The sequence below is a fragment of the Typopeltis vanoorti genome, chromosome 3 (genome assembly GCF_054136105.1).
Source record: "Typopeltis vanoorti isolate ZY-2024b chromosome 3, IOZ_Tvanoo_1.0, whole genome shotgun sequence".
Lineage (NCBI taxonomy): Eukaryota > Metazoa > Arthropoda > Arachnida > Uropygi > Thelyphonidae > Typopeltis > Typopeltis vanoorti.
This window is the reverse complement of record NC_143551.1, coordinates 78,743,403-78,813,199: the sequence shown is the minus strand read 5'-3', so window position 1 is coordinate 78,813,199 and position 69,797 is coordinate 78,743,403. Positions and strand designations below refer to the sequence as shown.

The following is a 69,797-nucleotide window of genomic DNA, read 5'->3' as shown; positions in this document are numbered from 1 at the left end:
GGCTTGGTTCAGTTCGTCAATCAACTCCAAAGGCCGTACCCTATTCAACTACACGTCACTCAAAACATCAATAGTAGCTGGACCCACTGAACCTACCCACTATAGCCCATCAGGAAGTTCTGACGTACTAGACATAGTTATCCTCAGGAACATCAGATACCAATACCAGCTGGAGACATTAGAAGAGCTTAACTCAGATCATAATCCCATCCTGCTCAAGCTAGTACTCCAGGATCAGCTCTCTCCCCACCATTCTTCCTTAGTATGGGACAAGCTCTCTAAGGTTCTCCCAGTCCACATCGGCCCCCCCCCGTCATTCGCAAAAAAAAAGAAGACACAGACCTAGCTGTAAGCAATTGAACTAGGCAAATCAGCACAGCAATAGCATCAGTCACTCAAACCAGTGTCTTCCACCCATCTAACTGGATCCCAGAAGAGATAATGGACCTGATTAGGACCAAAAACAAAGCCAGAAAGCGATATCATAACACTAGAGCTCCGCAGGACAAAACAACCTTAAACAACCTGAACAGACAGGCTCGAGAAACCCTCCAGATACACAGGAATTCCAAATGGGAATCCAAACTTACGGAAATCAACCCAGAAGATAACTCCATGTGGAAATTTGTAAAAGTAGAAGTCGTAATTGACAATCTGGAAAATCAGTGCAGCCCATCTTATGAAAACTTAAATATTAATCTCATTTACAAAGTTCATCGTAAAGTTAGAAAAGTATTAAGACAGCCCAAGGATGATTCAGAAATCATCACCCCCACATCTCCAACAGAAATAATCAATATTATATCCCATCGGAAGAACAAAAAGGCTCCCGGCCGGACGGCATTACCAATATAATTTAAAATAATAATATAATAATACAAATATAATACAATAGAATATAATAATAAAGCTACTCCAAAGGAAAGCCATAATTCATCTAGTTAATATCACCAGTTCCATTTTAAGATTCAGTACTTTCCCACAGATTCGAAAATCGCTGATTATACCTTTGAAAAAGCCTGGTAATAACCCACAACTCTCCCAAAGCTACAGGCCCAACAGCAGTGGACAAACAGAAAATAATTCCAAATGAGCAATTTGGGTTTCGCAAAGCTCACAACACAGTACGACAAATTCAGAACATATCACCCATGGTTTTAACTGGCACCTTCACACTGCTGCTGTATTCTTGGGTGTTGCCAAGGCCTTTGATAAGGTCTGGCATCAAGGCCTTATCTTCAAACTAATTGAAAACAACATCCCAATTAAACTAGTGAAACTCATATACTTATACATTAGAGAAAGATACATGCAAGTAAAACTCAACGGAGTTGTGTCATCAAGGAGCAAAATCCTGGCTGGAGTACCTCAGGGTTCTCTTCTGGTCCCAATACTTTTCACAACTTACGTATCAGACATCCCTCTTAACTCAAGAACAACCATTACGGCCCTCTATGCCGACGACACCGCTATTCTAGCAAGGACCTCACCTAGCAATCACTGGACTCCAAGGAAGTATCAACGTCTTAGAAAACTGGTTCACCAACTGGAGGATTCAGGTAAATCCCTTCAAAAGCTCAGCTATGTTGTTCTCTAGAAAAAAAAAGTCTACATTAAAGAAGACATCTTGCTCTCTGGTCAAAAGATCCCATGGCAATCAGAGACCAAATATCTTGGGGTATTGTTGGACAAGAAACTCCTTTTTAACAAGCACATCAATCTCATTGGCTCCAAGACGTCCAAAGTCATTGCTCAGTTCTACCAATGATCAACCGCAAGAGCAAATTAAACTTACAGAATAAATTATTACTTTACCGTATGGTCATACGTCCAGTTATTACCTACGCCTCACCAGCATGGAGTCACACTTCACGATCAAACATTTCAAAACTGCAAAGAATCCCAAATAAATGCCTGAGGATGATTCTGAATGCCCATGGTTTATCAGAAATCCACAGATTCATCGAGAAACCGGCCTTCCATACATCTGCTCCCTTCTTCGTGATATCGCAGAAAAATTCTTCGTGAAGTCAAGTTCACATTCAAACCCGCTGATCGTACAAGCTGTCAATTACAATGAGACTGATTACTACAAACACAAAAGACCGAAGGCTATTCTACTCCCAACTGATCATAGCTAATACAACTGCCCCCAGAGGGTGAGCTTAATTGCTCACAAATCTCCCTTTCTCAAATAAATAACTCTCATCACAGACAAAGGGGAATATGAAAAGCACTAGTGCTTCACCCATCCAGACAGTAGCGTTAATGGTTTAAACAAAAAAAAAAAAAAAAAAAAAATTGCATGAATTTAGCATTTCGCAGTATTTTTTAGTGAAATATTTTATTTAATGACGATTTTTTGTTTTTCTATTATAATAAATAGTGTTACTCATTCTTTAATTCATTATTCGATAAGACATATTATATTATATTATATTCAATTATTATGCTTTTGTGACAATTATTCTCTTATATTTTATTTGTGCTGTTAAACCAGTACTCGATAAAAGTCATCTGTATAATATAAAAAACATTTATGCTGATTGTAATCTAGAAACAGAAATGTACTTGACACAGTTTTACTATTGATTTCATGAGAAACGTATTTCATTTTTAACCATTTTTTTTTCCTTTTAAAATTATTTATTTTTTATTTTTTCATTTTTGAAACTGCATGCATACCTCAAAATATAAAATGAGTTCATTTGTGTTATTGTCATCCTCCGTGATAAATTTTATTATAAGGAATACGCGTATTTATTGAAATTTAAATTCCCTACCTCTCACTGTTCTAAAAAAAAAAAAAAAAAAAAAAAAAAAAAAAGGGCATAATTTAAATGCGCAGATGAGTCTGAATAGACTCATCTGCGCATTTAAATTATGCCCTTTTTTTTTTTTTTTTTTTTTTCCCATGTCGAGTTGATTTTAAAGAAACTGTAGCGCCATCTGTTTTTACCTTGGGATTTATAGAATGAAAGATGTTTTAATCTTCACACCATAAAAAAGTAAACAATAAATACACAACGATGAGTTTCTTTTCTCTTCTGTCCACAGATAATGCTTCAGTAGCAGCTATTAACTTTTAAATAGATGCTAATAATGAAATATAAGTCTATTTTGCCATTTTAATTTCACTAATACTACGTCAAAAGTCAACAGCTGAAATCACTGAGAAGTTGTTACTGAGATAAATAACGCAATTTCTTAGTTCGATGATTAACAAGGTCAAGAGTTTTGAGAGTATTTTGTACTTAATTGCGTGGTTATTAAATGTAAATACTGAGAAGTCTTGCACGACTTTCAAATCTTAAAAGTGGGTCGCGTAAAATTAAAAAAAAATAATAATAATAAAAAAGATTCTAATTAGCAGCCAACTGGAGTATTACAGGCAGTTACAATACAAACATGGAAACGATTCGAGACGCTTAAAACGAAATTTAGCAATAGCATTCTTGTATTGTGACGTCACAATACAATTTATCATCACAGTGATTTCACGCAGAAGCCTTCCTTGTTTTATGGTATAGTAGATATTTTATTTAATGACATTTGTAACATATAATTTTTTTTTTAATTTTCTGAAGAAGCAAAACACTAAATTTTGTTTAAATTTATTTAGCTGGAGTAAAGATATATAAAGTATCATTATTATGTAATTTTGTCATCAAAATGATAGTTCTCTTTAAACCAAAACTGAGTTCGACTAACACATTTTAGTAAAGATTTCAAACTTTTTTTATGGGTTGAAAAACACCTTGGCAAACAATATAATTATTTCTTGTGACTTCAAATAAGGGCGAATTATAATAGTCCTTTAATTACATTCCTCCCTCATTAAGTTTTATTCAGAATTGTTTTTAAGAGTCATAATAACAAGTAAGCACTCTGCAAGCTCAACCTTCCACGAATTAAAAATAATTTACCCTTATAAACACTTGGAAGTTAGCCAGCATCTGACTTGCTTACGCTTTCTGAAAACTAGTAATAAATACTTATTATTGTACCGTGTCTTAATATCGTACAATTTCGCTGTATTTCCAAGGAAAGGCATCTGTACTTCTTAAAATTTTCAGTTTCATTTAAGTAATACAACTCATTAGTCGAAAGTAAATTATCTTAAAAAAGAAGAAATAAAAAATTTCAACTCTGAGAGCCAAAAGCTCCTTCAATGCGTTTTACGGGGAGGCGGGGAGTCATGTTCAATTAAGGCGTCAATTCTCTTCTCAGTAACAACCTGACTTCTCCAATTCGATCTGCAATCCTTATTAAAGATGAAAGTTGTCTTTAAACATAACCTACACCTGTCTAAACATGTAAGAAAGTGGTGAAGATTTTGGTTTTTGCTGTCCTGGAAGCACCAAAACAGGGCTATTGAAAGATCTAGCAAAATAGGATTAACTATCTTATTAGGTTTACTATAAAGCCCCGGTACTTGGCCATGACAGGTCATTAAGCCCAACACGTAAGGCGAAGACAAGACGCGAAAAATCTTATAGCAACCCCACGCTATACAACATTTTTAGTAATGTGCTTTAGAAGAAGGTGGTCACGTGTTTGGAATGCCATAAAGGAGGGTATTCAGAAACGATGCTCTTCCACAAACCAAACATTAAGAATTTTATTAGAAAAAAAATTCTTTAATTTTTTTCTTGGATTAGAAAGACAGCAATTGAATGTATTGGAAGTATTTAAAAATCAGTCTTACTTAATAATTAAACTAATTAATTTGATTATCATTAATTTGATTTAAGAATTTAAAATTAATTAAAACTTCTAAGTAACACCATATTTTATACATCATAATTCTCTTACATTTGAAAATTCTCCCGTGTGGTGGACTGGATAAGAATAGCCCCAATGTAGCTCATGCATGTCGTACGAGGCGACTAAAATGGGTACCCTGAGAGGGTAATGGATGGCAATGCTGTAGCCAATGAAGTTCTAACTGAGGCTCGGCTATTGCTGTTACCCTCCTGCCATGATCAGAGCTTTATTTATATAGCTCAATAACACCTTATCCTTACACTGTCCTCTACAGATAAGGGGGAAGATGAAAAGCATTCTTGCTTCACCCCTTTAAGCCAGTCCTTATAAGGACTTTGAAAATTATGACAAAGACCGCCGATAATATCAAAGCATGAATTAAATAAGCGCGTTAGGCTTAGCGGACACATTCCAACTGAAGTTATTCCCCGTCGGCCAAAGACGAAAAAAAAAATAATAAATAAATAAAATCCTATATAAAGAGTGTCAATTGTAATTTGCGGAAACATTTAAAGTTCAAAAAATTCAGTTGTGACTGGTACACTATAAAAATTGATCTCAATAGAATTGATGTTGCGAGTTGTGCTTGTATTTTTACATAGAAAAATGTAATGGATCCAGAATCTAAGAAGAGGAAAGCGCCTGCATTGACGAATGTAATCTTATGGGTAGAAATGAACGGGAGAGAGTTAGAACCAGATATCATGTGCGGTGGAAATTGAGATGTGCGCTGATAAAGTCGAATAATTTGAGTTCGCATCGTACTGGTGGCTGTAGTTTGGAATTGCAGCCAAAGCAACTAAAACTACGAAATCCGTATATTATGTCTGTTTACGTTTGTTAATTATGTTGTGCTCTCCGATCGGCTTTCTCTTTTGCAGAAGGAAAAGCCTCGAGTTTTCAGTAGAAAAAATCCTTCCACTCCCATACGAGAACGGGTTACTGGTGTTTAATTCAAACGTCATTATAAAGAAAACATTCAAACTTAGGTGTTTTCTCGATACAGAATCAGCTACGGAAACTTATCGTATTAATATTGGTATTCTGTCTGCAAATTATTCATCGTCTTTTCTCGTTTCAAGGCTTAGATATCGGCTAATATTCATATTATAACTCATTTCACGAGGATTAATTCACAACACTGCGTAAGAACAAAATAAACCAGCATTTTAATAAATCATCGTCGTTTGCTTTGTTCTTGTGTAGTATTGTGTGAATCAACACCGTCAAACAGATCTAATAGGACTTGTTTAAATGAGGTTGCATTTCTCATCCACTGCTTCAATAGAGTTTTAAATAAGTATGCATACGCAAAATATCAGTCATACTTACATTAATTCGAGATGTCAGGAAAGGTTAGCCATCACTCATTCTTTAAATCATATGTTTAAATCCTTACATTATGATTATCTTAAAAGTTCTTCTGATTTTGAATTTGGACATCTTTCTCACGGGATTACACACACACACACACACACACACACACACACACACACACACACACACACACACACACACACACACACACACACACACACACACACACACACACAGGTTTTACTTTAGAATAAGAGAATAGAGAGAAAATTAATTCAAATAAAAGACAGAAATAAAATGAAATAATAAAATAAAAAGAACATAAAATAAAATAAAAAAACAGAGAGGAAAAAATATAAAAAAGGTATACGAAGCATAAAAGTTTAATTATCGGTGTATCATTATTTAATACACCGATAATTAAAGAGAATAACAGATCTATTTCAGTCACAGATATTAGATTTACATTCAATCAACTCCAACAAAGTCATTCCTTTGGGCAATGTGTGACAAAGGAAGCTAAAGTTCAATGAAATCTCTTTTAATGTAATATAAATATTTTTTCTGTAAAAAATAGAGGCAGAAGAAAGGAGGAGAAGCTTTATCTGGTCTCTTTCGACGAAAGGTGAGTTAGCCGGTCTCATACGGTGGTAGGGTTTTTTTCACCCTGAAACTCAGGTTTTTCGTCCCCCAGAACAGGACAACCGGCCCCGTGAACACACATGAATTACAGTGATGAAAACGTCCCAGCCATATGCCGGTCCTGAGCCAGGATAAAATTCGGGGGATTGGGGGGAAAGCAATGGTGAACTACCCTGTAAAAATCTCAATAGGAATACTTTGTGGACAATTCCTACAAAGTCACCTACGGTCGGAAACGACAGAAAAAGGGAAAACCAGAGACGTACAAAATTGATAATAATTGTGGAAAATATTAAAGCGTAGGAGAAAGAGGTTGGGAAAGAAGAGAGTGTTGGGAAATTCAGTACTAATACACTGCTTAGAAAGAAGTCAACGAACCTCATTACATGCCTACAGGAAGAAGTGTCCAAAATCCCCATTAAAACATTGGAACTGCGTCTGGGTGAAATAGCTGCGTGATGGCGTTTGAAAGAGGCAGTATGAAAGAATACCACATTGCAGGCCTATCCGTTAGACAAATTGTTGACAAAGTGGGCCATCCCAAGTCAACAGACAGTGATACCATAGTGAGTTGGAAACGCAGGGAGTGGTCATAATGGACCACTCCCTGCCGTTGCTCTTACCGAACGTGACCGTAAGAGTGCTACGAAAGATGTGTAAAATATTACATACTGGAACACGAATCTGCACAAAAACATTCAGAACCGAAGCTCGCAACATGGGTTTCTGTCGTAGGACCACAATTTGCATGCTTCACCATTCCCCGAACCAACACGCAAAGATCGTGTGCAGGGGGACGTGGAATCTTGGAAAGCTGTGTTATGGATGGTCGAATGTCGCTACATCCTCTGCAGAGGAGGTGGATATTTGTGGGTGTGGTACATTCCCGGTGAACGTAACCTAAACTATGAAATTCGGAGATGGCGGTGTGTTGTTACTGTCCTTATTTTTCCTGGTTTGGCCCTTGGTCGTCTATTTGTGGAACCACGAATATTGAACGCTGAGACAGATCTGAACATTCTGAAAAATGCTTCCTACTGTCTGGCCTTTCTGCGGAACTGACTCCCATTGTCTCTTTCAGCAAGACAATGGGAGTCAGTTCCATTGTCTCTTTCAGCAAGACAATGCACCGTGTCAAAAGGCTCCTGCTGTAACGGCGTGGTTTGTGGATATGAACCTCACCACACTGGACTAGCCTCCACTGAGCCCTGATCTCAACACTATTGAGCATCTGTGCGATGAACTGGAGCATCAAGTGAGGTCAAGAGACGTCCGCTCCACAACAGTCCAGGAAGAATGGTCCAAAATTCCCATTGATCGCTTTCGTACGCTTGTGGAAAGTATGTCCCGTAGGATTTGCTGCAGTTATCGCAGCGAAAGTAGGTCCGACATCTTATTGAGGTGGCGCCGTGGTTGTTTGTTCCTCATACCATGAAGTCCGTTGACTTCTTTCCAAGCAGTGTACAGTGAATATAAAAAGAATAACGCTTCCTTGCTATATACGTATTGTCTGTTATTCACTATAAACATAGGGTGAACAGCTCTGGAGATCATTGCAGTTAATTATCCAAGAACACAAAGCACAGCAAAGGAACTTTCTAAGCAGAATTGCGCTTGTCCAGAGGTAGGTAGGTATGAAGATCACCTGGGAAGTGAATAGGTGATAATCCCAATAATTATCATTGATTAAACTGATCTTCCAATGAAGAAGTTAATGACTGACGATATTTTTCAGTATTTGTATGGTGAAACTTATTTTAGAGTGGATGTTGTCATTAAAAAGTACGTCTGTTACTGTCGGTGACGATGCTCTTTCGTTGAAAAGACCTGGGTTAGGAACTGACCGAGGCTCACAGAATCTTTTAAAAAGGATTTTTCGCTGAAGCCGAGGTAGCCTTTCCGTTCGAAGGCATTGGGGGATTTTATCCCAGAGTTTTTCGATCCAAACCATAAAAATAAAGACATTCAAATAAGCATAATTCATTGGCCTGTTAACCTTAGGTGCCTTGGATGTAATTCAGAGCAACATAACTAAGCTAAGCAGAAAATGATGATGATGTAAAAACGTATTACAATTCACAGCTCTGTTACTGTGAAAGTATGTCTCTCTCTCTCTCTCTCTTTCTCTCTCTCTCTCTCTCTCTCTCTGAGCTGCAATTCCACGTTAGCATTTTCATTCCGTCGTCATTTCCCTAACAAATCATGCTGTTATGCTGGATAAATCGCCCAGACCTTGATCTTATTCTTTGCCCTACAGCTCAACACCCAACAATCTATCCACATTCGAAGTCATTAAACTCTGTTCAGCTGACATTTTAATTTTTTTCTGATATTTCCTTTATATAACCTTTTCTTTAGAGGTTATTTGAATCGTTAAACCTTTTAAACGATGGTGATGTAAACTGAAAGACTGGAAATGCTCCTAAAATGTTGAAAACATTGCTTCTGTTATCTGGTAGAGTGTTCCGAATGACATGAACCCAAGAGCAGCAGATTAAGACATCAGAACACAGAACAGCAGAACTAAGTATGGATCAGCGCTTCCTAGTAGTGGAAAGATCAGCAGTTTACCACTTCTGAATGGCTATTGGTGAGTAAAACTTCCATTTTGTCAGGAGAGCGACGAAAATTGTCTGGTATTCAGTGGCTAAATAAACAGGCTTTGGTAAAAATCATTTCTGGTAGGAAATACTGCGACATCTTTTCTAGCCCAATGTAGAGAACTATAAAATAGATGTGGAATTATGGACAACGATGACCATCGATTATAATCTCACTAGGAACAGTTCTAAAGGAGAAAAGTGAACCTTCAGGAATTCAAAACAAAATCGCAGAATTTAGAGTGAATTTAGATCTTAGAGAACAGTAAAGACAAAAATGGATCTAATAGATTTAGGGGGGGGTAGAATTTTGAATATAAGTTGTTCGAAAAGTAGAGAATTTAGATTAGTCATTCATTAGCATGAAATGTCTGAGAGGACAGATGTGCAAGTGCAAACTTGATCCCGTAACTAATTGCAGATTGAGGAATTTTGATTATTGAAAAGTATTCCAGAGCTAAGTCCGTTTGAATTGGGAATGAAGTCTAGTTTGAGCAATTGAATGACGCAAACTAGATTTCCAAACAGAAACATAGATGCAGAAAGTTTTTTGTTGTCTTATTGTTTTGAGAGATGTACGTTGTAAGCTACGAATGACTTTTTATAGAATCTATTGGTTTTTGTCGAGTCTAACTATAGGTGAAGTTGGGCTGTGTGGCCACGGTAATTATTTCTGTTCTGTGCATTCTTCTGGCCCTTTTTTTTTGTTTTGTAGGATGAAAAACCCGAGTTTCAAGGAAGAAAAGTCCTGCTACTTCTGTCTGTGACAAATAACTCAACTTCACTTGACAAAGTCCTTACAAAGGTTCTTCGAATCTTGAAACGGAATTCGAACCAGTTGGTTCCAGCCAAAGAACATTGTCATTAAGTATTGAGTTACAGAGGCTTTTCACCACGAAGAATAACACATATTAAAATGCTATATATGAAAAAGTTATTTCAGTTTTAAAATTTAAACTCGCCATCTGTATTTGTATCTATAATATATATAGTGGTTGCATTCATTACTGATTCGGTGGATTTCTTCCGATAATTCTAGCCATTTCGCTCTCTTCATATATGACATACAAACTTCATATCAGCTACTCTGTTTGCTTTCGAAATTTATTCTGAGACACGTGTTGGTTCTCTCAATACCAAATTAGTATCAGACTGTCATGCGTATTTTTTTTTTCTTGTAGCACTATTTACGTCATAAGTAGGTGTGTAACTGAAGGTTTAATCAGATACACACAATGGATGAAAGGTTGCACTTGTGAAACCTGACAAATTGTCTGTTTGGTAATATTCTATCACAGAAACTCATTATAATGATATGTTTTGTGTCTGTAAGACCTCATAATTAACGGGTTCGTCCGAAAATAAAAGGCTATACGCACGTTCATGGTTATAAAAACATCTAAAATACACCATCCTACTATGTGGATGGTGAAATGTCTTTGAATGTAAGTATATTTCCTTCAAAAACAAACCATTTTTATTCTTACGTCCCTGACATTAGTTGGACTGTCTACTTACTCATCATTCACAGAAATGACTTCTTTGGCAACAGGAGAACATATTATGTCAAGGGTTGAAGGACATTTTACATTGTTGTTCCACAGTACGGTGATGTCATATTCGTGTGTGTGTGTGTGCAACAGCTTTAGAACTTTAAAAATCAGTTTGTACATCACAAGCTGCATTACTGCCAATCGTGATTTACCACGGTAACAGTTGCTTAATAAAAATTATACAATTATGACACTTGCGCGTGATTACCATATGTTCACATGGAAATGTCCATTTTGTAGTTTATGTTTCTTTATATATAATTTTCAAAACTCATTCGTTGCATGCTTTTGTGGTTACTTTTATTTTGTTTAGTATTTAATATATATAAATGCTGACTTGGCTGGCCAAGTGGTTAGCGTATCTGCTCTCCAGCGGGATTCGACCACAAGACTGTGGGTCGAATCCCGCCGTGAGCATGGATGTTTTTGATTGTCTCTGGAAATACTAGTAGCGGTAAATGGTTGGTGTAATTGCGGTTAGTTGCGCTAATTAAAAAGTAAATTACAAAGAAAACTATTTTATTCAGCAACCAATCTTGAACATGTTTAACACTAAAAATTTCTACATTACATGACGTGTCTGGCCTAACACACGTCGCGCAGAAAGTGTCAAATCTTTACGTTAATAGCGTTTGAAATTATTTCTAGTTGAATTTTTATAAATTATTATAAATCATAAATTATTATTATTATATTCAATGACGATTTTATGTTTGTGAGAGAAAAACCAGCCTACAGTTACAGTTCGAGACCCATTGATTCAATTTTGGGGTTAAAATGAACAACAAGTGAACCATCTATTGACTAATTAGCACTGTGGCCAAACTGATAAGTGCACCACGCATTTCACCACCTTCGATAGGATTGCGTGTGCATTTATTCGGCTTCATTGATACTATAACCCAAAATTGTCCTTAGTATATTTGTTTATTTTTGCGTTAATTTTTTTTTTATTTTGTCCTCAAGTAGAGCCTGGTTCAGCTAACCGCAGAAAAGTCCTTGGTATCTCTGAATAAACTTCAATTAAATATCCTCTCCGTCTCCATTTAGATAAATTCCTCAAATTGTAACTAATCTACTGATTCTCAAGATTATCGTGGTATAAGTCTTCTACACACTTAGTAAATCTCTGAATACCCTCGATTTTCTTGACATCAATGGCAAAGCTGGAAGCCATAATCCATGTATATAACGGAATCAGTACTTCCTTACTCCTTTTAAACTTCTTTTAATTAATCTTATAATCTACTTAGCTCTATTACCGTAGTTGTCTTACCAATATGATTTCTGAACTTAAATATCATTCCAACCAATATCCAAATCTTTGAATTCAGTAACGTTTTCCATTCTACAGTCACTTCAACTTCTATTCATAGAATTGTATCTTCTTACTGAATCAAATAGACTTGCATTGGTTCATATTGAATTCTGAATGCTACTTCCCTGTCCACTCTTACAATGTTTTAAGCTTCATCAGCAAAGAAAGAAATTCTCCTCTTGATATCTGAATTTAGATCAAAGAGTTTTTCCTCTGGAACCTCGGGTTTTTCATGTCTCATAACAGATAAACCGGCCATAAGAACACACAGTTTGCAGACATAATATTGGCTTCATAGCCTTGGTCGTTTCTGTCGTTAATTCAAAAAACAACAACATCAAAAACCACCGATCATTTATGTTAAACAAAAAGGGTTCTATCACCGAACCTTCTAACAACCTGACTCTTCGAAGCCTTTCCTCTAAATAACACTTCCTGTCTTCTATAAGTCAACCAATTTCCTGTCCATCCCATTCGATGATCATCAATACATACCTGTCTCGTACATTTTAATCAGTAGGCTTTGATGTGGAACGCTATCAATAAATATGCTAACATCCAAATAAATGACGTCATATTCATTACCTCGGTCTATTTCCCTCGTGACGTTTTCACAAAATGTATGTTTGTTAGAATCGACTTCGCTTTAATGAAATCATGTTGTGCAGTAATTGTTTCCTGTGAAGAATATCCTAGACAAGATGCCATTATAATTTTCCCATTATTTTGTAAATAAACACTAAAAAGACTAATTAGTCTATAATTATCCACTTTATACGATAACTCAGTCTTATTAGTATTATTTTTATTAAATGCCATCCAACCAACCAACCAGTACGAAATTATTAATACTCAACATTTTTTGCCAAATGTCGTCAAATTGTTTGAAATAATTATGAATTCGTTATATGAAGTTATGTGAAGAGGGATTTACTTAGCGACTTCGATAATCGTACTATCGTGATATTGTTTCGAAACTGGAACAAAAAAAATCTTAAACTATCTGGGCTGGACTTGATTCCTTTACCATTTCTCTGATGCTACATTGCATAAGAAATGTGTAGAGAAAGAACAAAACGGTGTTGGGTGATCACGTGATATTTCATGTTACAAAATGTTCATCCGTTTTCCATAAAAATGAAACTGAGTTATTGCTTACGTTTCACTGAAAAAGAAGATCATTGCACACATCTGATTTAAACGGATTCCATTGATATTCCGATAAATGAGAATGGAATTCCCTGTGAAGTTTTAGACACGAAAACAGAAAACATTTCTCGGAATTATTCAGATAATGTCAAACCAGCTAAGGACGTGATACGAGTGTGCTATGTGACAACTTGAATTTTTTTTTTTTTTAGGAAAATATCTCAAGTTTCCTGAAGATCTCTTCATATTCGAGTCCTTCGCATAACTGGTAGAAAATGCGAAAACCGGCTCAGAACTTCCGATCCAATGTTCATCCTCACCTTCTCACGGTGTGTCCCGTTATTAAGTATCCGCTTGAATACAGACCGAACGAGGATGGACTGGCATTTGGAACTTAGCTGTCCAAACTGTAATTCTGTATAATAGCGTTAACTATACATATGATGGTATACAGTACCGTCGATAGGGTGTAGCATAGAGGCTGTCTGCCTCTCGATGCAGCTTAATAAGGGCGCTCGTTCAACCATATTGCGGTAGGCGCCGTCGCTACGCTAACAATTCCTGTTAGCCTAGTAAGTGCGGAAAGAAGTTTTTCTAAGCTTAAACTGATTAAAAATTATTTGCGAACAGCAATGACCTAAGAAAGATTGGTTGGTCTAGCGACTATATCGATAGTGACGGACGCAGCTTATAATTTAAATTTAGAAGGGCTTATAAACAGTTTTTCATTGTGCGATATCCCCGTAGAGCAAACATTTAATTAATATGATTATGTAATCGTTTTGCATTAATGTTTCTCTTGTAATAAAAACAAAAAAGCAATTGGAGATTTTCTTTTTTTTTTGTCTTATAATCCATCAGGGTCGATATTTAAGTGTTTGCCTCAGAGCGCGATCTAATCTGGCGACGGCCCTGATGGTATGAGGCAAACAGTGAACATTCTGATGCTGAAACAAACTGGAAAATAAAAACCCAACCAACTGATGATATTTACCAGCCAGATTCCTCTCCCCAGCTTTATATTAGACCATACGTTGGTCATTTGTACGTTGGTAACTTTCCTATACAAGTATACCCATTTAATAGGTACTATTTTCATTTCTTAAATCTTGAAATCGGTGCGGCCTGGCCTCATTCATTCAGGTTTCATAATCAAAATGTATAGGTTTGGTTCTATTCACCGATTACAGGAACTTTTTTCTATCTAGTTTGGTTTTTTCATCCATTTCCTAAGTTAGGACCTTTGCTTGCCGAAAGATCTTGTTACACCAAATGTCAGCGTGTTAGAGAAAGTTTTGCCAGTTGCATGAAATAAATTTAGGGCCACCTCAGACGGTCCCAACAGAAACACATGATTTGGTTTTGTTTCTCAAATATTTTGCGAAACGATCTCATCGAAACCAAAATTTATTTGACTTCACAAATTTTAGTAAAGATCCCAAATAACGAATTGTATTACGTTTCATTCAATCGGAGTGGAAGTATTAACTTGTGTCACTTCAAATCGATCTGCCAAATGGTCCAAGTTGAACCAAAACTGAGATGGTTCAAAAAAAAAATTAATGAAAAAAAATTGTAAATAATAAATCTCAATCAACTCAATGTAGCCACAGAACGAATCTAACGGATGGAAAATTTGGAGAGAGAGAGAGAGAGAGAGAGAGAGAGAGAACAAATAAGTACGAAATGAAAAAGAAAAGTGATTTCAAAGAGCACAAGCAAGGCCATCAACCTGTCTCCTATTTTACTATTAACTCCACAAAGGAAACGTTGCATACCTATTACATGTTTAGATAACCACACTTTTTCACTCGTAATTGAAATACTGCGCTAGAAACAAAACATGGAACAAAATCGTTTCAAGCCAATTCAGGCCACAAATAAGTGGGACGGTGGTCTTACACCAGACGATGAAATTCATCTACTACCTAAACATAACACTAACACTAATTTTCAAAAAATACACATAGTACAGTAGGATTCATTTATTATGCTCAGTAGTCAGGAGGATTCCGGGGTAGAATACCAGCGAAACATTAGCAATTAAGTCAATAAATAGTTATTTTAATTAAAATGGAATATATATTGATCTTTAATTGACCATGATTTATAAACATCTAATACCAACAAGTCTAACCGACCGGTCTTTACGGCTTCTTCAGGGCTCATAACGGGAGAAAAAACTCAAAGCGGCTAGTACAGAGAAAATGGAGTAACACTATCGTATAAATTAAACATTAAAATAGAAAGCGTAACATTACACGCATGGAGCGTGTTGCGTTAGTCACTGTTATGAGAGCACGTTCTGTAGTTTTGAGCGAAATTAAATTCTCGCAGACTGAGCAATCTCAAGGTTCTTCATATTTCAGCTATTATCATTCCCTGGTTTCTGTTAAGATTTTCTCCGGAACGGAGGACTACTACTGCGTCCTTGAAATTTCTACGACGGAAATCTTCTTCTAGGTAAGGCATGGAGCTGCTATCCCAATCAATGGTATGGTTGGTAATCGCGAAATGATGGGCTGGACCTGAGTTGTCTGTTCTGTTGTTATTACCATTTCCTATATGTTCTTTTTTTTGGGGGGGGGGGGTAGAATTTCGAGGCTTCTCGACGTCTGTTCTTCTCGATGTTAGTTTAGACCACAAGCACACGAGATGTTTTAGCGATTTTAAAAACGTGACGGACAGTCTTGACTGGTTTGAACGCAACTCTGATGTTGAAAGGTTTAGAAAGTTTTTGCGATCTTCTCGGACACTGTACCTGCAATAAGGAATAATTATGGATGAACTGAATTGAGTGATGGTAGGTTGTGGGGGGTTGCTATGAAGAATCTTGTTGATTAAATTCCTTGGATAGCAACTTTTTATTAATGTCTCTGATCTATGAGTAAGTTCATCATAGAGTTCTTTTTCTTCTGAGATGATGTCCGTGGCTCTATTTTTGAGCAGATGTATTATGCTGAGCTTCTGGAAAATATGGTGAGTTGACTTGAAATGAAGGTAGCAATCCCCCACAACAACAACAACCATCACTCAGTTCAGTTCATCAATAGTTATTCCTTATGCAGGTACAGTGTCCGAGAAGATCGCAAAACCTTTTAAACCTTTCAACATCAAAGTTCCGTTCAAACCGATCAAGACTGTCGTCATGTTTTAAGATCACCAAAAGACATTAATGCTTTTTTTCAAACACGCTGGAGTGTACAACATCTCGTGTGCTTGTGGTCTAAACCAGCGTTTCCCACATGGTGGATCACTACCCGGCACCTAGGTGTTTCGTTTTAGGGTTTTCTTTTTTTTCACGAAAAAAGAAATTTGGGACTAATGAATAAATAATTTAATTAATAGAGATTAAAAAACTCGCTCCGTCCGCGTTTCCATTTCACAGTCTCTTTGTTCGCGGTAAAGTAGCTCAACTAATGGCGAGGCTGCGCAGCGGCATCCGCGCCACCAGCTGAAACGTTTGGCGGTCTGGCGTTGCGTTTGTTTTACTCTCCCGCCACGTACTCATTCTGCGTGTTCAGTTTGAGTTAACCATAAAGAGAGAGCATATTTTTTTTGTATTTACTGATTACGTGTACCTTGATGGATTTTTTGGCTGTTTTGCCGTCAGGAGTACTCAGTTTTAGCATAAAAAGCGATAAAATTTCTAATGCCGTTTGTCACAACCTTTAAGTGTGAAACAGTCTTTGGAACACTGGTTTTACTAAAAAATAAATATAGAAACTGATTGGAAGTCAAACCAGATTTAAGAATAAAGTTATCTTTTTATCCAAACCTGAAGTTTCTAGTTAACAAACATCACACTTCTCATTAATAAATTACTTGGCTTTAGTTTAATTTCTTTATATTTTTGTAAGAGTAAATGCTTCTTTATTATAATAATAATAAATCAAATCTGTTTTATTTCACCTATTGGCCATAAAAAGTTTAGTAGTATTAAAATAACCGGGCCACAGAAAAGAAGTTTGTGAAACCTTGGTCTAAACTATATAGGGCAGACGTCGAGAAGCCTCGAAATCCGACAAAAAGAACACATAGGAGATGTTAATAATAACAGAACAGGCAACTCAGGTCCAGCCCATCATTTCGCGATTACCAACCATACCATTGATTGGGATAGCAGCTCCATGCCTTACCTAGAAGAAGATTTCCGTCGTAGAAATTTCAAGGACGCAGTAGTAGTCCTCTGTTCTGGAGAAAATCTTAACAGAAACCAGGGAATGATAATAGCTGACATATGGAAAACCTTAATAAGATCACTCAGTCTGTCAGAATTTAATTTCGCTCAAAACTACAGAACGTGCTCTCATAACGGTGACTAACACAACGCTCCATGCGTGTAATGTTAAGCGTTCTGTTTTAATGTTTAACACTATCATTGCCAAGCTGAAAATTGGAATTTCGTGGTGGCCAAATTTTTTTTCTTTTTTTATTTAGTTAGCGACGTCCACGCGATAACACGTGATCGGCAGCTCGGTGAGAACTCGCATAACGCGATATCGCGTGATCGGCAATGAACGTGTTAATTTATACGATAGTGTTACTCCATTTTCTCTGTACTAGCCACTTTGAGTTTTTTCTCTTACCGTTATAAGCCCTGAAGAAGCCGGACAGCCTCGTCAGCGAAACTTGTGGACATTAGATGTTTATAAATCAATGGTCAATTAAAGATCGATATATATATTTCATTTTAATTATTTGTTTGAATGACCAAATATAATCTAAACAATAAATAGTTATTTTCTTATAAATCTGTGTTCGCATCTATACCGTTAAAATCCAATCAACAGTCAGGATGGAAGTTTCAGGTAATAAATTGAAGGTAATCAGGAGCGTCAAAGAGTCCAAAAACAGTTTGTTGTAGAAACTCCACAGTGATCAGCTTTATTGCTGGGGTCACATGGATAATTCAAAACCTAATTTTCTGCAGATAATTGAAGTCGTCTGTGATTTTATGGAGCTTAAAAAATCAAGTAAAAGTCCTGAACGGAACGCCAAGCAACCGTGATGTCATTCATACGCCTTGTAATGACGTCATGAGCAATAACTTGTCTTCTTGTCTACAGCGATGAAAATGAATCTATCACACCTGGGAGGCATGGCGTGTTCCACTTGGCCACAGCAACAGAAAACACGCGTGGCCTCTTGGCAGTTTTAATCTTCATCAATACGCCTTCCTATTCCTTGTCTGCTTCTAGAAGGTCAAACGCGAAATGAGACTTAAACAAAAAAACGTTGCGACACTTTTTCGACGTTCATCCAAACCGTAATCTCTTCTGAACAGATGGAGAAGAAATGACCTTGAGCTTCCTATAACAGATGACCTCGCCCCATTTGAACGCCACAAGCAAAAAACTCAGGTAAAACTGGTGCTTATAGCAGCTGCATACGAAGGGCACGCGCAAAGGTGCGAGGTCTTGACATTCTCTACAACTTCCTTACATAGCTAGCGGTAGCATAGCATTGTGTTCTAGGAAAAGAAAGTGTCGAGATCAGAAAGATTTTAGATAAAAGAAAATAAAAACGTCTATATTGCGAATCCAGTAAAAGTCCAATGTAACGATACTACCTTATATAACGCCATTTCATTACAACACGCTTTTTGGTGTATTTGCCAGTTGAATAAATAATTACCTTTGCCAATGTAGCGTGATAATCGTTTGTATCACAATATGTAGTGTATCGTGACATGTTTATTCTTCATCGGTTCTTTCAGTTTTATTCTTTGCATTTGTTCATCCTTAGCTGTCGTCATGTTCAATAGTCATTTTAACAATCAATTGATTTTGTTTTTATTCCTTTTAATGTGAGACATGTTGTAAAACAAAGTTTGTATAAAAAAAAAACAAAAGTTCTATAAATATTTCTAATTTATACTGCACTTAAAATCAGTCAGTCAGAAACAAGTTCATATAACTGTTTATTATATTAATATAAAACACTTACGAAATATTTTTGTGCACATGAAGTGCTAAATACCTTCACCATTAACGTAGTATTTACAATAGGACAAAAACATCAGAAAGGATGGACTTGGACAGAACTATTCAGTAACATCTCATTTCCCGAAAGGTAAAAAAAGTAATCAATTATCACAGTACGGACTGTTCTTTTAATTACGAATAATAAACACATACAACTAAATAATTCACGTACAGATTTCAGAATCAATATGAATTATATGATTAAAAATTGTAATGAGGATTTTACTTACATACATATTATATACCAATTTCATGAAAGTTTAATAAGAAATTTTGAATTTTTATACATTTCTAGAATAATATATGCACTACTAGGTAATAAGATTTAATTTCTGCACTCTTTCAACTAAAAAAAAAAAAAAAAATTAGAAACACGTCATGAAAATACTTGCTTTTTTTGTTTTGTTTAAACACTTTTCAAGTTGTTGACGGATGTGTTGGATTTCCTAGAATTCAAAAACAACGAGGTTATTGTAACCCACATCTAAATATAGAAACGGGTTCTTTTCGTTTGTGGGAGATGAGAACGAAGTAACAAATTCTTTCCTGGAAGTTTTTATCCACATCATGAATAACTTTACCGAAAAATTTTTTCGATGGAATCACTACATTATCTTGCACACAACACATACGTTTGAAAATAGGATTCCGGATGCAAATACGAACATTCTTAATTTGTGCGCATGTCTACAGCAAAATTTGCTGCTAATCTAGAAAGAAGTAGTCATTATGGTTTGTTAGGGAGGCGAAAGGACCGAGAGATGAATCCCAAAAATTGTCAAAAAAAAAAAAAAGGACAAAATCGAAAAGCTTAAAGAGTAACTTTTGAAGCCTGTAATTTTCAATGGTGTACTTACCTTCCTGATTCGTTTATCTCTCACAACTAAACTAGCATATGCTATGGAATAATTAGAAAAATAGTCCAGAGGTATTTATGCTTACAATTTACTTAATTATAGTAATAACATCGTAAATTATGTATATTAAACTATCAATCTGTCTTAAATAAAATTATAGTTATCTTTAAATATATATATATATATATAAATGAGATGAATTTAGACTATGAATCCAACACGTGGACTCTGATCCAGGATATCCAAAAGGTAGAATGATCCGTGATATAAAACAATGATATTTATAACCCCACCGCCAATATGTCCAATATTGGATAGTCACACTATCATGTAAGCAATTTAAACTATGCAATTAGGAGTTGATTTTTACTTCCTTTGGCATCACTAACAACACGTTTCGGCAATCATTGTCTTGTAGTGTAACTGCCGAATAATAGTTAAATATAATTATCTAATTTTTAGTTGCTTGGAGTAAAATCCAATCTTTGGTACTGTTTTTAAACTATACATAGGTCCGAACAATAATTAGAATAATGTCGTCTGTGTCAGTCTTTTAACACCACACTAGTAGACCTACTGGTCACATGACCACCTGGGTCTAGACGTTGAAGTTTCATAATTATGCCTGAGCTAAAATATCACAAACTATCTTATGTAAATGTTCGTTGACTATGATGTAGATACCATGTGATTTTAGTGGAAAGAGAATGAATCACATGACTTTGGTCGTTACTTTTTTTTTTTTCGGTAGGTGTCGAAGACAAACAGGAACAATTTCACAGTTGATAGGCGACACTGCAAGTCTTTATGATTCACAAATACCACACTAAATATTTGAGAAGATGAAAGTCTGTATGGACGCTGTGAAAAATGCCAATATTATGTATATTTTTGTGTAGGTTTTCTTGGACACAATCCAAACGATGGTGCGAGAGGACCAAACAACCTCGTTTCAGAAGACTTGGAGATATAAAGTTGATCTGGCGCCAACAGTTTGTCTTTACCAATGAGTGTAATGGGGAACAGCGGAAGGATTTCACACGGATGAAAGCTTATCTTGAATGATTTCGGGTGTCATGAACGACTGGATTTCTTCAGGATTGTCAGATTTCACGAGATCACATGATTTTTTACCTGAAGAGAGAAAAAAAATCAACGTTAGTTAATAATTCTTAGCATTGTCAACAACTTGAAAATATTTAGGATTCAACAAACTTTTTGCCTACACAATCATTCAGTATTATATTTCGTTACAAATATTCAAACGTATCCTATAGAATAAGATTTTTAAGATGAAATATTGACTCACCATTGAGTTTTTTCTCACAGGCGCCCTTGTGACTCCTAAGATACCTTCTCTTGTAAATCTGATAACTAATACAGCAGACTGTAACAGTCGTAAGCAGCGGGATGGAATATAACCAAGGAAAAGCTAGGACATGACGCTGTACCTAAAAATAATAAGAAATGGATTAAGTAGAGGTTCGTATAATGTCAAGTCGTATCATGAAAAATGAAGCAAAACATTATGACTACCTGCCTAGCAACGTGTTAGGCCTCCTTTGGCCAAAATAACCCCTTGCGCCCATCTTGGCATTCACTCCACTAGACCAAGTAAGGTGCTCTGAGCCATTCTGGACCCAACTAGACAGAATACCATTCCGGAGGTCGGCTACTGAGCGAGGCATTTGTGTCGACAGGCAGAGGCTGCGCTTCACATGATCCCTCAAATGTTCGATGGGATTCAAATCACGACAATTAGGCTGCAAGAGAAGCACAAGGAATGTTTAGATATGCTCCTCGAACCATGACTATACAATGCCAGCCTTGAGACACGGGACGTTCTCTTGCTGGAAGAGTCCAGATCCATCGGGGCACGTTGTCACCATGTACAACAATATCCTGATCCAAAACGATCTCCAGGTAAAGAATTAGCGGTCACGATGGTGTTCAATGGGGATGAGAGGACCCAGTGATGTCCACGAGAACAATTCCCATACCATGATACTTCCATCACCGGCCTGTTTCTGGCCAATTTTGCAGTCTGGCTGCATGGGTAGTCATAATGTTCTGGCTCGTGAATGTATATTTGCGAAAATATAAGATTATTAAACAAATACAGTTAATAACCACAGTAATAAGTTTTAATAAGTAAATATTTCATCCTAAATATCTTAGGATGAAATCTAAGATATTTTTCCTAGTATTCCTAGTATTGTTTTGAATTAACTGTGCTGACGATGTCCTAAGATACTTAGGATGAAATATTTACTTCTTAAAACTTATTACGTGTGTTTGTTTAGTCATGAATTCTCCACAGGTTTTTCATTGAATAAGATTACTGAAATAGCACTTGGAATGCAGTAACAAAGTCCGATAAACATTTAAGCCTTGGAAATAGTTCTGACTGAAAACTGCAACAGAGGTTTCTAGATAAATCACCATTACATTAATGCTATTCATACAAAAGTGTATTATTCTGGGAAAAATGACATTTGAACCCCCCCCCTTTCTCCCCGCTATACACAGGAAATATCTGTTGTCAAATCATTTCTTGACATTTCGTAACAGATGACAAATCTTGGTGATAAGGAAAAAAATAATCACTTCTCTGTAATAAAATCGTTTGCGGTTTTGGATAATTTCTGGAAACAATAAAAAAAAGCAGACCTGGTAGAAATAAAGTTTAAGCAATAACACTTCAGACACTCGAATGGCGAAACTACTTGAACTTAAGCAATACGGAGAAAAATCATGCCATTAAAAGATCAGTTGCGCCAACCGAAGAAAAGTACCTGTTTGTAATTAATCTCTTCCTTTTCCCATTTTTTTTTTTTTTATAAATATTCCACTTCAATTAACAGCCCAATGTAAATAGTAGAACGTTAATACTAGACCCAACAAAAACACAGGAGCGTAACTGTAGTCTTAGAAGCAACTGTTTTTATCGATATATTTCTTTATAGGTATCTGACCCCATATCCACCCAGGATTGCGGAAAAGATAAATTCCTCGCCAGAGAATAAACGTCCTAGAGCAAAGTAATATTGGTCAAGGAAAAATATTGACTTTAATATCAATCACGGAGCTAAGGGAAGGTTAAAGTGATGTTTTTACATCGCCATTAACTTTGGAATTCATATTGGTAAAAACGATGAAGTTATCATCGCTAATATGTATGTTCAAGAGATGTATTTATTTATTTTGTTGAAACCAGCTGAGAGAGAGAGAGAGATTCAAAATGATTTTTTCTCTTGCGCAACCAATAATGCGTATTGACGGCATATAGAAGCAGACATTACCACTGTAGTTACACTGTTTTTTTTTTTAACAATCAAAAAAATAATTCCTAAAAAACGAAAACATATGAACCGGTTTTACAAGTCAGGAAACTAGTACATAGCGAGAGAGAGAGAGAGAGAGAGAGAGAGATTGGAAAGTATTTAAGGTTATTTTTTCAATGATTTTATGTACATGCTTCAGGAAGAATTGTCACAGTCGACTCGATTTAGATCTCTCTCTCTCTCTCTAACACTATTCCTTCCTTCTCCCGAAGAACTACCCAGTAAGCCTGTATACAGCTGTACACTTCACTAATTAATTGGCCTATATTCAAATTCTTACATATTTATGCACGTAACGTAAGGTAACAGAGATACTAGTTTGACAACATTTACCGTAAGTAGTTAAACACCTGCAGATATTCCGCCTCTTCGGATAATAACAAAAAAAAAGTATAATAAATACCATGGAATAAACGTGAATGTATATCCTGGTACTCAGTAATACCACGTTCTCACTTTAGTAATACAAGTTCTCTCTTTAGTGCGTATATCCAATTACCATTCAAGTGTGATCATAATGATTGTATTTCTGAATCTAATAGAGTTTTCGGGAAAAAATTAAATAATATTTTAAATAACAGTTAACTTAATTAACAAGGATTACATATAAATTAGATATTTCATAAAAGAAAAATAGTAAACAAAGATACAATAACCATCCTCGGTTAGTTGTCCTTTTTTTTTTTTTTTAATTTTAATCCGACCCACGAAAAGTTGTAAACGTATGAGACATTAGTACAGTGGATGGGCTAAAGATTTTTTCTATTTTTGGTATTTTATTTATTTTATTTTTTTTATTTTTTTGGTATTTTTATTTATTTTTACGTAGTCCGGAAACCTCCAGAGAGCAATCATGGAACTTTTTCCAACAATAGTCTTCATACCGGGCGATGAAATTAATCTCCCACCTACAGACAAACGACCATACCCATAATGGGAGATACGAGCATATTTTGTATCTTAAGGCGTGTAGTGAAGGAGTCAGGATTCCATACATAGCGCTTTGTGACAGACGGAAAGAAGGAGATAAAAAAACATTGCATAATTTATATATTAGTCCTAATAAAGTGTTTTACACGTACCTCAATGGGAAAAGATAATGAAATTACTGTCAGCGCTGTTCCAATATTTTGGATACTACACTCGATGGCGATCGTCTTCCTAATCGGTGGATTCTGTCGAAAAATCCAAGCCAAACAATATCCAAGAGAAAGTCCTAATGTAGGTAAGACCATTAAAGCAACGTAAAACTCCCATCCGATCCCATTAAAAATATCTGGAAATATGATTAATTCCATCGTTTGACAGATGAAGATAATAGCAAATCCAGCGTAGCTACCGATCTAGAAAATAATAAAAAAATATATAAATTAATAATGGGTATAATAAATGGAAAAAGAGAAAACACAGCATGAATTATATTTTAATTATTCACGCGTATTCGTGATAAATAAATTAAAGCATATTTTATAAGAATTGTTTCACTAATAAGAGAGAAATCTTTATGACCAATCAGAATAATTGTTTTCTACTTTGTTCAAACCTCCACGTTTGCATATTAAAACTGAAGGGTTACTAACCTATATCCAAATGCGTATACGGGCCAAGTTCCTCTGGATGTTGACCTCTTTTATGTGGGTGTGAAATCCTGAGTCTTGGCATACCACAATGGAGTGTTTGAAACATCTCCGTTTTTGAGACTCAGCGTTGATCAAATGTCTGTAGTAAGTCTGTTGTTTTGCATGGAGATAAAAGAGGAAACTTTTAAAATCGCAGACTGTCTGACCTTCGAATGTGGAACATACCGAAAATAGGTTACATTTTGATGTACGTTAACCACAGTAGTTGATCCGGGACGTGATACAAGCCAGGTCTGATGAATAACGATGCCAAGGACGTTGGAGATCACATAATGAAACTGCACTTAAGAGTTGTCTGCTTGATTTCTTTAATTAAATGGTTCAGCGATTTTGAAACGTAGATTTTTGGATGGAAATTCCATTTCCTTCTAGTAAATCACATTCGAAAACTTTTTTGTTTTGTCTCTGGTGTCGGACGAAGGACAAAATATCAATATTTCAAAGAAAGATAAAAACATTTTTTCTTTGCCAGTTTTCGGATGTGACTATATTATCTTAATATCTTGGACCTCTTTATAATATTTATTACAGTCTACTTTCTTTCTTTCAATAGTTCACACTCGACGCTTTCTCTCATATATAAATACATCCTGCTTTAAAATCTTTGTATTATTTTTACATGCAACGATGGCTTCAGATATTCAAATTCCATACTCATGCTTAAATATATATATAAGTAAAAACATTACAGCATTTGAAAGGTTTTTTGCATATTTATACTTCCTTCAAGTTTATTTTTCTATTGGTTTTCAAGTGGTCTTTCCATTTATGCAATTCTTGTCAATCCAAGGACGGATTGAGTTCCCTAATTAGGGATTTAAAGCTATTTTAATGCACCCAGCTTGCCAATCATCTGCTGCATCCTTCTTAGGATAAGTATTTCATGTTTGTAGATATGTGTGTTCAGGGATGCGGTTTGAGGGGGGGAGGGAGGGAGGAGGAATCCTACCACCACGTACAAGACCGGATAATTCACTGATAAAAGTTCGTTTCCCACACGGGATTCGGACCCAGATCATTCTAATCAAAGAGTTGCGGAAGCACTCAAGGATCATTTACGGTTACTTAATTATATGCAATATAGTTAGCAAGAGCAATTGGTCCTAAGGAAAAAAGCGAATTAATATTCCTTGCTGACACTCAGATTGTGTCATTTTGCAAAGCACGCGCGATTTCAGATACCGCTTGGTTGATTAACGAAGTGATTCGTTACTCAGTAGATGGTATATAACGTGTACTTGAATACAAATATCAGCTAAGCGAGAATTATAAAATCACAGCATGTTATGAGACTAGTCAGTGGAAATCACGAGATTATGAAATTTCTATACAAGGTCAGTGTTGAACAATTCACAGAGAATGCAAAATGTGAAGAAAACAGTTAACACCAGGTGGCTCTGCGACAATCTGAGTTGAAAATAACGACCGCTGAGCATTTCCTTGTTGTGAAATAGCTATGCGTTTAAGATTAAGTTTAGGATGAATTTTTATTTATTTATATTTATTTGTTAATATCAAAAATTCTTTTTCTCGCTGCAAATTATAGTGTTGTCCTCACGATTGTGCTGCGCAGGCTCAAAGGCAATACTACCAAATACATAGCGTCATAGGTGACATCAAAATGGACGATTATTATTATTTTGTTAATCAAATGCCATTCTTTCTGAAATTTCTTTTCTTTCTTTTTTTATTATAAATACATTTTATTTCGTCATTTTAAAATAATAACATTTGGAAGGCAGGTAACATCCTTGCAATCATACAACAGATGACAAAAATAAGAAAAATCTTGTCAGTTTTCTCATAATAAGCTATAAACCTTAAACCTTAAATTATATTAATTAAAAAAATGCTTATACTTGCACATCTCGCGACTAAAAATTTCTAAATAGTTATATTTAGTATAATTCAATAATGGTCAAAGTATTAAAGACATTTTCCTCTTGCTAAAGAATCAGGCAGCAACAACAGGATGTAAGGAGGAATATAAATAAGTAAGAGGAGACTGTCGGGAGACAGCATTATCTTTGTTTACATGAGCGTGCGATAATAGACAAAAGTCGTAACTTGAGTGGCTTGGAAAAAGGAATGGGAGTTGGAAAAACTAGACGAACCAGTAACGGAATTTCAGAAAGGGTGGTATTACTTGAATGGTCACGTGCATCACTATCTTAGATTCCGAGAATAGTGTGATAAACAGAAAACGTCACATCGACATCGGTCGTGTGATGACTAAAAATAACTTATCGATGTGAAGGAATACACTGCACATCGGATACTATCCCGAAAGATGCATAACAGCAGGCGACCATTGATAGTACTACGGACGTTTACCAAAACAGCAACTATTATATTTTATGAGAGTGACGAAGAAATTGTATCCTCAACTTCCGAAGAGTTGCAGTAATGAATCCCAGTTCTTGTTCTTTCATGGAAACAGGAGTATAAGGCAATAATAACATGAAATTATTGATCCATCATCTTGGTCACAAGAATGCATAGCAGTAGGATCTGTGGATTTATGGTTTAGTCATGTTTCCTTTGTACTCCTTGGTCTTCTTGATACTATCAAAGCATGGACTGAATAGTGAGGCCTACCTGTTGGACCAAGTACACAATTACATGCTGACCTTTTAGCCTTCATGTGATGGACATATCATGTCGTGTCATGACCGATTACGTATCACCCAAGAATAAGTATTCATCGGATATGCAAATTATACGGAGCAGTGGTTTTTATGTTATCCTCGTGTTCTAATTCAGAGTGGCGTCATTCGAAGTAACCCTTGGCATAACGGGGTTCAAGTTCCTATTATTTCTAAATATTAATTATCTTGCTTTATTAAATACAGTCCGGAGGTACGATGAGCCCTCCATCGGTCTGGCAAGTAAAATTGTATTGATCGACACAGTAGGTACTCGCCCAAATTTCTACATCTAAAGTGAGACACAATTGAGCCAGTGGTATAATATTGACTATTGCATGTCACTAAACCCGATTAGAAAATACTAATTAACGACAAGAACTCTTCCAGTTGATCGTCGAATACGCACCCAATATCAACGGTTGTTTTCATATGATAAACCTGGTATGAAAACGCCAGAGTTTTGATCTTCACTGAATCTCAGATTATTTCGGAAGTACAAAATGTTGACATTTCATTTTGGAAAGAGAAAAATAAAACGTATTATATAGACATCGGTATCCGGAGAGTTCATCGAAAAGGCAATTAATCGAAAGACAATTCGTCGAAAATGCAATTCATCGAAAAAACAATTCACCGAAAATTTTAACTTTCCTAAAATGTTAGGATAAAAGTGATCCATTTAAGAACAAAAACTGAACCGTGCAGAGTGAGATAGCAATGCTACTTTAATAGGGAATAATTATAAAACAATATGGTTTCTTATTGTTTTTCTTGTCCGATTACTGTTTCATGCAGAAGCATAGCTAGGGGGTGCGGAGATGGCGGTCTGAATTAACTTTTGCAGTTAATTCTACAATACAGTCTCGAGAACTCAGTTCCAAATATTGTAATACTACTGCGAATTTTCCTCACAATTGCTGTAAGTGTTGCTAGTTGTGAAAGGAGTTTTTCTAAATAAAACTGATTAAGAATTACCTACATTACTATGAAACAGACTTCGCCAATGTCATTGACGATTTTGCTAACAGAAAAGCAAGAAAAATAACATTTTAGAATGTTGAAATTAAAGTTTTACTTCAAAAATAAATATAGTGTTTTAATTTATTTTCCTATACGTCGTTTTAACTTTTTGTAGTGTTTTTGGTGTGTATTGAGAGGGGCGGCAAAAGCTCTAGCTCCATCACTGGTTTCATGCCTGTTCATGGGACTGATTTGCGTGTTTCCGGAAGGAAAAGCCCAGCCTACGCAGGCTCCATTATTATTATTGTTACGAGTAGTAATATGCGACTTCAATACAGCAATTATTATGGGATGAATTTTATTCATCCCATAATAATTATATTTGAATTATTATGGGATAAATAAAAGTTTCAAATAGCGAATCTGATTCAATTCAATAGCTGTCTGACTTAGCGGAATTAGTAGAAGTTTTCAGTAAAAGAAGCTGTCTACACGGTTCAGTTTTGGTTCTAAGTGGATCACTTTTATCATAACATTTTCGAAAAAAGTTTCGAAATGATGTTAGCAATTCCGCTTTGGCTGAATCAATTTAATGAAATTTTAGTTAAAATTTTCGGTGAATTGTTTTTTTCGACGAATTGTCTTTCGATTAACTGTTTTTTCCATGAATATTCGTGGAACCATAGAAATCAAATGACTATCTTGCTCAACCATTTTTAGACATCGTAACAAAATGTGAATAACACACACACACACACACACACACACACACACACACACACACACACACACACACACACACACACACACACACACACACACACTAAAATTGCAAATCTTATCATGACTAGACTGCTAAAACAGATTTATAATCCCTACTTCAAATAAAAATGTATAACGTTATCAAACTTATTTTGAAATAAATTTTTTCGAAAGTATTAATTCTTATAGCAAATATTGCTAAATTTGGAAATGTAACCTAATCATTCTTAAACTTTAAAATCATTCTTAACCCTCTTACCTTGGTGATATTTGCAGCAATCTTTTGCTGCTTCCATCTCATTAACATACCGCCACCAACTGGTGTTGTCACAGCAGCCAATGATAAAGCCATCTTGCTATAAGGGATAATGACTTTGTCTGTTTCCAAGGTGTGACCATAGAGCCACATGTTGAAAGGCATCATTCCCAACGCTACCACAGTAGAACACGTCGTCATGGTTACACTGTAATAGGAATGAGGAAAAGTCCTCTTTATGGCTATTTAGCTAATACATAAAAAAATGCATTATAAGTAATGAGCCATAACGGTAGAGAGAAAGAGAGATAATAAATTAAGGACACACACCTGCACGTACACACGCACACACACACACACTGAGAGAAAGCTGAAAGAAACTTTGAAACAAATAAAATATTGTTTACATTGATATTATATTAGTTTGTTACACAATGGAATTGATAATAACGATTCGCAGTTACTTTTTGACAGTTCCTAAACTATACATAACTATTTAAACTATTTATAGCCTTCAGGAAAGCGTCATATACTGGAAATGTAAACAGGTAAAAGGACTGGGGAAAAAAATGAACAAAATTCATAAGCGAAAAAAAAGAATAATAAAAATATACGTAAGTGAGCGAAGCGTAAAAATTCACCTCTTTTTTTTTTTATTTTTTTAAATTATTGCAAGTGTACAGATTTTGTAAGTACAGACGTGTTTCAGGAATGTGTTATGACACCGCGTAGAGGTCTGGTGTCGTAGAATGCGAATAAACGTGCTGTTCCCTAAGGGAAATTGAAATAAAAACGAAATTCTAGCAGAAGAGATGCAATTATTAGTATTCGGGCATTTATTCTGCAGTCAACTGTCGCAAACGTGCGAGTCAGAAGTTCTTATTTTGGACAAATTCCATACCGTATTCAGTTTCTAATTAGAGGTGATCACATAACAAGACACGTAATTTTAAAAGAACTCGAAGCCATACTTCTAATAATATAATCGTTGAAGATATTTTGGCATTAGGCTTAGTTAAGCCTACTTATATACCGAATGCCCGTGCGCACACGTACATGCGTAGATACTTTCGTGCAACATTGTGTACGAACTCAAATTTTTCCAACTGTTCCAACAGTTCCAAGCGCAAGTGTTGTTGGGAGGAGTTACGAAAGGAATCGCAACGCTGTGTCTATCAATCGTGTTCTGCAGTTAGGTTTAGTTTCGTCTCTATTGTGTTCAGTATCTCCACTAATGATCATTCTTTTACCAGAATGTGGAAGAAAATTAAGCTTAAGAAGGTTTTATATATAATAATAATTAAAATGTTTCAATAACAGAAATAAATCCCAAAAAATATATATTCTTTGCATTTTTTACTTATTAATAATTATTGTATTTATTACAACACCATTTTGCATTATCTATACAAATAATTAAAATTACAATTTTATTAGAGATAGGATTTTCAATCCAATACCCTTGGAGGGTAATGGATAGCAATGCTGTAGCCAATGAAGTTCTAACTGAGGCTCGGCTATTGCTGTTACCCTCCTGCCATGATCAGAGCTTTAATTAATAGCTTAATAACACCTTATCCCTACACTGTCCTCTACAGATAACGGGGAATATGAAAAGCATTCTTGCTTCGCCCCTTTAAGCCAGTCCTTATAAGGACTATAAGGACAATTTTATTAGTTGGTGAATCAATCGACCGTGAGATGCGGTGATTGATTCATTCAATCCAATACCCTTGGAGGGTAATGGATGGCAATGCTGTAGCCAATGAAGTTCTCACTGCGGCTCGGCTATTGCTGTTATCCTCCTGCCATGATCAGAGCTTTATATAGCTCAATAACACCTTATCCCTACACTGTCCTCTACAGATAACGGGGAAGATGAAAAGCATTCTTGCTTCGCCCCTTCAAGCCAGTCCTTATAAGGACAATTTTATCACTCAATGAAATTGGACTGATATCGCTAACAACATAACATTTATTGCCACACAACTCGGCTCTTATTAACCTACTGCTGTCCTTAGTTGGAGATTTTTTTTACAACAAATCAATTATGTATATGTATAGCGAGATACAATCGCTGTTGTGGTATGGTTGAAATTTTTAGTACGTAGCATAGACATTTAAAATTCATAGAAATGAACAATAATGCTTCGTTTATGCACCACTCCCTTTGTAGGTTATCCTCACCTTGGGCTAATGACAATTTAGAAAGAATTTACCTAGTCCATTATAATTTGTTAAACAGCAGCAAACAAAAAAAAAAAAAAAAAAAAACCGGCATTGATTTGTACAACGTCGCCAGATTACTCGTGTATCGTGAAATATTTGTGTCAGTTACTAAATGTGCAACATTCTCCGACTGTGATTAGCACGTGATATTAATATATATATATATATATATATATATATATATACGAAAAGTTTATATAATTATAATAACAAGACGTTAAAATAGCTCCACAAATTTGTTTTTATCTAATTTATCATAATTATATTAGTATGAATTAAAATATCTAACAATTTAACGTAATTATATTAAAATAATAAAAAAAAGCTTTTTTGTTCCGAATTATATAAAAAAAATTAAATTAATTAAGATCTATTGCAGTTTTATCTATACTTTGTCATTCAATGGTAACGAGGGAAAAAAAAAACGTTAGTACTTTAAATATATTATTCAGTAACATGCAAAAAATCTGTATTTATAAGGTGTAAACAATTATAAAAAATGTATTATTTGTACTTTTATTCAGATTTTAATTTGTATGTTACTCATTTGTACTATCTATATACAAAATATAAATTATAAAATTTGTTTGCTTGATGACTAAGACAGGAGTGACGTAATGCGTTCTTGTTACCATGGCACCATAAACAAAGTTTACGGTTTGGCGATCGAATCTCTTTTGAAGTGTATATTAAATAGGTTCATATTATTTTCTGTAAATTACACGGTTAAGTCAATAGATGGTGACGCAACCATCAGTCGCATTTTTTCAATCTGTAATTTTGTATTAGTGAAATGCTGAAGATCTACTTTGTTTTTTTTTTGATTATTTTATTACAAAATAATTTTGGTAATTAGTTGAAAAACCTGCATCAGTCATCGGACTTTGTATAATATAATAATAATAATAATAATAATAATAATAATAATAATAATAATAATAATAATAATAAGTAAATAATTTATTCATCCATTACTATTAAGTGTTCATTTCCTGTTTATTCTCTCATGCTGTTATAGCAATAATAATAATGTGAACTCAATGTTACTTAGCGTCGAACAATCAAGAAAATAGACATCGGGCAGGCCATCAAGCAATTGGGAGACCCATAATAATCTGGGTACTTACAATCCTTAAACTTACGAATAGTCAAATTCTTTGGCTTTCGTAACTGTAATTTTCAGATAAAGTGATTTAGTTTTATGTCTGAGTATATATTTTTTGTATAAATTACATATGTTCTGTTGTCCGTTTTACATATTTGGGGACGAAAAATTCTTTCACCTTCGTATGACACCGGCTAATCTTTATCAGTCTTTTCATTTGAAAAGCCTTAATAAAGATATTTTACGTCCTAGAGGGAATTCGAAACTAGGTCGAACCTTCATCGGCTATTGATTTTTGAACAGGCGGCTAAGTTCACCTCGCCTCATCTGCCAAGCCGCTATTTTTGCCAGTCACGTGACAAGACAAATAAAATTAATTTGAAAAATATATATATCAAAACCACCAATACATATCACTGTATTTTAACACTGATTTAAAAATTTTGCTACACTGAGTCGAAGTATGATCAAGGCTACGTTAAACGCACTGGCACGTTTAAATTTTATTTTTTTTATACTGTTGCACGATTTCAATCCAGGCAGTCTTCCTCATTATTTCACAAATGTTTACTCTGTTCATTGACCACTTGGGGATTTACCCCCTTTTCCTTGAATGTATCGTCGTTTGAACAAATGAGATCAGAGGACTTGCTTGTTGTTGCCCAAGTACTTGATTTGGCCCCAGGGAGAACAGGAATAACTACCTGCGCATTATAATGAGACGAAAATCATTGAGTTTATCGAGTTAAATAAGCTTTCTAGTTTCTTTGAAAGGTGGGAAAATCCCAATGTGATTTCTTGTATTACAGCTTCCTTAATATACACGTATATAAGGAAAAGAAATAATTTCTATGAAGAAATGTTAGGATTTTAGTAGAATAGCCATCTATTTGTCGTATAGATTAACTGCAAAAGAATCATTTGCGAAATAAGTCAAAGCAATACCCTATACAGAAAAAAAAAAAATCGTATAAAACACATATATTATTTATCATCCAATTGGAAATAAGAACGCATATAACTTTAGTATCGTGCAGGTGTTCGAGAGTATAGTGCATGTGGCGTAGCAATAAAATCTGGATCTCCCTGCAAGTACGTGCTTTGTCAGAAATTCCCTAAGATTATATGTGGTTGAGGAAAACAAAATCAGATGATTTTTATATTGTTCATTGACTTTTCTATTATTTGATAAATCTTAATACTTATAAAGACATTTCCGTATTATTTATAAACGTTATTCACTGTAGCCGTACAATTAAATATACCAACTATTAATTATACACAAATTGTATGCAACGAAAAGTATTTGATTCGCCATCTTTCGTTTCGAACTGCTTAGTTTGAAAATATTTAAATTAAACTAAAATTGAGGAACTTAATAGCTACGAAAATATTTCAATAATATAATCATTAAAATATATTAATTAACCCACCAAACTGTTTTCTAGATGAATAAATTAATAATTGACCTCTTAATAACTAATTTTTATTATTAAATAATTAATTTATTAATGCTATTCATTTATTATCGTGCCATATATTTTTAATATTTGATAGAATTGAAATACAATGGAAGAGCTGAAACATATCCAGATAGCTAAATACAGTATAGGTTTCATTCAATGTACGCTCTACAAAAGTAAAACTTGTCATTTAACTTTAAAAAATATAAATATTATATTAAAATATTTAATTTTCTAGAAAAATTTATACCTTAAAGCTGATTACAGCGTTCGCTTCTTATACTTAAGAAGATACACCATACTTTAAAAAGTATTATTTTAATTTTTATAATGTAGCTTTGATCGAACAGAAATGTGGCTTATATATGAGTATTTACAGTCAGTTTATTCTCTTAATGGAAAACTAAGTTAAAGTTTAAGAAACAACGGGTAAAATTCGATATATATATATGTATGCGAAATATTTGATATTGTATAAAATATGTATGTGAAACATTTGATATTGTAATTAAAAGAAACACACGTATTAATCACCGAAAATTATTTAATTGTAAATATTTCATCCTAAGTATCTTAGGACGTCATCAGTACAGTAGTTTAAAACAATAATAGGAATAACATACAGTTAGGGTGCATGATTACAATAGAATCCCATTAAACGTGCGTAACGTGCTACAGAAGTAAGAAAAAAAATAATAATTATTTAACACAATTTTGTATGACAATTTCCCATACTTTAGGAATAGTAAGAACGTCGTTGCGGTTTAAGTTTGGTCTGTGTAGTAGGGCTTCAGAACTTTCTTTGTATAAACGTTCATGTTTATATAAAGCTCTAGGCAAAAGTTTAGACTTTTCCCAATGGATCCTATGGTTTGGATTTTCAATACCGTGCTGATACAGTACTACGGGTCTAAGTGGAACATTAGTTTTGTGTAGTTTAGGTAAGCCATAAATTCTAGGCGGTCTTGCATGGTATGTCTTAAGTTTTTTGATTTTTTCTTCATCTAAGGAGGAAGTTTCATTAAGATTCTTATCTAACCTTCTCCGCCCTCACATAGGCCACTCAGTCTATTCAATCAAAAATTCTACTGAGTTTCACACAAAAATTAAAGACATTCGACTATCAAAAACTGACTTGTTAATCAGTTTCGACATTGTCTCCCTCTTCACAAACATTCCCCATAAAGAAACAATAGAATTACTAACTCAAAAATTTCTGTATGATATAGTTGAATTGTTCATGTTTGTTATTGCATCAGTTTACTTCACCTGGAAAGGTCAAATTTACAAGCAAGAAGAAGGAACAGCAATGGGATCTCCTTTATCACCAAACCTAGCAAACTTGTTTCTAGAACACCTTGAGGAAAAAAATATTCACTTTTGAACCCAAACCAAAAATTTGGTTAAGATATGTCGATGACGTATTTGCAGTCTGGGATCATCCCGAACATGAATTACAACTGTTTCTAGATAAAATTAACCTTCCTCATTATCGCATCAACTTTACGTTAGAAAACGAATCTCCACAGGGTATCTCCTTTTTGGATTTACACATTCAAAGAAAAGAAGACGGTTCCATCGCCACGTCTGTCTTTCGCAAGCCTACATTCTCAGGTCGCTACATTCACAATTCTTCTGCTCATCATCCATCTCAGAAATCTGGCATTATTAAATCACTAGTTTCCAGAGCACACAAATTCTGCTCCTCTGAAGAATCTTTAAACCAGGAATTAGAAGTAATCGAAAATACAGCCATCCTAAATGGATATAATCCTAAAACAACTCAAAAAATCATCAGTCACTTCTCCCCACATCAAACCAGACAGGAAGAAGTCCATAGGATTCCCATACCTTACGTTAAAGGCATCTCTGAACGTTTTTCTAAAATTTATGAAGAAATACAATTTTGCCGCAACTTACAAACCTATCAACCAAATTTACAACTTGTTACTTTCTCCTAAGGACAAACTCTCACCTTTGATGTTGCCTGGCGTTTATGAGATTCCATGCTCATGCAAATTGTCTTACTTTGGACAGACAGGTAGGTCTGTTCAGAAAGGCATCTCGGAACATCAAGACCACATTCGTCTTTTTAAACCGCAGAAATCTGGCCTCTCTCAACACGGAATTGAAAATCCAAGCCATAGGATCCATTGGGAAAAGTCTAAACTTTTACCTAGATCTTTATATAAACATGAACGTTTATACAAAGAAAGTTCTGAAGCCCTACTACACAGACCAAACCTAAACCGAAACGACGTTCTTACTATTCCTAAAGTATGGGAAATTGTCATACAAAGTTGTGTTAAATATATATATATATTTTTTTTTTTTTTTTTTTTTTTACTTCTGTAGCACGTTACGCACGTTTAATGAGATTCTATTGTAATCATGCGCCCTAACTGTATGTTATTCCTATTATTGTTTTAAACTACTGTACAGATGATGTCCTAAGATACTTAGGATGAAATATTTACAATTAAATAATCTCCACTGTGGTTAATACGTGTGTTTCTTTTAATTATGATCGCACCACAGGTTTCGTTATTTAAAAAAAAAAAAATTGATATTGTATAAAATATGTATGTGAAACATTTGATATTGTATATATTGTATAAAATATTGTATATATTGTATAAAATATCATGCACTATGTAGTTAGTTATACAGAAATGACTATGTTTATAAAATATCATGCACTATGTAGTTAGTTATACAGAAATGACTATGTTTACAAAATATTCATTTCTTTGTTAATTTATTGAAGCAGGTTTTCCCTTTTTTGCTGTGTTTATATGCGAAGGGAGCAGACGATATGAAAAGCCGCATTTAGCGCAATCGTTGTAGTGTCAAAAAATAAAAGAAAAAAAAATTTACACGTGACAACATTTTTAGCTTTGCTCCTAGCGGCAGGATAGAGAAGACGATTTTATGATGACAAGAGAAAGATAGATTAAAAACAATTACGTTTCACGATTAATCTCAGGTTTATAATTTGTGCAGTGTCTAATTTGCACAAAATATATTTAATATCTTTAACAAAGGACACGTGCCCTAAAATGTTTCTTAATGAGGAATTAGTCGCAATGTGATGGCTTTGTAGATAAAACAGATATTTATGTCATTGTGATTATAATAGGTTAATCATTGGGTCATTAAAAGGAATGAGGGTTCCCGATTATTGATAGCTGACATATGCTTGAGAAGGGAACAAAGCGAGCCAATTACTGATGCTGACGCACATTAGTGCTACTGGAAGACTAAGTGGAATAAATAATCCTACTGTGTTCTAAAAACCAAACATTATTATTATTATTTATTTTTTGAAGACCATTCCGTCCACTAATAGCAAGGCAATAGTCTCACACCGAATGATGAAAATCATCTTCATCTAAAGACTTTCACAAATATTCACACTAAAGTGGAAAGTGAATCCATGACTTTTGTAGACTGCAAGAGCAGACAGAAAGTTGCAAGCTCACCCGTAGTTAGATATTTTACCCAGGGAAATAGTCGGATGCCTCTCCCTGAGAATGGCTAACTCAGCTCGGTTGAAGAGGCCTAAATAATATAATTTTCACATCTTTGGCAGGGATTTTTTTGGGGTTGGAATCGCATGAAAAAAAAAAGAAAAAAAACGAACATCAGAAAAGCAACAATTGGAGCAGGAGAAAGATGAGACAAAGGCATAGAAAAGAATAAGAGATTGAATAAAAAAAATAAATATAGAGAGAAAGACAGGAAAAAAATTAAATATAAGAAAGAAAGAAAGACAAGCCAATGCAATAAGAAATTCTGGAAACAGAGAAAGGAAATAAGAAAGAAAAAAAAACAAATAAAACAAGATATAAAAACGAAAGAAATAATAAAAGAAAAAAGTATTAAAATTGAATAGAAAGGCAGAAATGATAAAGAGAAAGAGGTAGAAATAAAAAAATGTTACAAAAATTTCAGAGAATAAAGACAGAACAGCACAAATGAAGAAATAAACAGAGAAAGTGATGGTAGTAGAAAGAGGAAACGAAAAAGATAATAATAAAAAAAAGTTGAGAAACTGAAACAAAAAGGGAGGCAAAGTAAATGAAGTGAGAGAGAGAGAGAAAGAGGCGCTACGTTCGATGATGTGTTACAAATGACCCAAATAGATAGTTAACAGTGTGTGCCGACTCACACGTGCGATCAGGTAGTTATAATGTACACGTGAGATGAATACGTCCGAGAAGAATGCAAATAAACAGGTCAGATAGATGCGTAATTGTTGCCAACTTGATAGACATACTGAGAACGCAACGTCGATCGTGAAACATGGCGAAAAGGACACAAAATATCACTCACACGTTCAAGTGCGAAATATTGCTTTCGCATACCAGAGGGCGCAACGCCAAAATAGCGAGGACGACAAACAAGAACGTGTGGAATGGACAACTGTAGGAACGATCGTATAAATGGAATGCAATGGAAACAGATCCATTAAAAAGTAGATATGAAAATATTTGAACTGTAGATATTTAGCCTACTGAATTTGCTATTCTATGGTACTAACCATCATTCTCTTCTTCAAATTAGAAAATCGTTGAGTGAGCCAAAATTCCATAGGGAAAGATGAAGTAACAGATATTGCCCCATGCAGAATACTTCGTTAATAGAAATCTACTTATGACAACACAGTTGCTTGTAACATCACCTATTTCAGGCGTCGTTTATGGTAAAATAAGCCTGCAATTATACAGAGGAATTCTGGGTAAGATGAGTAAGAGGTCTTCTAAAACGATTTATTGTTCTACAGCTCAATTTTACAATTGGAATCACCTTGAACCTTGGATGTAGATAATTTCTCTCATTTCGCTAGGTAAGTTTCTAAGTGTAGAAACAGTGCACTAATAATAATAATAATAATAATAATAATAATAATAATAATAACAACAACAACAACAAAGAACTTACCTTAGAGACACATCGCCGTCGCAAAAATACGTAAAAATATTTGATGTAACACCTCCTGGACTACAGGCTAGAACCAGCATCCCTGTCGCATATAGAGGATCCAAACTTAACAGAAGAATGAGGCAATAAGCAGCTACAGGAAGCAAAATAAACTGGCTGGTCATTCCTATGCATACTCCAATAGGACGACGAATGTGTTGCCAAACCTGAAACAAAGAAAAGTAAATCAGTTTTATCAATCGCTCCTCCATAGTGCAGTCTGTGGATTGCGATCTTTTGATTGGAAATATTGGGTTTTAGAGTTTAGGAACATTGATATGGGCTCCTCAGCTGAAAGGCATTTAACCAGCCTCATACAGTGGTTCGCAGGATTTTTGTTACTTTCAAAATAGGCAAATTGTCCAGAGAATATGCACGCTGACATACATAGCAGAGTTAAAGAGATAATATTAACCTCCTTAAAGTTTGTGAGACAAATTACTTGGTTGTGACAAAGCTACAGGAGCCAATACAATTGCCAAAGTAAAACAGATATCTTAGATGAAAGAGCTTTTCTCAATAATTTCTTTATTCTTCTCTCTCTCTCTCAACTTCCTTCTTTTGTTTCATTTTTCTTGATTTATCAGTATAATATTTTATCCTGTTTATCTTCCTCCCGCTCTCTATTTTCAACTTTCAGTTTTTTTCTTTCTTTCCTTTTCCGTGTGCTATCTCTCTCTTTCCTTTTTGTTTCGTTCCGTATATTGTTGTCTCTCTCTCTCTCTCTCTATCTGTATGTATCTTACGCTTTCTCTTATGCTTTTATCTCTAGTTCTCTCTCTCTCTCCCCTCCCTTTCTCCATCGTTTCGTTCCTTATTTATTACTTTCTTCTTTTGTCTTTATCATTTTTTCTTACTTCAAAACTTCCTACCACTACCTGCTTCCTTCAGTTTATTACATCCCACTTTCCTCTTTCTGTTTTTTTCTTTCCTTCTTGCTTTTTCTTACCGTTCTCTTCTTTCCGTTTTCACGTGCTAATTTTCTTACTTACCTAAGTTAACTGTTCGTAATCTCATTTTTAATGGACAGCTGACTGTTCACTTGTAACCAAATCAGTGCTTATAACATTGGCAAGCATCTTGGATAAGGTTTTAGCTATTTCTTTAAAAGTAATTTCGTAAATGTATACTTTGAATGAAAATGATGATTTTCAGTCGGAAATTTGGGTTTAGTTATTACGATAAGTTCCGACCTTGCTTACAAATAAATTTCTGATGAACCAATGTCTTTTACGTATAAGAAGGAGAATGGATTTTAAACTGTTTTGAGAACAGCATAATCACCATCTGTGAAAGTGGTTAAACTGGAAAGAAACACATTTGAATAAAACCTTTTAAGACTTCATGAATAATGCATTTTAACCTATTCATTATCAATAAGAATGAGAGAGAGAGAGAGAGAGAATGCAACTTATCACATGGGCATAGTATATACGTACTATCTTATAAATCATATTTGTTTCATTATCAGGATATTTCGTTAATATGAATGCCATACCACAAGTTAAACATTGATAAAATCCACCACATCAAGCATTTAATTCCCATTCATGACAAGCAACCGTTTAATTTCAATTTATCCCAAAGATAAATATATGTAATAGATATTTATCATACTAATTAACTGTAAGAAGATTGAGATTTTTAAGCTATTCGAGGATTAAAGATTATAAATTAAAGATGAAGATAATAACATCCAAATTCGACTCGATGAGGGAAGTAAAAGCAAACTTATTGACCTACAAATGGGTGCATTAATCCCCTACCACTAAATAAATCTACTAGTGAGCAAAAACCGGTTCTAGAATCAAATCAGAGAGGTATATTAAACGTGCTAATCTTACCTCTTGGACAGTAATGTGGCATCCCATGGCAAACATCACCAGTACCAGAAGGATGACGATCAACACATCGTGGGCCAACTTGAGAACGGGAGAATAATTGACGGTACCGGTATTATTATTGTTATTATCGGACACATTCACAAACGGGTCGGTGAAGTTTAGCTCCATGTCAGCGCTGGTAGAGGAACAGAAGACAGGTGAGTGTTAGCTGCAGAGATCTGCAAGGACTAAATGGTTGTCTAAGGAAGGTTTCCTGTATGGAACTCGACCTTCACTCTTTGCCATGAGAGGGAGGAGTTCCGATGTCTTATTACGTCACAACTCATTAGCAACTTGTTACACTAGTGACCTCTCTTCGTGTTGGCTACGAGGTAGGTAACAGGACAATTTTCCTTCCCCCCCCCCTCCGTCCTCCTCCTGGTTAAAAAGAGTATTTCGCCTTTTACTCTGACGTCGAACGGACACAACCTGCATTTCGCCGTAACGCACCAAACAACATGTAGATTTTACGGCTTGTTACACGTGTTTGAACAAAAGGCCTATGACGGTGATAATTTTTTTTAAAAAAATGGTGAACAAAACAAAAACACGTCGGTGATTGGTAGCGATAAGTATAACTGGTTTGTGTGCGGGGGGAGGGAGTGATTAATAAAAGTACAGAGAATACCGCTACTCCCCTGACTCAGTCACTCATCATCATCGCAAAGCGTTTTCATTTTTCTCTGCTGACCTCTCTGTTAACAATTGAGGCCAACTTCCTGATATGTGCACTCAAGCTGACGATTAGTGTATATCCACCAATTTTTAAATCAGATGCCGATACATGTGACTGGCACAGTAGTTCACGTTTCGAAATTCTCCTCCTTTCTCCCTCAAATACTGGAAATTACAATTATGTTCTAGGAAATGACTAGGGGAAGGAACTGGGGTGGTGGGGGATAAGCTACTGAATGAATCATACCTGTCAATAAATTGGTTTTCCACGTAGTTTTACCCTAAGGCTATGGACTTCCCCAGTATCTCAAGGCTTTTATGGGTATTGTTCATAGAAAAGGGGTCTGAGAAGCGGGGGGGGGAATAGAATGATTTTTCGAAGTCTGACTATTGTAATGACGTGTAAACAGACTATGTCAGGGTTGACAAGATAACACTGACCCCCTTTAAAGTTACCGGAAAACAAAGAAGCGATATAAGCTTGATCAAAAGAATGCGTCTATAATTTCCTTTATCGTTTTACATAGATTATCCCTGAAATGGAGGTTTTGTTACTACATGAAATCTCGAGACCTGAATAAGCAGAGTTTATTATTAATCAGCATTGAACTGGACAGTAATTAATACAGAATTCGGCTCATATGCATTATTTATGTAATTTATAGGGTTAATTATATTAATAATTAATAAATATATATATATATATATATATCCGTCATGCTTGAGCCTTAGTAGCTCAGTTGGTTTCCACAAAGCCCTTTGTTTGGAAAGACTTGGATTCGAATCCAGTCTATGATGCGAAGAATCTTTATCAGGGGGATTTTCAATCAGAGGTGAGTTAGCTGGTCTCAAATAGAGAGATGGTTTTCTCCCGGAAACTCGGGTTGTTCGTGTCTAAAAATAGGCAAAACGGCTTCATGAGCACACAGATCTACTGACATAGAATACTATTGAACAATGAAAGTAATGGGAAATCACCTTGTTCTTGGAAAAAAAAAAAAAAGAACAACTTGGAAACCTACATGTGATCAGACTAGCCGTAGACTATTAAGTTCGAATGAATGTAGTCTAGCATCAGTTTGATTTCCTTTAAAATGGGGTCAGAACAACAATAATTCCATCCAAGACAGGTGAACTGCATTGTGTCTGTCGATTGCTTTTGCTCGCTGGATGGTTTGTTTTCTTTGAAGGAAGAAACATCTGCAATTCCCGGAGAAAATCTACCACCTTAGACTGACGAACTCACGTATTTGATGGAATTCTAAGCAAGTTCTTTCCAACCACAAAGCAAACAGTGTCATTTTCCCGACATATTCTGAATATTACATTTAAGCATGGAACTTTTTCATACCACTTCAGGCCTCCAATACACGGAATGGTAGTCTTAGATCCGTCGATGAAATTTATATCTACCTAAACGCATTCACAAACATCACGCCTACGGCGAGTTTCGACCCTACAATCCCTTTGGCTGGAGATTGGAAATACTCTTCATTCAACCAACCAGGTCCGAAAGATTTTCATTTAAGTATACATTATAAGTCTATTAAAGTTAGTTAATTTGTATGTATGCACACTCATATCAATGCTAATAGTGAGCTAATTATTGTCTGCTGCGTTAGATTAGCGGTTATGAATGTGTTAGTATCTAATGTATTATCATCTGTGTTCCAGTGTATTTAGATTAGGACTTCTTTCTTACTTACCTTTTTTTTGTTTAAATCTTTCTTACTCTCTCCATTTTTTCTCTTAATAATTTTTGCATATGATTTATGTCTTGAACCAGTCACACAGCACCTAAACACTAAATCCACTGCAAAATTGAAATCAATTTGCATGCTTCCAAAAATCCTCAGAGTCGTACACATACGTTGTTTCGGTTAAGCGCACGCAACACTACTCTGAGCGTGCTCAGTTACTTCATAATAAATATCAGAACCTGTACTAGTAGAACTTTTGGTGTCACTCATCCAAGTTAATGAACGCACATTTGTGCACTTTTGCAATCCAGTTTCACGTCATGCACAGAAGTAGTAGAGAGAGTTGATTCTGAAGTAAAAAGGAAGCGATCGTACATCAAGTATACCTTTAGGGTTAAAGGTTGCTTTGTAATAGCGAAATAACGTCCCATATTAAAGAGCAATGCATGGTTGCGTCACAGCCCATAAATAAGTAGGCGTTAACTTTTTTTTTTCAGTATGTGAACACATACTGAAAGAAAAAAAAAACAAATCGATATAGAAATGGTGAAAACAAACAAAAAAAAAAAAGATTAAAGAGAATAAAAGAAAAAAAAAAAGATCAAGTGGAAAATAGTAACATGACACACATAATGAAAGCTAACAAAGAAATAGCAAAAAAGCAAAACGTGTGTAAAATATAATAAAGCTAGGAAGGAAGAAAGAGAAAAGAGTAATAATGTTAGAGTGTCGATAAGTTGGTAAGAATAAAATGAAAAGTTGTATACTAGTATAAAGAGACAGAAGTAAAGAGAAAGGAATAGAATGAAGGAAAAAGAGAAGTGTAAAAGACAGAATAGTTAGAGAACGAGATTGTAAAATAAAAAAGATAGGATAGAGAGAGAGAGAGAGAGAGAGAGATAAGATTGAAAATTGAGAGAGAAAAGACTGAAATAGTGATACAAAATAAAAATCCGCATTTTTAGTCTATTCGGCTCCATTTTCTTTTCATGCAAGATAAATTTTGAAATCATTTATTTCATTTATGCAGTCATGCGTTCACCTCCACTTTCAAGGTTGAGTGCAATGAATGACCCATGCGTTTCTTATAAAAAATTTTTTCATACTAGTCAGTACTTCGTCAAGTTTTGTATCATTTTTGCTTTGCACACAAACCGTGGCACACTTTGTGTAAAATTTACTGGAATCCTAGTCAAGTGTCTAATAATTATAGGGAACGATCATGTTTGCTTTAAGTTTAAAAAAAAAAAAAAAAGACTGAAAATTGCCGTATACAAACAGACTCCAATTGTTCATTTAGTGCTATGGTTTCAAACCATGATAGCTTTGATGGTACTGTTTACAGGTGAGTAAAAGTAAAAAGAGATAAAAATAAAAGATAAAATTTAAATAAAAATAAATTAAATTCATGGAACATTCAAACGCAGTGTTTCGTGTATCAATTAAATAACTACTGTACCCGATTTAGCATGAAAATGAGCAATAAAAAGACAAAAACTATGAAAATAGACAGATCCATGAAAAACACCAAGTGCATCCTAAATGGAAAACGTATAGAATAAAATAACTTTGGTTATGATTCAAAATTTTAGTGAAGATGGCAAATTAAATTTGGAAATAGACAACAGAATAAGCAAAGTTAGTATGGGGGTGGGGAAGTCAGTTTAATAAATTTATATGGAGAGAAATTATCCAAAAACACTTAACTAGCAGTATTCAAAGTGTTCAAACTAGTTTTACATTATAGATTTGATAGCTGGGTTAGAAATAAAGCACTTGATCAAAGACTGGAGACCACAGATGTGAGGGTTCTGAGAAAAATTAGGCGAGTGACCGCTGGCATCAATGGCTGAATCATATTAAAAACGAAGATATTAAAAAGGAACCTGACATTCTTTATTATTCAAAAATGTGTCAGCAGAGATAATCTAAGGCTGTAGAGCCGATTAAATAGAATGAATGATGAAAGGTTAGTAAAACAGGTGTTATTTGAAAGGATGAAAGGAAACAGATCCAAAGGAGGACGAGATCTAAGTGCATGGATCTAGTAAGCAGTGCCTTAGAAGACCGAAATATAAGATCCGATAATATTGGAGTTCAAGATAGATTAAATTGGGACGAAATTGTTGAGAAGTTAATCTTGTAGATAATGATGAGGATGAGGATGATGATAATGATGACTGCTCTGGTGGTGGTGGTGGGGATCTAGCTGAATAAACTGATAGTGTATAAGAAAAAATTAGCCAAATACTCAACTAGCAGTGCGCAAGACATTCATTAAACCAATTTTAATTTACGAATATGGCGTTTGGGTTAAAATAAATCAGTTAAACAAGTCCTTTCACATTTGTTCTACTTTTTCAGATTGGAGGACGAACAGATGACATCAACGGTAGAATCATATTGAAAAGGAAGACAACAGGAAGTATTTCGACATTGCTAGCATTCACATCACATTAAAGTGAACGGATTAGACATTGCATGATTAATTACAGTTTATTAATAAACATACAGCTAATATTTCTCTAGTGATACCGTAATTTTCTCGAATATCATCATCAGAAAAAATTTTCCAGTCCTAATACTTAATATGAGTTATTCGGAAAACTACTTTTCGAAAGCGAGAAATCAGTTTCCGATTTATTAATACACTTTCAATAATATTTCTTTAGTGTTACACTAGCACATCAGAGCCATACTGGTCAAGTTGTAAAGACTGGAATGTTAACATTTAAGAATGTGTGCACAGAGCTAATCTCAATTGGTTAGGACTTAACCTTATCACTTCTGTCATATCTCGTACACCTGTTGAGCGTATATAGAAGAAAATGACAGTGCTAATAATAATGGCAATATGTTTTTTAATAAATTAAAAAAGCACTTGTGTAAGATGTTGAGCAATCAGTGCTACACAATTTAGATTAAGAGGAGAGCATCATTCACGTGACCCAGCTAATAAATTCACATCATGAATCTAGAATTGGTTTTGCAGTTGAAATTCAGCAGTTGTTTGTGTGGAATGGAAGTCCTTCTTTCATCTTTGAATGTATTTCTTGACGAGATGCAGTTAATTTAACAGTGTCCAGAAACTTGCAATTATACGCCTTATGGCTATCCCCACAAAACAATATGAAGGTATTCCCAACTTGGTTGAGCTGTAAAAATGTCAAGTATTATTGTTGATAATCAGATGATTGGAGTAGACATCTTTTCGAAATACCGAAAGTAAACCGTCGAGATAAGAAAAATATGGCAAATTTTCTATTATCAAATCGCAACCCCTACCCAGAGAATCCATAAAAATTAATTGCTGTTATATATATACTTATTTTTTTTCCAGTAACAGAAAATGATAACTAATACATCTGGTTTATTGTAACTCAAATGATCATCATAATAACATAATTTTTTTTATTTGTATGATACATTATTTGACAAACTACCTCTGTTCTTATTTGGGTGGATGCTAGTTATTTGTCATTCAGCTAGCAAGATCCGGCTTCGAGCCCCATCTAGGATGAGAAAAACAGTTATAAAAAAAACATTTCCACTCTGACGGAGGTCTCTTTCAAAACTCTGGCTTTTCATCCCGATCAACATTAAAATCGACAAGTAAACATACCCAGTTTACAGACTGCAAACAAGCGGACACTGTTCCAAAAGCTAAGGACGAACTACATTTTTACATTGTTTTACATTTTTATATGAAAACATTTTCATGACAGCAGACAAATGCGGACACAAATTTATTGCCAGCATATTAATAAAATTGCAATATGTTTTTGGCAAAAGTTACAAATTTCCTCAGGACGTAGTTAAGGAATTAATGTACAGTGCTTACAGAGAATTATGCGGAGAGACTTTTTCAGTGTGTAACATGTCCACCCTGAACTGCGATGCAGCTCTCACAACGCCGTACATGCTCAGCACCCAGTGATTCATGAGTTCTTGAGGCTAACTGTCCCACTCCTCCTTCGGAGCAAGGAATAGGCCTGATTTTTTTCTGGAGGGGAATTTCGAGCAGCAATACGTCTTCCTATTGTGTTCCAAACGTATTTTATAGGGTTGAGATGTGGGGAGCGGTCATTCGATTCAATTAATATTCTCGGTCTCCAGAAGTATCTCCACTGTTCATATACGATGTGGTATGGCATTGTCATCCATAAAATGAAATCTTCGCCTACAGCACCAAGAAACAATAGAACATGATTTTGAAGAACTTCGTTGCAATAGCGTTCACTAGTCATAACCCTTTTTCCAGTACGTGTAGCTCGGTGCATTCATTAAACATAATGCCTCACCACACCATGATCCCAGCACCGCAGTATTTGTCCTTTTCAAGAACATTGTCGCGATTGTAAGCAGTACCACTTTCACGCCAGATCAAGTGCTGTCTAGAATCGGAGAAAAGACTAAAAAAACTCCATCTGTAAAAAGTACATTAGCTCATGTCTTGTCCAATTTTTATAGGGATAAAATACCACTGAAAACGTGCTGTGCGATGAGCTATGGATAAAGGTACGCAGACTACAGACCTTGGGACGTATAGGCTTACTTATCGCAAACGTCTCCACAATTTGTCGAGATATCCGCGTATCTGTGCTTGAATGGAACTGACTTGCTGTGGTGTGTCGATTATGTTTTGCTGTTATAACTAAAATCTGTCTTCATGCTCCGTGGCAGAGCGAGGGCAACCTCTTGGTAAACGTCTTGAGTACATGTCATTGGTTTGAAACGCTGCCCAGAGCCTGGATACAACGCCATGTATGATTCCAAACTCTCTGGCGATATCAGTAATTCTGCGGCCTTCTTCAAGCTTTCCAATAATTCTTTTCCCCGTTAAATCATGTTGATATCTTTGAGACATTACAAGACATCGAAGTTTGCAACTTTATTCGTTCACGAATAGCGTTTTGTTCAAACACAATTTGCTTAGCACAGCCTTTTTTTTCCCTTTTGAGTGCTACTACGTGACCCATTTGGGCGCAATTCAAAAATTTGACTGAGTACCAACTTTCTACCCGGAATCATTAGTCATAGAAATTGCCACAAGCGGATTCGTCAGAATTTGCGGTTGTACTTTTCAGAAATAGTGTTCGTCCTTAATTTTTGCACACCAGTGTATATCTGTAGAGTGCGCGTGTCTGTAGACTACCTGATTAGCATCAGTTATTTGTTGGAATTCTTTGTTGGAATGAAGTTTGCCTCCAGTCTCTCCTGGTACAAACACATCACGTCAGTAGTTTCTTCAGCATCTAAAATACCGGGCATTCTCTTTCGTTCAAGATGCTATTTTACATCCGACCAACTCTCAACTTTATACAGAACCCAAATCCGCCCATCCTTAGAATACCGCTCACGTGTTTGGGTTGGTACACCTAACATCTTCCCAAAAATTCTCGATGCTATCCAGAAGAGAGCAACTCGGCTAAGCGATGATCACCCCCATGGTTACTCCACCGAACTGATAACCATCATTCCTCGACTTTCTGTTAGACACGTTAAAAAAAGAACACAAGCTGACTAGCATCCCCTTTTCAATCCAACTGCAGACACACGCCAAACCTGCTTTTCCATTTCGTCATTTATTCCTTTAAGCTCTATCCTGTGGAATAGCTTTCCTCATATGTTCCCTAATAATTTCAACCTCCAGCTGTTTAAGAATGTCAATAGATTTCTTCTTTTACAAACTTCACCTGTATTCCACCCAGTGGGGGCTCGTGGCTTGAAATCGTGAGAGTGCTGCAAATTTCTAAATATACATACACACTGTAAGTACAGTGTTTGGATAAAATATCAAAATTATGGTAAAAATTAAACACAAAACAATATTGTTTATTATCGATAAAATTATACAGTTTGGTATAATTCAAAATTACTTAAAAATAAAATCCATTCCTTTAATTACAAATTTAAGGAATGGATTTACAATTTTTGGACATTACAATTAAATCCTTTAATTGTAATGTCCAAATATTTAAAGAGACGGAGTAAACACGATAAGCAACACGAACACTTTACTACTGGCGCAAACTGCATATAAGCAACAGTGGAACTGCGCGACGGACAGTTGCCACATTACGCTAACCTCTCACTATGACGTGCATATGCTTGCGCGCGCAGCAATATGGCACTGTGGTAAACACAGTGCTGCTAGCGTTCTTCGCCCTCCTAAGTGCTACAAGATGGATTTTTATAATTTTTGTACAAAATAAGAGAATTGTATAGGATTGTTGGTGATAAAATTAAATATTACAAGCAAATATAAATAAATTAATAAATATATTTATATATCGAGAAAAATTAGGGGTGCTGCAGTTCCGCAGTGCCTATGCACGAACCGCTCCCCCCCCCCACATACGGCACGGATGGTATACATTCTTCTACCTCTCGTGTATGGAATCAATAAAAAAAAAAAATGTGGTATCTCCGAGTATACCTCTGTTTGAACAGTAAATTGTTGTTAGAAAATACCACCGATGGTCAACAGTTGGTTATTAACGACGTAACTTATTTCGACTAAGGAATTGGGAGAATTGATAAAATGTGGATATTAATAACATGGTTTATGCTTCCTTTTTGATTGTTTTTTTTTAAACTTAGTTTACGTTTTCTGAAAATTTGAAATCCTTTAAAGAATTATGTGATCTGATAATGATTTCAACTCTCTAACGTCACCAGCTTTTTTTTTTTTGTTTGTTTATTTTAAGTGATTAATACGCCCCTTTTTATTTTAAATTGCCACCGAGGAAAGGTAGGCAATCAGTGTTAGCTGATTATATTAGGTTATTGTAGTCATATGTAGCACAGACTTACTGGTCTCTATTCCGGTTTTAGTTTCAGGAAAGAGGAGAGAGGGTTGTGTAATGACAAAGAAAAAAAAAAAAAAAGGCTCTAAGATATCGAACGTTCGATCTGTTTTGCCCACGCGGAAATAAAGTACGTTTTGAGAAACCCTTCTAATAGTCCAAGGTCACTATAGGGGTGGACGGGAAGGAAGGAAGGAAATATTATCACCTGTGTTTTCATTGAAATGGCTTGCTAAGCTTAACGAATTCGAAATTGGGAAAAGTTTCATAATCCGTTTTTAAATAAATACATTTATATATTCCTCTTAGTAGCATACATGAACTATAGCTCTAAATAGTTTTGAAGTTTTTATTCAAGGGTGTCGTCTTCCTTGATTCAAATTTATCAATTAGTTGTGTCAGGATAAAATGAAAATTTTGGATGTAATGAATGATGCATTATAGATATAATCCATGAATGTGTGGAATGAAAATATCTTTCTAATATTAATAGAAAGAAGAAAGCAGACAGGATAACAGAGAAATGAGGTTTAATAGTTAACCCTCATTTCTCTCTCTACTATTGAATTTGAAATTCAATAATTCATTACAATCATTGAAAGTTAGTTACGTTTGTAAGAGAATGGTATTGGTATGTTTTTGTGTAGACTCTTTTATTTATTCAGTTGTTGATAGTGAATTATACATGACATTTTATAATAGCTACTATAGTTATTTCGAATTTCTATAAAATTTCTAAGGATATTAACAACTTCTTTCTGCCCACTGAAATTTTCAATCAAAAACTACTTAAATAATATATACAAAAGGCGATATTTGCCCTTCGGAATCTGTCTTGTGAGCCCTAATATGAAGGCAACTCAGGCAAGGATTCCGTAAGTGTCATTATCTATATCACTTGCAAAAGATCATGGTTTATTCACTGAAACGCTAATTTTTCTCACGTCGTTGGAATATATGAATTTTTATCCTTATTTATTAATAGTTATCTTTAATACTATCAGTAAATACTACATTAAGTAAAGGAAGATATAATAACAATAACCAACCATTAGTTTCAATGAATTATTGTTTTTGTGTTTATTTTATTCTCTCTCTCTCTTATATTTTTATTATTATCTATCTTTGTCTTCGTGTTTCTATTTCAATATTCACTCAAGGCAGTTGGAACGAAACATGGAGAATGCTAATAAAAGAGCAAACAAGAGAACAAAGAATTAAAAATTGAAATCACAAATATTTAGCTCATTTTGTTTCGGTTCATTATCTCCTGTAGATGGCGCTTCTGTCAATATGGTGAGTTAATGCATTACAATGTATGAACTCACCATCTACTGATTACACATTCCGTTCAGGCCTATGAATTTAAAAACTGTTCCAGGCAACACACACACACACACACACATGCACACATCATACTCTCTCAGACACTGATTTATTTGATATGGTAAGCGCATGCCTATTTATATGCATTTCTGTATTGTGATCATTCGTCATGACCTTAGCTATTTTAAAACTTACTTCAAAATCATTGGTGACACAAGGGCAGGCACAAGATTTTTTTTCCCCATTACCTGCTTACAACTATTTTGGGGGAAAGGAATGGGGGAACATAAATAGCAATTACGGAATGAAATTAGTATCCGATAACTTCCTTCTTTCTCTACTGCAACTAATTGCCTAACCTAGATATTAATATTCGTGTGGGGGGATTTGCAAATGAATTAACCAATTATAAATCTCCTTGCTCTCTCTCTCTCTCTCTGTCTGTCACACACACACACACACACACACAAAGAAAGTAAAAAATCTGAAATGTTTTCGTAGACCAGTATGGAAACCTTTCACTTTTTTTTTCTAGCGTTCTCTTTTTTTTTTCCAATGTTGCTGTTTACATGGATTTCTAATGTTAGCCATTCCGAATCTTTTTTTTTTCACTTTCATACTGTCTGCATGATAGTTATTTGAATAAGGAAAAGAAAACCAAGCAATAGAAATCAGCCAGGCATTCTCCCAACAACGAAATTCTCCATGATCACTGGGTGGAAAGAAAAAAAAAAATATCAAGGTTTCCAAGCACGTGTCTGTTTAAATAAATAAACAAATAAAAGAGGAGTTTTTGATGAAATTATTCAATGTGTCAACTGAGATGGATGATTCTCAGGGACATATTTAATCCTCTAATCTTAATTATAATTCCGAAATGCAATGACTCACCTTCAGCTGTTAAGTGCGTTGTATCGGTGGTTGTATTATTGGTTTTCATATTAGTACTGTAATATGATAAGAGTTAGGTGCCTTCCTTCTGATCAGTAGTTTGAAATAAAGGACGGTAAATCGTCTTTGGTGTTGAACTGCATCTCTTATGAGGCAGATTTTATAAGAGATCTAAATAGACCTTGATGTTGGACTTCTTACATATCATATAAGGCATACCTTATAACCAGTGGTGAGCTATAAGGGGCTCGTGCGATCCCTTTGTTAAATTTTTCTCAAATTTGCGAGCCCCTTGTTCTTCTTGTTTAATAATCTCGTAGAACTAGAAAACACCACCGTGGAATGTATACATGCTACTATAATTGCTACTCTAAATTCATATGGATTTTATGATAACTATATAAAAAAATCACTTCATTGCATTTTGTTCTGATGGAGCTAATGTAATGTTAGGAAACAAACCAGGTGTTGCAATCAACTTTTTCTACAAAATTTCCCAACGTTGTGATTTGGCATTGCGCTCATCGTTTACACTTAGCCTTACACGATTCGATAAAAAAACATTAAAGAAATAAATCATTTTGAAATATTTATGGATAAATTATATGCTTTTTATCATCAATCACCAAAAAATCAACGAGAATTAAATACGATTGCAAAAGACCTTCATATCGAAATTTTAAAGGTCGGCCGTGTGTTTGGACCACGATGGGCAGCTTGCAGTTTACGAACGGCTCTTGCTTTGTGGAGAAATTACCCAGCTTTATGCAAGCATTTTGCATCGAACGATAAATATAAGGGCTTTTTAAACCCACTTCTCAATTTGGAATTTTTAAAAGATCTAGTATTAATGATTGATATCCTACAGGAATTGTCATATCTGTCAGAAGCTCTACAAAGTCGCAATATAAGTATTATAAGGGCTAAGTTAGGCCTTTTTTTCTTCTTTTTTTTTTGCTCGACGATGCGAGCCCTTTGTTAAAATTTCCATAGCTCACCACTGCTTATCACCTTATATACGGCATGTCTCATATTAAAACTCATACAAGACAGATAGGGCAGACCTATTGGCATCAGTTTTCATCTCCAAGTCTTGTTTAGACGACCGCTATAAATCTTTCCCTTATTATTCCATAAACCATCCTAGGTATGCCTCCTCTAATCTTTCGACGGAAGGACATCTGAAAAATAATTGTCATGATACTTATAACTCTTCGAACCTAGATGGTATTCCTTCAATTGTACTTCTCCAGAAATAACACTCATCTCGTATCACCCTTTCAAGCTGCCATACTCATCTGGTGTCTATCCAATAACGTGGACGCAAGCTTTTATCCAGCCCGTTCCTAAAAAGGAAGTTAACAGTCGGTCATCAAATTGTCATTTCCTTGTATCCACCTCAATACTCTCAAAAGTAAAGGAGAAGTCATCAACAAAAGATTCTTCACTTCGTAGAGACCATCAGTTAATTAGTGATCACCAATATCGATCCCACTTTCTTTGTTCTACAGCAGACCTACTAGCTAACCTTATCCACAATTAAACACAGACTCCAGAAAGATGTGGAGAATCTCATGGGGTTGCTCTTGATACTTCCAAGGCATTGAATGACGTTTTCGTTCCAAGACACCAAAACATAATCACATCACATCCCTCCCCCCCCCCCCCCCAAAAAAAAACACCTCCACTCACTTTCCCTCACTTTAGATAACACATCCACTCACCAATCACGATCAGTTCAGTTTTCTCATCTTGGATTGACTTTCACATCTAGTATATCCTAGCATTAACACATTGTGTCTCCCATCCTCCAAAACAGCTTGATATTATTTCTTCGTTCCACAACACTTCATAAATTCCCAATCTTACCGACCTTAGAATATTGTTCTCACATTTGGAGTGGGAACAACTCTTCAAAAAACACATTCGCATATTTGTAGCTTTTCTCTCTAATCCCTTACCTAAGCACAGCACTGTTTCTTAATATGTCTTCACACCTGTCGTGTGTGGGATTGATATAAGATAAAATATGTAAGAGCAACATTTGACCAATCAGAATCTGTAGTAGAGATTCTCAAGCTTCATATTTTGCGCACCTTCATGTGAGTAAGTGAGTGAGGTAGTCATTTTTATATATATATATATATATATATATATAAGGAAGAATAGAGAGAGAGAGAGAGAGAGTCAAAAGGGTTATGTCATGAAAAATGCCCACTTACGCATGAGACCGATCAACTCATCTTTATTTAAAAAAAACAATGTAATGGTTTTTCGCATCTAAGAACGGGATTCGAATTCACGTCTTTGCAACCAAGGAGCATCGATTTTACCAACTAAGCCATGGCAGCTATAATCTTTGAGAGAAAATTCAAATTAAGTACTGCTCAGTGGAATTTTTTTGTTTCAAATTTACAACGAATCTATTAAACTGTCTAATTAACCAAATTATTTTTAAAATATTGCTTTTTATATTGAAATTAATTTAAATAATTTTATTTAATTATTATATTATTAATAAACGGAGAGAAAGCACGAAACTTTAGACACCACACCATCTGTATGAGGGAAGCCGATTGTAAATATGTAACAGAATAGTGGAGGTCTCTGTTTCTTGTTAGTTGATTCCTTGTTTGCTTTACAACCATTTTTTCGCATGTTTACCTTCTTTATATTTCGTTATGTTTTACTCTGTCCATTTAAAATCTTCTTATAGGGTAGGGAATGTTCACATTCCGACACTCCCACAAATTTAACCGACATAACAAACAATTATGTCCGAAGTGTGTCGTCATTGTACAAGCGTTAGTTAGCCGAGGTTCTTTTATTTTTATACATGTAAAGAGAAGTTGCAATGTCAATAATACATTATTTATTTGTCTCCATAGGCATTTCCCTATTATGCCTAAATGTAATTGCGCTGTCAGCTTAAATTACTACCTGAAACGGAAATTTTTCAGAATAAAATGTCGAATGTTTGTTTAAATGTTTTACTACTTTCACACACACACACACACATAAAAAAGACTAGACTTTAATGACTTCCGAATCTGATAAAAAGCATGAAATGAAATAAAACAATAAAAATCTTGAATCAACTATTCAATGAGTGAGACCCTTATCACGCATATATTTTGTTTGTTTAGCTTGTTCACGATAAAAAAAAAAAAGTTATTCGGATAAAAACAGTCACATTCAACCGTTTGTACAATTCCACGTACACGCCTCATAAAAAAAAAAAAAATTTTTTTAAATCTTTTATACCCAATGCCCTTGTCCAATGTTTACCCAAATTGTATAGCAAGGAATGATAATCCGTGACCGCCAGAGCAAAACCATATTGAGCAGACACCAAAAAGTATGTCTTATGAGAATCAGGCTAAAATATACCTCTATTTTAGTTTTAGTCAAAGTGTAAAGTAAATAAATAAATAAATATAATGCGGGAATAGAATTTTGTTTTCATTTATAAATGAAGGATAAACTAGAAATAGTCAAATAGGAGATCGCTGTACTATAAGGAGACCTTAAATAGTCCTCTATTTGTAGGCCCGTTGGAAGGTCAAAACAACACACCTGTTACACGTTAAGAATTTTCCAGATATTAATGGTCATTAGCCAACTGTGATTAATGTCTTACTTAATTTGCATTCCATTCTTATAAAGCACTTTCATTAAATCTGTATTAATTAACTGAGGCCTGAATGAAAGCAAGCCATCTTTATAAACAGTGTTTAAACATTCTAAAACAATTTTATTTATTTAATTGGCAGTTCTAAAATAAAAGCATAACTCGTTCTTCTTTTTTTTTTTTTCACAGGTTAAAGTTTAACTCGAATGAGAAATTTCTAAAAGAAAAAGATAGTAGCGCAACAACTTGCTATTGTGATACATCTCGCTTAGTAACGACGAAAGAACACTGATTTGCCCATACTGTTGTCATAGAAATGTCAAGAAATTGAGCAATACTTATAGTCCTTATAAGGACTGGCTTAAAGGGGCGAAGCAAGAATGCTTTTCATCTTCCCCGTTATCTGTACAGGACAGTGTAGGGTTAAGGTGTTATTGAGCTATTAAAGCTCTGATCTTGGCAGGAGGGTAACAGCAATAGCCGAGCCTCAGTTAGGACTTCATTGGCTACAGCATTGCCATCCATTACCCTCCAAGGGGATGAATCACCGCATCTGACGGTCGACTATCATTGAGCAATACGTCTCTTTCAATATATACTAATATCCATTTCATATATTTTAGAAAAAACGTGTTCTTATAGTTTAAGAATAAAAAACAAATTAAGTGATTTTGCTTTAAAAATTATTTTCATGTGAAATATTAAGATACTATATTATAACATAGCAATTAATTGAATTTATTGTACAAAATAAAATACAGCCATCTTCACATGGAAAGACACGGTTTTATTGTATATGCATACAACTACTATTGTTATCCGAATGTAGTGTGACATCCATCTTGGACACGCATCAAACAATAACCGTCTAATTATATTTAATTTAGAACTTGTTCTCTTTTTCTAGCAGGTTAGGATGAACTTGAATAATAATGTTTTAAAAGTAGTTTTATCGTTACTAAATCTTGTTTAGTAACGATAAAACCCGCACTGAATTTCCCTCCTTAAGCAGAGTCTACTGTTGCCATGGAAATATAAACCAAAATTGCAATATGAACAAAAAAACGAAGAAATAATTCAGAGATGTATTATGTTCACAGTATCACGACCTTAGTGAAAAATCATGTGACCCGGCACTTTTATTCATTATTATTCCAAAGTAATTATTATTATTATTATTATTATTATTATTATTATTATTATTATTCGACACACCTCCAAGGAGTCAGAAGACTAATCGCTGGAGGATACCTATTGTACAACTCTCCGTCTCCACCACTACACCGAATCTCTACCACCAATCATCAACATCAGTTCTACTGGCCACTACCACCACCACAGCTAGTATTTTTTTGTAAATTGCGTGTGTTCTGAAGGGCGATTTGTCTGTATGCGGGATGAAAAACCCGCATACAGACAAATTTTTCTCCGAGTTTCACGGAGAAAAAACTCCGCTACCTCCGTATGAGATCGGCTAACTCACCTTCAATTGAAAATGTCTATATAAAGATTCCTCCCGTCGCGACGAGAATTGAACTTAGGCCTATTCCAATCGAAGGGCGCAACGTACCGTCGTTCTTCCAATGGCGCTACATGATAAGAAATTACGTCATCCTTCTAAAGTAATTCATTTCTTAATGCACATTTGCATGCCAAATCTTACGTTTGTTGATACGGCTAAACTTAAGTTCAAAGTTCAAGCGCAAACTTAATTTGAAATGATCCCATAAATTTTAGGAAGGATTTCAAACACCAAATTCCATCTTTATTCATAAAGAAATTGTGTTTTCAACACTCAATTCATCCAAATATAAATAAAATAAAATAAAAATAAAGAAGAAATCTCCGGAGTGCATCAAATACTACTAGTGACAGCCGCCATTCATACGGATACGGATTTTGCTTAGTTGCAATCGGAGGGAAAAAAAAGGGGGGGGGGACGAAAAAACAATTTTCTTCCTGCTTTCTTCCCTATAGAATATAGGGAAGTAAGCAGGAAGAAAATAACCAAAAATTAAATTATGAATTAAAAATTACTTTTGGTAATTTTTAATTCATAAAAATTACCAAAAGCTTGGCTACGTAGGTATATGTTTGAATACATACATATCTGTCTGAGTTAAAGATTTGATGTGTAATTTGTACAAAATTAGCTGCAGGAAACATACAGAATTGAAAAAGATATTTTTTGCACGTAAAATAAGCAAAATAATCTTTAATTTATTTAGCGGTTAAAGAGAAATAAAAATATACATTGTTTAAAGCAATTTTACTACCAATCAGTAAAAATGTTTAGGGTTAGGGAACTTTATACAATGTCGATTTCTACTTCATAGAAATCGACATTGTATAAAGCATATGCATATAAATAAAGATATGTGTCATACACATGAAATATTGACGAAATAATTTTAATATCTATAGAAGTATGTAAGCTTTAGTAAAAAAGAGTTTTTCTGACATGGGGCCTGCAATAGGGCCTTTTCTAAGGAAAAACAGAAACATGTCAGCACTCCTGGATAGTTTGTAAGCAGGTTCTTAGATTCTCATCCTGAAGTAAAGGAAGATAAATCTAACAGTGGTAGAATCTTCCCAACTCCACCTGGCGAGAGCAGAAGGACGCCATCACAAAGAGACCATTTCAATATTTGTTGTAAGTTATGAATTGCATTTACAAGTAGTGACTCTCTCTTAATGGCATTTATCATTTACGGTTGATGTACAGGGACTTTTGAATCACGTTATTATGACTGTTGCTCAGAAACTGTGACTGGATTTGTCTTTATTTAATTAGCATTGCTGCAACATAACATTTACGATGGCACATTTTTAAGGAATATTTAAATGTAGGTTTCGTGTATGTTTTACGTAGAATAGGCATACTCATGGTCATCTCATGGTCACAATATATTAGGGTCACTGGTCAACTTCAACACCCAATTTGACGTCATAGCTACACGTCACACATGACGTCATTCGGGCATTCCATCGTGATCTTTGTGATTGTCCCTGTGTGTTTTCAAAATCTGGCTGCCTTCAGTGTGTGTTCGCATTAATTTAACAAATGGGACCTTGCAAACCATCGTCTTCGTAAAAACAGGGAGCGAAAATAAAACATATTCACGCCCTAAAGATTCAGGAAGTAAATTTCATACTGTGGTTGAATATTTCAAGTTTGTTTTACTATGAAATGTGAATCGACATTGTTTAAATGAAGTGCAAAAATATAATAAACACATTAAATCAACTGACTGATATAGTGGTCACGTGATTCATAATGAGCTATCACAATATTAACTCGGAAGTATACCGAAATAAAAAAAAATAAATTAATAAAATAACTAAAAAACTTATTCACACAAATTATTATAATTTTTATTAAAAACTAGAAAGATAAATAATTATATAATAGCATGTATCTTTTCATATTTATACACTTCATTTTTTTTCACATAACTTGCTTATCATATTTTGCTCAAAGAAGGTAAACTACAAAGTTCTGAAACTTGTGTTTTATTTGTGAGATTTCGAAGACAAATTCTAGAATTATCTTTTTTAATTCTATCGCTTCTCAAAATATTATAAAATAATATTTCAATATGAAATATGATATTCTTTTAATATTATTTGAATTTGAATGAAAATAATATTAAATTAATATAATATACTATTATTTTTATTAGGATCGTCGCCAACAGTTTCAGCTAACCACCGAGTGTGGCGCTAGTTTCGCACTCACAACGAAATGTCAACTCCGTTATAGAAATTGCACTGTTTCATGACTACGTTTCATATGCAGTTATCTGTTCATTTACAATGGATGAATATCCTTGTGTTGTTCATGAGTAAATATATAAGCACAGAAAAACTTGGAACATGAAAACAGTGGAGTGCATTTACTCTCCTTTTATCTGTGAAGCCTCTTACACACACACAGAGAGAGAGAGAGAGAGAGAGAGAGAGAGAGAGAGAGAGAGAGAGAGAGATTGAGAGGGAGGGGGGGATAAAAGATGTGAAAATGTTTTCCTATAAGATATTACAGCAAACTATCACATAAACTATTTACATATTTTGTTTCTATTTACAAAATTGGTTTGTTAACAGTGATAGATTTTGTCCACTGACGACTCACATTCCAATCTCCATTCAACAGTTGTGGGATGAGGTGAAGGGTTATGTCAGAAATCGTTCCTGTACGTCGGCTTGGTGACCTTCATTAAATAGTATTTGGTATCGGCAATGGTACATAGCACCTGTCTATTCCACAACGAAACTTTTTCAAGCTTAACCAGCTTTTGGAAGTTGGTGGGTGGTCAACCTGTCTTCAAGCTTAGCAATCACTGATAGCTGAGTCCATGACTACCAATGATTTTGAAAGCTTGGGACTGACGCATACGAAAGAAAGCCACCATCTCGCAATCCTAAACCCTAACTGGTCTGAAATGGCGTTGGGGTTCTGTCTCATCTGTACATGAAAGGCCTTGATACAATATCCTCACATTCTAGACGGAATTCGAGCCCAGGTGTTTCCAACGATAGGGAAATAATATGTTGAGCTACAGAAGCTTGATTACATATGTTACATATGGAATATCTAAAATATAACGCTCTTCTCTTTATACGTTATGAGTAGCTCTTGAAAAAATGAGTCAGGAGGCTGAATGTCAACTAGGCCCACACAACCTTTTTGCATTTTCGGATAAAATTTTGAGAGTATAATTCAGTATATCACTCACATTCCAAGGTTTACTTGCAACAACAGATTTATAATGGTAAATTGAAATCCCGAAAACAATGTAATATTTTGCAAACAAATGCTGAATCGAATATCTCTCAAGGTTATGGTCATGATTATGACATGTCACATTGATGACAGGGAACATCCCAACACGGAAATTCATTTTTCCGTTGGTACTGATCCAGGTGGACTAACAGATCTTGGCCATAGTCTGCCTTTTAGCAGTTATTGGCCTTTGGCCAAAAAACGATTTTCTCCAAAGCCATACTTGTAAACTGACAGAACACCTGCTACCGTCTTCAAGCCTTCAGACAGACTTAAAAGATTGATTACATGATTATTGGCTTCGATTATTAATAACAAGGAACGGTTTAGCCTTAATAGTAGCTATCGCACCACAGAGATTTTATTTGACATATTGCCTAGAGGCATTTATTCCAGGAAACGTAATCATCAAGGCTTTAGGATAACCTTCGATTATCCTAATATCTGGTATTAGGTGCATCACACAAAGAGAAAATATGAAAAACTATTTTGGATTTGAGATAAAGAGAAAAATAGTATGAGGGTTATTAAAAAATACTGGTGTACAACAAAGGTTGCCCTATAAAAACCATCATTAGAATACGATCTGAGTACTGTTGGCACCGGTAATGAACTTAGGTTTTGGGCCCTGGAATTTGAAAGCGCTAGGCTCATATTACCTTGAGAGCCATAACAATTAAAAAGTAATGCCAGTTGAGTTATCCGCCATTACTGAGCAAAAGACATATTTGTTCACTGAAGAGAGGGAGTTGAAGCAGGAAGGAAAGCATGAATATCCTGAGGGAGCTACCAGAGCGCAGGTATTCTTGAGTGAGTATGTGGGGGAAGATTACTAGGTAGAGACAGCGTTAAGAATTGTAGCATTCCAAAATATTTTTGCATTCCAAGGAAAACCTCACCCATCTGAATTCGCTGACAAAATTTGCGAGTTTATGTTCAGAAGGCAAAATCACGTGCGTTCTTAGAAGAATGGGAGAGGTTTCTTGAAGAAGGTTTATCACGTGGTCCCAAAATTTCGCCAGCCGAGGGCAACATCTCCGTCTAAAAAGAAATGTCAAGTGGGGAGGCGGGGGTTGCTATACAGAATTCTAGGACTAGGATAGAGAAGCAGGTTTCATTGCGAGTTTTAAAGTTCTTTGGAACTCAACAGAAAAGGTAAACATTGTAAAAATGCTGTGCACGTTCAAAAAAGGGGAGGGGGGGGATATGAATATCTGGGTTGCTTATTTTGACAATGCCGATTGTATTCATTAGTGTACTTGGCAGGTTTTTGTTTTTTAATTTTGATAGCACCACACTTAAGCAAGGCTAACACTGGATCAAAACGTCTTAATCTGATTGGCTAATTTTGTAGTTCAGATATTAGCAACCCCTAATTATTCGACTGCTTGTATTGCTGCTATAATTTATAATATTCATAAGACGTGATCAGTGGATTTTTTTTCCCTCGAGAAAATGTAATTTAGGATTTTTCTGTTATAACGTTCGTTCTTTTATTTTTAATGTTGTTACGCAATTTTATTTCTATTTACAAAAATATGACAATGACCTGACCAAAAAGAATATATTGCACACACGGGGAACACACTCTATTAACATTTGCGGAATCCATCGCTTTCTCCGAAACAGTGTTGATATTCGTTTTCCATGTTATATAAAGGAAATAGAGAGGTTCGTGTGTGTGTGTGTGTGTGTGTGTGTGTGTGTGTGTGTGTGTGTGTGTGTGTGTGTGTGTGTGTGTGTGTGTGTGTGTTTTCAAGACGATCATGGGCCAACAATTCCATCTATAATGCATCATGTCACATGACACACATCGTTTGAAGATTTTTTTCAGGAACATGATGGTCACATTGCCATATCCATTGATATGTTTCAATCTCTGAATCACAAATCAGTTTCAGCATTTGAAAAGGTGGAAAGAGCTGCTCGCTACACGAATCTTCCTGTGACATCCTTAAAATCGCAGTCATACAAAAACCTCCAGTGTACAAATACAGAGTTCGATAAATGATGCAATGGAAACAAACAGAGGAATGATTCAATACTTTATTTTTGCATGAATTCCAAGTACATGTGCTAAATTTGAGTAGAAGCAGTTGATTGGATATTAGTCGTTTCCTTGTTGTTGCTGCTGCTCTTGCGTGAATTTCACATACGACTACCTAATATCTTCAATTGCCACCCTGGATGGCCGAGTGGTTAGCGTATTCTCTTTCTAGCCAACAGGGCTGTAGGTTCGAATCATTTTTTGGGGTGGAGGGAATCTATTCCTTACCCACTGTGACGTTTACTGAACACGTAAGATTCGATATTAATTTTTAAGAAGTCTACTCATTACATTTATTGAGAAACAAACGTTGGCAAGTTATTTTCAACTGTTTCATGCGGATTTTCAAAAGCTTATAAATATGAGTATTAGTCACTCCATTTCCAGTAAACGTGGCTTCACCGGTTGATCAAATGTGCCTGCACACATCAAAATTTGCAAGTAGAATAAAAGCCCAACCGAAGCTCATACGTTTACCCTTTATTGCTGTACTACTTGAATATTACAGGTTGCAAATGCTTCGTATATAGAGCACTATGTACTTATTCCAGGACTTGAGTTGTACTATTAGAAATATGTTATTATGAATTTTGTGGTTAAAACGACATTTAGATAAGACATGAAATGAGCTCGTTTCCCACAAACCAGGCTGGCATGTTTTCAGTAAAACCACACTTCAAAATGTTCAATCCACTTACACAAATCTAAACAATGATGCCAAACTCTTAGAACGTTTGAAATAACCAGATTATCTAACTAGATCATGATAGGTTCATAGTTAAGCGTTTGCGATTTGCAATCTAATCATTAAAAGACTATATTTCCTCATCCATTTCGAAATTGGACTGTAGTGATATAAAGTTTTGTTTTAAAATCGGGTATGAAATGAATTCATTAAATTTGGCATAGTTCTCCTTGGAGCATCGGTATAAAGAACAATCTTTGGTATTCATACATGACATCCGGGATATCTCTGATTTCAGAGACGCTGTTAGTATGGAGTAGTTTTAGATTTTGATGATAATGGAGGCACTTCATCTTTTTTTTAAATGAAAAAAAAAAATGTCTTTTTTTTTTCATTTATTCCATACAGGAGAGATAGAAGAACCTCTACACATCGTTGCCATGTGGGAGTATAGATGAGAAATGAGAAAAAAAAAAGAAATATATTGGAATTATTTTCTTGAAGAGTTTGAGATTATATTTATTTGGAAAACACTTCATGAGGAAGGCTATTCAAGAGGACAGTGGTAAATGATAGATAGAATGAAGAAGAGGAGAAGGAGATTTGACGTGTTTGTATTTGGACGGAAAAGGGATGTTGGGCAATTTCTTCTCTTGTTATAACAGGCTCGACGGAAATTGGAGGAATGATCGTTGCCAACTAGAGCAGTGACCATGGAACTTTTGTAAAAGAGACAGAAGAAAGAGTGTCTGTTAGGAAAAAGTTGAAGTGAGCCTGTAAGGGAGGGATCGTCTATGAACCGAATTGCTTTTCTCTGAAGAGCATCGGAAATTTTAGAGAGTTTTTGTTTTGGCGCAACACCTCAAACAGGGAAATAGTGTTCTAAGCATGGACGGTTTTAGGATTTATTTAGAGTTAATAGGCGTAAAATAGATCTTCAGCAGAAAAAAGTGTCTAGTTTTTGAGATTGAGGATACTATTGATATGATGTATTTATGTTAGGAAAGGTCAGATATAAATGTTAGTACAAGGAGGGAGGGAGATCTCATCCTGTCTAGTAATTTGTGTATTACTGAGGGTAAGGAAGTTGAGCTGAGATCCTTTTGCAGGTGAAAACAAAAGGAGATCCTTTTGCTTTCACTTTAGATTGTCCTTTGTCCCGCTGAAGTATGGTATGGAGACCAACATTTAAGCCACTGGTTGCTGATAGGCTTGAAGCTTGGGTTGTTTGAGTAATGTTGCATAGTTTGTCGAATGAATAGGATCATGAAGTACTATCATCAACAAAGCTGTAGATGAGATTAGTGGAGATCGAGAATAGGTCGTTTATGTATATAAACAACAGAGCCCTCAGGTACTACTCCTGCATTGGTGGCGAAGATCGAAGAAAGTCATCCACACTGGCATACAATAAACGGCCAGAGAGAAAAATGGCTATCCATTATAGAAGATGGAAAGTAGAGAGAACGAAGGAAGGATGGTAATTTGCTTTGCAGGCCTCGATACCAAAATCAATTTTAAAAAAAAAACAGCTGTGTTAAGGGTGACGGTACATTTCTCTGGGAAAAAAAGAAAAGAAAAATCACTCTTGGTGGTAACGCACAGATGCTTCTACATGATACTTGGAAACCAATTGAACAAAACGGCTTTGTTTTTTTTTATCTATCGCATAAATCGTATTAAAACGCAGATACTATAATGCTCAGCTGACCAGAAATAAAAAAAGACATTGCCTGAAGGTATAAAGCAAAAAAGAAAATAAATAAATCCGTTTAGAAACTTTTTGTGTAGCTTTTACGAAGCGATAGCTAGTTGACATTGAATATAACTGTCAGAAACGTTTTGATAAAATCTCACGCTAAAATTTACGATAATTTACTTAAGGTCAAGGATGTCGACAAGGTATGGTTCTATGCATTTGAAGTTGCATTTTTTCCTTATGGCTATGTTTCGGTTTATAATTTCTAACAATTGCGCCTAATGTGAAGTTTTTTTGCGCATGTTTAAAGGACGGAACATACTGTATTCTCCCGTACAATGATTTATTTTTTATCTACTGAAATATATGACTAACAGATGACATCGATATGACAGAGATCACATGCTCATGTGATCTTTTTTGATTTAAAATCAAATTTATTGGATTAAAGAAAGATAGGCGTATACATAAAATCCTAGTCCACGATTTGTATTATTAAGCATTAAACACAGCAGTGTTTGACAAAAGTGAAATGTCTGTCGGATGCTCACAAAGAACATGAGCAATTAGGTTATTTTAATAATGATACAATGTAACTGTAGATAATAAATCGATTTGGCTTTGGTACAAAAAGTGTTTCCTTGCTTAATCAACGTCGTATCCTTGATGTGGCGACCATGAATTGATTGCGATTAAGATCTCAATACTTTATCATCATATAATAGAGTAGTTAAAATTAAAAAAGGAATAACTCTTTGTTTCCACCCTTTAATCATTCGGTTTCCTTTCTCCCTCCCCTACAAAACATCTGGAAATGTCTAATAGCTTGTCATAATGCAGATAGTTGACCTAAATAGATAGTTGAGATTTAGTCTCACTTGGGTGAAGTAATTCATGGTCTGATTGGAAATTCGTGTTCAAAGGCATATTTTATATGAAAATTGTATTGATTAAAGTGCTTAAAGAGATGATCATGTTTCCCCCATCGTTTGGTTCATTATGGAACTGTCGGCTAACGAAACTGAGAATTTAATTTAAATTCTGGATCAACACTTGAAGAAATTTAAAATTTCGTACAGAGTTCAAACGCAGTATGATAGTAAAACATGATATTATTTGTTTTGTCATCATCGAAACAGCCGACAGTACAGGGTGATTCCACACCTCTGTCATAAACTCTAAAGGCATACTCTACACCTCAAATCTATGGAAAAGGTGCCAATAAATATGGGTCTGGAAACCATGCAGCTCTTTGTGGTTGGAATCATGACGCCACTCGATGAATAACGTGATTGGAAATAGCCATAATCACATGCAGGATGTGCCTGAAATTGTATTTAGTCTAATAGGTTCCCTCTGTGGCAAGTAGCGGTTGATGCTTTCGTGCTTCTAAGTCATATATATATATATATATATATATATATATATGCAACTATGTTTTGTAATAGAGGGTGAGTTCGTGTGTGTACTGAATTGGCTGATATTCACTGTTATTATGGAGTTGCCAACAGAAATTCATGCCACGAGCCATGCGGCTTTTTTAAGATGTCTTCAATGGTCGTAATTCCATTCTCTTGAACATTCATCAGTCTACATCATCACCTTTCTGAGCATGTCGCAGTTTCTAAACCGCGTAGAATCGTGAAGATATGGAAAACTGAGGAGTATATACTACGCTTAGTGGTGCAGAGTCCGTATTGCTGATCCTGATTGAAAATCAGGTTTATCTGTATTTCCCTTTATCTATAACTATTTACGAGATGAAACACTTTTAACACACTTTTGTCAGTCTGTTGGTATTTTGTTAATGCAGGACCAACGATTTCTCACTTATTCACATATCATAGACAAGGCGATATGTTCGCTTGAGATGATATTTTTAATTATCACAATAATCACATTCGGAGCAATCAAAATTCAGATGCGGTTATTCAGGTAACATCAGCAGCAATTCTCCATTAACGTATGAGTTAATGTCTTTATAGACGGATTTAACAGGATTGTGTATTTTGCCCAACAGTCTTGCAGGACCTTTCTGCCGTGACTTCTTACAAAACATGGTAGGAAACATCTATGATGGACTTAATTGAAGTTTTCCTTGGAGTGGAGGAGAAACATGTGGTTCATGCATGAAGGAGCTCCACCACACTTCATTTGTGAAGCCTGAGGGGATCTTGATCGAAGGTTTTCTGAAAGATGAATTAGTCGAGGTAGAACAATTGCAATCACCTGACCTAAATCTTGTGGATTTTTTTTTTTGTGAGACCAAAGAAATGTTGCTGTACTCTTCCCAGTGAGAAATGTTGATGAACGGTAGGAATGTGGCACGCACGCACGCACGCACGCACACACATCACTGGCCATTATCTAGTTTAAAGAACTGAACTAAAACCTACTTAGTATATAAAAATGTGATCATTTATTATCTAGGTTTTTAACAAAATTATTATTAGTACCAGTGAAAAATGGATGCTATAAGTATATATCTAGCACTTCGTCAACAGAAAAAACGAAGAAAGAGTTTCTGAAGATCTTTCCGTATGGAAAGTCTCGAAAAAAAATATCCCCCCCGAAATGAAAATGTCGTTTTATTAATAGTTATTCAATAATAATATGTGATTAAAATCTGCACAAAGGCTTTTATAAATTTTCTTACTTCAGTTATTGCTAAAATAATGAAAATAATCAACAATCAACTTATTTATACCTGGAGACCCACCATGTATTATACAAGAAGTTGATCAACGACCCCACTATAGAGTCTTCCACTCCACATCTATACAGCATTATCTCCTGGTCTATATCATCCATCTCTGAAATGTACCATGGAAAGTTTTATAGAAACCTGTATTTTCACAGCATTTGATAGGATGAAGGCCTACTCAACACATTGTCATCCTTTGGTTTACCTTCTACATTTTTGTACTAACCTGATTCTCCGTCTTTTCTCTAGTTGATCACAGTGGATGGCTTTGTTACTTCGGACTTTCCCATCAATGTGTATGATTCGTATTTATGTAGTAGTGCCCTATGAACGAGAGGCATGTACATGCCTCTCGTTCATAGGGCACTACTTACGATTTTTGCATGTACAAAGACGTTCATTTTTGCATGTACAAAGACTTTTTTGCATGTACAAAAAAGTCTTTGTACATGCAAAAATCGTCTTAATTCCCCTTCCCTTACTTTTAATAATATATAAATTACCCAATAAGATTAGATAGCTCTTCTCAGACTGGTATTTTTTCTTGACTAGAAAAAATACATCACATCAGTTGCCTTCTCAGTTTTAAACAACTTATCATCTTTATTGATCAAAGATGCTACTCTTTTATCCATTCACATAATAACTTTGTACAAATTTCAAATCCTTCAGACACACTTCCTACCTTAGAATATTGTTCTCATGTTTGGGACAGTACACTAAAAAGTTTCCTAAAAATTCTCGATTACGTGTTGAAGATGATAGTCCCACTGATTAATGATCCTTCCCTAACTCACTTTAACCTCTCTGTCATAAAGAGTCCGTTACAATTTGTCCATTTTACAGGTACGATGGGCCCTTTCCCAGCGAATCGATATTCATCATTCCTTTACTTTACACTAAGCCTGCAATGGCTTAATTGCAGTGGCCAAGATTCTTTTACAATCCAACTTCAAACCCACTTAACCCATTTCTCCTTTTCATCTTTCTTTCTAGCTGCCTCTATTCTGTAAAATAGCCTTCCCCATGAAATATTCCTTATCTTCATTAAAATTACATAATATTTACGTTCCTAGTTGGCATACTGGTTAGCGAATACACTCTCCAACGAGGATGCGGGTTAGGATCCTTCGAGGCACATGGATGTTTGTGCTTATCTTTAGGTGGGAGATTACTTTCATCGACCGGTGTAACGCCATCTAACATCCAGTATAAGAGATATTGCAATCGATGCTTGACCATTCAACACCATTCTACTTCCTATTCGTCATCCAATCCTTTATCCAGTGGTGCAACGTTCTCTGTAGTTCGCAAACTTTGATTCAATAATAAGCAATTGTACGTATTAGTTTGAAATTAACGCCAAAGCAACTAATCTACTTGC

General features: G+C 35.1%; 1 protein-coding gene across 1 annotated transcript; it reads right to left on the bottom strand.

Annotated features, from left to right (window-relative positions):
* Positions 1–20,951: 20,951 nt before the first annotated feature.
* On the bottom strand, positions 20,952–41,592 carry LOC150108306 (sodium-dependent organic anion transporter-like). Its single transcript, XM_090390441.1, has 6 exons — positions 41,425–41,592; positions 39,542–39,747; positions 29,804–30,008; positions 24,617–24,877; positions 21,500–21,641; positions 20,952–21,324 (listed from the first exon to the last, which is right to left on the bottom strand). The coding sequence occupies exons 1-6, from the start codon at positions 41,590–41,592 to the stop codon at positions 21,227–21,229; spliced, it is 1,080 nt and encodes a 359-aa protein (XP_090246567.1). The 3' UTR covers positions 20,952–21,226.
* Positions 41,593–69,797: the final 28,205 nt, after the last annotated feature.

Excerpts from the sequence above, each read along its gene's own strand:
- LOC150108306 (XM_090390441.1), bottom strand. The coding sequence starts at position 41,592 with ATGGAGCTAAACTTCACCGACCCGTTTGTGAATGTGTCCGATAATAAC. Across the intron at positions 24,878-29,803 it reads TTGCTGCAAATATCACCAAG|ATCGGTAGCTACGCTGGATT; the intron begins GTAAGAGGGTTA and ends ATTATTTTCTAG. Across the intron at positions 21,642-24,616 it reads CATTATCTTTTCCCATTGAG|GTACAGCGTCATGTCCTAGC; the intron begins GTACGTGTAAAA and ends TATTATTTTTAG.